The 72,089-nt window shown below is 40.3% G+C and overlaps 3 protein-coding genes, 3 long non-coding RNA genes and 2 pseudogenes across 40 annotated transcripts; 5 read left to right on the top strand and 3 right to left on the bottom strand.

Annotated features, from left to right (window-relative positions):
- Window positions 1–7,378: 7,378 nt before the first annotated feature.
- LOC112185461 lies at window positions 7,379–7,977 on the top strand. Its single transcript, XR_002930287.2, has 3 exons — window positions 7,379–7,493; window positions 7,657–7,765; window positions 7,914–7,977. It is a non-coding gene; the product is annotated as an uncharacterized LOC112185461 (long non-coding RNA).
- Window positions 7,978–13,021: 5,044 nt separating this feature from the next.
- LOC112184097 lies at window positions 13,022–15,188 on the top strand (annotated as a pseudogene).
- Window positions 15,189–20,820: 5,632 nt separating this feature from the next.
- On the bottom strand, window positions 20,821–24,373 carry LOC112190096. Of its 2 annotated transcripts, none has more exons than XR_002932239.2 (3): window positions 24,123–24,373; window positions 21,692–21,827; window positions 20,821–21,200 (listed from the first exon to the last, which is right to left on the bottom strand). It is a non-coding gene; the product is annotated as an uncharacterized LOC112190096 (long non-coding RNA). The 2 variants fall into 2 exon arrangements; XR_002932240.2 differs by having other exon boundaries at window positions 20,821–21,186.
- A 7,972-nt stretch (window positions 24,374–32,345) lies between these two features.
- On the top strand, window positions 32,346–34,732 carry LOC112186909 (G-type lectin S-receptor-like serine/threonine-protein kinase LECRK3). Its single transcript, XM_024325472.2, has one exon. It carries the CDS (start codon window positions 32,366–32,368, stop codon window positions 34,676–34,678), a length of 2,313 nt encoding a protein of 770 aa, XP_024181240.1. The 5' UTR covers window positions 32,346–32,365; the 3' UTR covers window positions 34,679–34,732.
- Window positions 34,733–48,841: 14,109 nt separating this feature from the next.
- LOC112186908 lies at window positions 48,842–51,400 on the bottom strand (annotated as a pseudogene).
- Window positions 51,401–51,897: 497 nt separating this feature from the next.
- On the top strand, window positions 51,898–55,226 carry LOC112186911 (phosphoenolpyruvate carboxylase 4). 2 transcript variants are annotated; one of them, XM_024325473.2, is made up of 3 exons: window positions 51,898–52,172; window positions 52,855–53,018; window positions 54,988–55,226. In XM_024325473.2, the coding sequence occupies exons 1-3, from the start codon at window positions 52,167–52,169 to the stop codon at window positions 55,136–55,138; spliced, it is 321 nt and encodes a 106-aa protein (XP_024181241.1). In that variant the 5' UTR covers window positions 51,898–52,166; the 3' UTR covers window positions 55,139–55,226. The 2 variants fall into 2 exon arrangements, 1 of the variants encoding a protein (XP_024181241.1); XR_005807367.1 differs by lacking the exon at window positions 54,988–55,226 and adding an exon at window positions 53,524–53,538 and having other exon boundaries at window positions 51,900–52,172.
- Window positions 55,227–58,308: 3,082 nt separating this feature from the next.
- Window positions 58,309–59,112, bottom strand: LOC112189724. The gene is made up of 2 exons (XR_002932057.2): window positions 58,555–59,112; window positions 58,309–58,464 (listed from the first exon to the last, which is right to left on the bottom strand). It is a non-coding gene; the product is annotated as an uncharacterized LOC112189724 (long non-coding RNA).
- A 4,470-nt stretch (window positions 59,113–63,582) lies between these two features.
- On the top strand, window positions 63,583–66,625 carry LOC112190170. Of its 33 annotated transcripts, none has more exons than XR_005806384.1 (7): window positions 63,583–63,730; window positions 64,155–64,239; window positions 64,696–64,789; window positions 64,869–64,961; window positions 65,362–65,419; window positions 66,242–66,283; window positions 66,418–66,625. XR_005806384.1 is itself a non-coding variant. In XM_024329590.2 (6 exons), exons 1-5 carry the CDS (start codon window positions 63,611–63,613, stop codon window positions 65,413–65,415), a joined length of 318 nt encoding a protein of 105 aa, XP_024185358.1. In that variant the 5' UTR covers window positions 63,583–63,610; the 3' UTR covers window positions 65,416–65,419; window positions 66,418–66,625. The 33 variants fall into 33 exon arrangements, 3 of the variants coding, with proteins under 3 accessions (XP_024185358.1, XP_024185360.1, XP_040370398.1); XR_002932270.2 differs by having other exon boundaries at window positions 65,121–65,419; XR_002932277.2 differs by having other exon boundaries at window positions 64,696–64,805; window positions 64,893–64,961.
- Window positions 66,626–72,089: the final 5,464 nt, after the last annotated feature.

Raw genomic sequence — 72,089 nt, 5'->3', positions numbered from 1 at the left:
GGACCCAAAATGAGCATTTTGGCTTGACAAGGCACGTCTTGGAGAAATTGAGCCAATGTCAGTGGCTCAAGCTATATATTGTCAACAAGTTCGAAATATATATATATATTTAGAGGCTAAATAAAGCCTACTATGGAAGCATGGAAGCATGAAAAGTCAACTTTAGCACATTTTCCTACTTCGGCTAGGAGAAACCGAGCTAAACAAGGAAGGAGGGGCGGCAGACTAACCAAACGAAATACAAATGAGTTAAAACTTTCTAGATTCCAGAATGCCCAAGGATCATTTCTTATGAAGAGTACCAGAGCTATTTTTGATTGAAAGGCCTTCAAACAATCAGTCCAATTTTCTGCAGAAGCAAAACTGGAAAACTGAATCTGTAAGAGCTCCAGCAGCATTTCAGGCCTAACCAGTATTCCAAAAGCTCTGAAATTTTACCAGGATGATCTACACTCATAGTGGAACATTTGTTATGAAGAAGTCACGGTCAAAATATAAATTCTTGATGGAGATATAATTAAAGGAATAAAGGAGCCGAAAGTGCTTCCTTATCTCCAAAATTCATCATCCCTTATCTCCAATTATGCTTCCTTATCTCCTTATATCCGAAATTCATCATTCCTTATCTCCAAAACTCATCATTCCTTATCTCTACTATCATTTGTTTAAGAATAAACACTTTGGCATGGTAGCCTATAAATAGAGGTTACAATGAAACACTTCAACACACAATTCACAACAACAATCTCTAAGATTATCCAAGCCTCTCTAGAGCAACCCTCTCCTTCTCTTATCGGTAGTCACACTCCAGTCCTAGTCTCCTCAAGAGCCGACTGTTAGTGCCACCAAACCTTCAAGCCAAGCTAAAGTCACGCTTTAGCAAGTTCTCCTCACTTCCTAGGAGCTCTCGCTCTGCTCGATCTACAACATTGAGTATCGATTGTGATTTTGAAGAAGCTCAACAAAAGTCCTCGCCACGAGGCACAAAGAATCCCACGACGAGGTTGGTGCACTCCTCGTCCACAATCACTTGAAAGAAGTCAGGTCAAGGGACACCCACGACGACCGCACCCGAACGGTGCTGGCACGCCCGCGCAAAAAAGAGACTGTTGACCAGCTCAAGGAAAACTGGAGCCAAACATTTTGGCACGCCCAATGGGACATACTGTGAGCTATAAATCACACCACTATTAAGAAGTTGAGGTTAGTAAGGGGTTGTGAATCATAACGGAATAGGTGAAGTCTCTTTTGTTAATATTGACCTAAACTCCTTATTGGTGCCTAATTCAGGTCCCTTAAGGTTAAGGGCGGTTTTTATTAACACTTGTTGAACTGTCTTCACACTTATGATCTTTCTCATCTTAGTAAGTATAGCCTATGTGAAATGGTGTCTAGAAAGGGGACAACGTTCATAACAGATTATTGAATCCATAAGTGCGTACAAATGGGCCTAAACAACTATGTGGGAGTAGTTCATGCCAAAATGGATTCTGCCTTTTTGTTCGCCCTCCCCCACCTGGCCATTTCAGTAAGGTTGCCCAAAGGATTTGAAAGAAAGTTTGTGTCTAGGTGACTATACTTGGGCCGCACGTCTAAACCTTGATTCACAGTGTCTTATTGAATTCAGCTACTTTCAATTCAGACTTCCAGAAGCCATTGGGAAGTCAAGCACAAACCCTTATCAAAAGGTTTACGTTAACTGCCCGAAACATAAGACGTCCAGTTACAGATCGCACTCGAGTGCAGACTGTCGTGGTCTTTCTGAAGAACAAGTAATCCAAAGATTTGCTCCCCACCCTCCATCAACAGAGATGTCAACTGAACGAGGAGGAAATCGGCATCCTACTACTGAAGGCGAGAAAGTTCCCGCCGCCCAGCTTAATTAGGCTGGCGATATGTCTAGCATCACCCAGGTAGCCGCGAGCGCAGTTACTAGTATTGACTTTGTGCCTATTCTCGTTCCAGAAAATGCAACCATGCATAGAAGAGCGGCTTAATATCCTTCAACAGAATTCTGCCGCATACCATGAGAAGATGGAAAAAGCCCTTGTGAAGGACCGTCGACGGCTTGATGAGTTCACGATCTCGGTCAAGAGGCTTAAGCTAGGGGCACAACAAACACAAGGGCAATTGGATGGCATGAACCAAAAAATGTAGAAGAACCATGAAGAGCTGTTGGTCGCAAGCAAACACATTGCTTCAGAAGTCGCTACGATTTGCAAAGAAGGATCCAACGTCCCAACCCAGGTGGCCATGCAGAAGGCTGACCTCAATCAGGCCAGAGAGGTTCTACATAAAACACTGGGAGATCCTAGCGCCATTCTGGGCTCTCTAGGTCAGTCCCCCATATCTGGTAAGTACATACCGCCAAATGCTCGAGAAAAAGCAAGCGGCGGCAGTACAGCCACATCCGCTACTGCCGCATCAGTCAGAGGTAAAGAGACTACTCTGGCAACGAGTGGGAAGAACAACGCTGCGTCATCTGTCACGCAAGGGACCAAGGCTTTGAAAATCAATGAAGAGGCCCTTTCATATCATAGCCTGTTTCCCCAATACGATAGCGACAGAGTTGAATACGTGCACCACGATCAACCTCCAGCAAGCCATTATGGTATCGACCAGGTTGAAAGTCCAGCAAAGGTCACCGCAGCCACAAAGGGTCAGCCAACAGTGGGTTTTACGTCACGGACGTCAACCCGAAACAAAATGACCCATGGAGGCTGCGTATCTTTGGTTAATCAGGCTTCACAGGCGCCACCGCTGATCTGGCCAGTTGATGATACAATGGTTCACCCACCTCCTCCTGATCCAAGAAATATAAGGAGAGAGGGGGTAGAAGCAATGATCAGGGCCGCAAACCAGAGGCCTAACCTGGAGGAGGCCTACCAGGTGCCCTTCCCACCGCATATTACACAGACACCTTATCCTAGGGGATATAAGAACATTACGTTCTCTAATTTCTCAGGAGTGGAAGTCGAAAATTTCGCTGCCCATTTGGTTAGGTTTCGAGTACAGTGTGGCCAGTACCAGAACGACGACAATCTGAAGTGTAACATCTTCGCTACTTCTTTATCGGGGTCTGCCTTCACCTGGTTCACTAAGCTGCAACTGGGATCAGTTGCGAGTTAGCCCGCGATGGAGAAGCTGTTCAAGGAAACCTTTGGGACTATAGAGCCGGAAGTAGATCTGGCTTCACTCACTCAGATGGCTCAGCAGCCAACTGAATCCGCTGTCATGTACCTTCAGCGCTTTCAGATCCAGAAAGGATAGTTCAATGTGATTCTGCCGGAGAAAGAACTGGTGAAGTTGGCAATCAAAGGCTTAGAGCCCCGCCAACGCAAAAAACAGCATGGAAGCATATTCAATTCGATGGGGGAACTGATCACAGAAGTAGCATGTTTCGAGCACTTGATCAGGGAGATGGATGCTATGAAAAACGCCTCGAAGGGGACATACATCCCAGGGAAACGTCGAACAGTGGCTGCTCTCAGCCATCAATCCAGTTCCTTTGATCCTTACTACAAGAGTGAGGAATCTAGTACAGCAGAGGCTGATGAGTCTGAAGAAGACGAGATAGCTGCCCTGGAACTCACCGGGAAAAAGGCTTCAACACTAAAGCAACTAAAGCTGTGCAAAGAGCCGGTGAAGCTTAAGTCAGTGGTTTTCACCAAACTAGAGTTTGCAAGTTATACTTACGACGCGAACAAAGCGCATGAAATCTTGGATGAAATGATCGCCGCGAAGATGGTGAAAACCGACTTCGGCCCATTCCCAAACCAGAGCAGCTATGGGGGAAGAAATACTGCAAACTCCATAATTTTGGAATCATAATACAGCCGATTGTGTTAAGCTGAAGGATCAGATCCAAATCTGGTTAAATAACGGTAGTTTGCAAGTAGAGGTGCCGACAACAGCAGCAGCGTTGGTAGACCTAGATCCCTTCCCAGATACCGGCATCAACATGGTGGACGTGGCATGGGGTGAAAGAGATCAGCAGAATCAAAGTCCAAACCACGCGGCTAAGGATTTGAAAAGGGTTGGAGACAAAGTCGTGAAGCGGGAATCCAAGACTCGTTTACCCATCGTCCTATGCTTGCGGTGCAAGGAAGAATGTGACACTCAAGCCCTGCATGAGGAAACATCCCAAACTGTCCGCTTTGGATCTCTTCCGCCAATACGGTTAGTATCATCCTTTAGAAATTTCCAACCATGCAGCCCAAGAGTACACAGTGGTTCAGAAACTCCTTCTCCAAAGGACTCAAACTTATTCAAAAGGTTGAAGACCGCGAGGGAAGAAGGCCAAGCAGATAAGAGGCAAGGGGTTTTAATCAGACCTTACATTCCGCCAGTGTCGACGTCCTCCATCAAAGAAGGGAGATGGTATACACAGAAGAAGGGCAAGGTGGTGGAGATGAGCTCTTCAAGGAAGAGAAAACTCCAACGGAGGTTCGGAGAAGCAAAGCGAACCTTGGAAGCACTAGATCAAGGACTGATCAAACCATCGCAATTATTGAAACCTCCATAAGAGTATCAGAGAAAATTGGAGGCACTGGCCTCCAAGAGATTTGTTTCCCCGCAAGTTCAGAAACAGTAGCCCAAAGTATCGCACAAAGAGCAAAAGCCACGTGCCCCCAAGAGAAACACTCAGGAGAAGTCCCTAGTTCCAGCGAGGCAAGAACCACCGCTAGCTCATAAAGTCAATGTTTGGCGGAGAGTATCTCGCGAAGGAAGAAATAGCGAGCCTTCCATCTTTGACAGGCTGGGGGGCAAAGATAATAAGTTCGCGATGCAGAAAGTTCAAAGCTTGGTGGTCGCTCTCCCAGAGGAAGTGCCAGCGGCGAAACAAATTTTAGAGTAACTGAACCAGGTTCCCATGGTACAGGAGCACGAACAAGCCAAGGCGGTGATCCCTGCAAAGGAATCATTGGTTGCTTTCATGGTTAAACGGTTCAACGCCGATATCTCAGCATATGAACCCAAGCTCAATCTTGATGATGACATGGACGAAACAGAAATGGTGGATACCTCTTGCAATATGGTTTATGTGCTCCCTGCTAATTATGCCTTTCCAGTCGCTACGCAGGAATGCGTAGAAGCTGACGTGATTGGAGAACAGCAGTTGCATATCACTTCAGCCGCAACAACGTTGGTGAAAGAAGCAGTGTTCCTTGAGACTGAAGATGCTAACAGCAAGGGTTTCTTCATGAGCTTCACAAGACCCACACCCGCCATGGTGCAACACATGCGACCTTTTGTATATCACAGCAGAAATTAATGGGACTAAGGTCAGCAAGATAATGGTTGATACCGGCGCGGCTGTGAATGTCATTACTACCAGAACCATGCATCTGCTAGGGATCAAGAAAGAGAAGATCCAATCCACGTCCCTTACGCTAAAGAACTTCGCGGGGACTATGACCAAAACATTAGGTTTGATTTTCCTACGAGTCAAGGTGGGTCCAGCAAAAGGGGTTTACGCTTTCTTTGTTACAGATTGCTATGCCGCATATAGCGCAATTCTGGGCTCCGACTGGATCCACAGGAGTTATTGTGTCCCATCCACCCTTCATCAGGAGCTGATCAAATGGGACAGAGTCGCGGACAAGGCGGAAATTGTTAAAGCAGACCCACAACCTTTTTCGGTGTCCGCCAGCTACGTGGACGCTAGGTATTACCTAGAACCAATCTCTCCTTTACAAGTTGTTGGTATTGATGATAAGGGCCGCCCCACAGGGGTGACGACCTCTGAATTGGCACAATGGGGGCTCGCGGTCGCAAAAAATGACCTCGAAAGGCCTGGATATGCGGTGCCATCTCCAAGTGTTAATTAATGGATCGCGAACTCATGGGGGAAGAGGTAGAGGCCTTCCACTACTAGACTTCTGTTCATTTACATCACGTCATTTAAATCAGTTGAGATTGCACGTGATGTAAAAAAATATTATAACATCGGTTTCTGAAAATCCGATTTCTATTTACATAATTAACATTGATTGTTACTGTTGACCGATGTCTATATTTTGATTCCAAAATATAGAAAAACGCGGAAAGACTAAGTTAAAAACTTTCCGGAACGCGGGAGCAAAATTTTCATTCCCCACACACTTTGTTATTTTTCCTACTTTTACCTTTGCTCACTTTCATCGTTCTCTCTCTCACTCTTGCCCGAAACCCTATCCCTCCCCTCCTTCCTCTCCATCCCTCTCTCCACGGCCACCATCGCCTTCCTCTCCGCTCACTCCCTCTACTATCTCTCTCTCTCATTAGCCTCCTCCACCACCTCGCCGGCGCTATCACCTGTACCCGCAAGCTCTCTCTCTCCCCTCCTTCCTCTCCATCCCTCTTTCCACGGCCAGCATCGCCTTCCTCTCTGCTCACTCCCGCTACTATCTCTCTCTCATAACCACCTCCACCACCTCGCCGTCGCTATCACCTGTACCCGTAAGCTCTCTCTCTAGCTCTCGTGCTCTCTAAGATCTCGGAAGATTTCAATCTGGCAACTCATCCTCTATAACAGGTTTTAATCTGAATTAATCGCGTTAATGGTGAGTCACTACAACTGAATTCTTTGTTTTCTGTTTGGGTCCTGAGAATTTTGGGGGTTTTCAATTTTGGGGTTTTCAATTTTAGGGTTTTAATTATAGATGGGTGGAGATTTGGGGATACCTGCGTTCCCTGAAGAAGACTGCATTCTTCAAGAGTGAGATTCGGAGGAGGTTGTTTGTGATAGCAGTACTGATCAATTGTGATTAGTCGTGTTGGTTATTTCATTCCTCTGCCTGGGTTTGATAGAAGGTTGCTACCTCAGGATCAGTTGGTGAGTAATTGATGCTCATAGTATAGTTAGACTTTGATTTTTGATATCTTATATTCATACATGTTTACTAGTTCTTATTGCTAAGTTATTCCTTCTGTCCCTTTCATAAGAGTGAGTTGGGTTTGATGTTAAGTCTGTTATAAGGTCATCCATGTTGTTTATTTGCAGATGAGCTCGGTGATTTTACAGCTGAGCTTAAAATGTCCTTGTTCCAGCTTGGAATCAGTCCTCAAATTATAGCATCGATTATAATCACTCCTCCTTCTCTCTCTCGTCTGTGCTTTTCTCTCTTATCTAATGAACTAGACAAATGTAATAGCTAAACAAGGTTGGTCTGGATGCAGATTTGAGATGTAAAGGAGGTTGATTTTCTTTAATTTTGCCCCAAATTGAGGGTTTTTGACTTGGGTGATTTGATTTTACAGGTTCTTTTGCGAAAGGCTAGGAACCAGTATACTTGGAAAGGGTTTGGGGCAATCCCTAATGCTTTACAGGAGCTAAAGGTATTTGATTTTTTACTGTTTATGAAGATTCAGATTTGATATGTTGATTTTTTGTTATACATTTTCTGGGAAATGTGGAACTGATTTTGGGTTTGGTGGTGTAATAGGAAGAAGGTCTGAGAGAGAACTTCAATACTTTCCACGGCAATTTCCAGGGCAATGATGATCCAAAAGTAAGTGGAAGGATTGTTCTTTTAATTGTGAAAATGTGAAGTAAGGTTTCTGGTTTGGTTTTGTTTTATTTTTTAATTGTGAAGTAAGGTTTTTGGTTTAGTTTTTGGTTTTGGTTCTGTGAAGTAAGGATTGTTCTTTTAATTGTTGTTTCTTGTTTTGCAGTGTTCGCAGGGTTCAGATGATGAGAAAGGTGATGAGAGTGGTCATGCAACCGGGAGTCAGAATGAGAACCCCAGTGTCAATCCCAAATCTTCAGGAAACTCGAAAAATGGTAATCTTTATTGTTAGTGCTTTGAATTTTGAGTCTGAAATGATCTGAGAAAACGGAATGTAAAAAGATGTTGATTTTGTTTGGTACCAGTATATGGTTCATTTGCTTGGTTTTTGAAACTCGTTGTTGTATTTGTGCCCCTGTGCAGCAAAGTTCTCTCGACATTTAATTATTCGCATTCAGAAGACTGCTTTTAAGGACAACTCACATGTATGTGCATTTGTCACCGAGGTATGTGTTGATGAAGATGACCAAAATTTTGTGCCACTTCTCTTCATTAATGGAAATTCAGTCTGTAATTTGTCATTATATTATGATCATTAATTCTCATTCTTTCCTTTTTTTTAATTTATATTTGCCAAGTAAAAATATAACAGAGATTATAAGCAAGAAGCAAATTCTACATTGCATATAGCCTCCTTTTCTAGTGATGAACAGATAGCTACTTCATTTACTACGGTTCTTTCATTTACTTTTCCCTATAGAAATACCAACTCTTGTCACTATATGATGACATATTATCAGATATGCTCACGGATATCAAGGGCAAAAGGGAGGGATGGAAGATTTGAGAATTTGTTTATTAGAAAAGATTCAAGCTCTGCATACTTTAGTCACCTATTTGTGGACACTACTGTGTATACCAGGAATCATTGTTTTCGTTTAGCTCTATCATCAAAGGCAGGGAAGAATTCAATGCTTCTACCTACTGGGCGCTTCAAAACTAAGGACATGATGGTATGCTACCCACCCTTCTAAATGGTATCTGACACCTGGCCTTTTCTTACCAATGTTTTGATATCTAGTGCTTCTTTAACTATGATATATCTTATGATCAAAGTTATGGTTTCCAACAGCAGCCTGAAGAGCAGATGTTCATGGCGTCTTTGATTTGCAATTTGGAAGTTGATTATGGGAAGCTTCTAGTCTGCAAATCTGATCTTGATTGATTAACATACTCTCCCCCATTGTCAGACCGTAGGACTCTAATGGTGCTATTGTATTGTGTTTGAACAAGAGTACGAAAAGTTAGAAAGGCTGGAAAGACTTCATCTTTGGTTCTAAGAAGAGCAACCCATGACAATCTCGTACAATCATCAATGAACAACACAAAATACCTCATACCGGATACAGTGGGTTCTCTAGAAGGTCCCCATACATCAGAATGAATTAACTCAAAAGGAATAACACTTTTATTGCAAAAACTAGGAGAATAAGTAGCAAGATGACTTTTGGCTAAAACACATGTTTCACAACGCAAAACAGACTCATTCACACCAATAAATAAAGTAGGCACGGAGTTTTTCATAAGACTAAAAGATGGATGCCCCAATCGGCGATGCCACAACCAAATCTCACTTAGCTTGTCAGAATTCGAAGTCAAAGCGGTGCGGGACTGTGCTCCTGGTTTCTCCCCAGCGTATGTCTGATCCAGATGGAACAATTTGGCCCTCAGATACCCCCGCCTAATTAGCTCCCTGGTGAGAAGATCCTGAAAAATCACATACATGGGATAAAAGGTTACGGAGCATTGAGATTCAGTATTCAATTGTGGGACGGATATCAAGTGATGAGATAAGTCTGGCACGTATAAAACGTTATGGAGTTGTAAGGTTGGGGTTATACGGATTGATCCCGTCCCTAACACAGGAAAAGCCTCACCATTGGCATTCATAACATAGGACACTAGTGGGGAAGACAATTCAGTAAAATAAGATTTATCATAAGTCATATGATCAGATGCACCATACCAGAATCAATAATCCAAGTATCAGAACCAACAAAGTTCGAAACCTTTAAAGCCATACCAATTTTACCACGACCAGCTATAGATGTTGAAGGAGTAGCCCCACCTGCTGTATGATGATCTTGCCCAGCCACTCCATAGAAATCTGGTTCTTGGACCAATTGAACAGCAGTTGCTTTCGCCTTAGGATGATAACCTTGTCTTTTAGGTTTAAGGTGCGGGTTCAATTTCCAACAAGTCGCTCGAACATGCCCAACATCATTGCAATAAGAACATTGCGGACGAGGGCGATTGGGAAAGCCTGGTAGAGGTCCTTGCTGATGAAGTGGGACTGATCTCTCCTATTGGAGAGAAGGTCCAGGTGATTTTGCTTGAATGGTGAGGCTAGATACTTCAACTTGTGCCTGTTTAAGACTTTCCTTTTGAGACTCGTCCTTACGAATGTATGTAAAAGCTGTGCTCAAGCTAGGAGGGTCTGACATTCTGAGCAATTCCCCTTGGCACTGTTATGTTTTGCATCAAGTCCTCTCAAAAATGCATGAACTCGTTCAAGCTCCTTCTCTTTCTGGTACCATGCAATATTTTCCTGATGCTTGATCTTGCAAGGACGCTTTTGATCAATTTCAGCCCATACATTCTTCAGCTTGGTAAAAAATATTGAGACTGGTTGCCCATTTTGTTGCATTCCCGCAGCTTTGCACATTAATTCATGAACCTGTATAAAGTCAGGCTCATTTGTATAGAGATCTCCCAAAGTCTTCTATATTGCCTCAGCAGTTTCACAATCCTCCACCATCTGTAGCACATCGTCGGTCATGACTCTGAATAGTATTGCCATTACAAACCCATCATCATCTTCCTACTTAGCATAGGCTTCCACAGCATCTTTATCAGGAGCCTTGATTGTTCCAGTCACATGTCCCATCTTGTGCATCCTGCGGAGATAAACAGACATAACTCTTTTCCATGTTTGGAAATTGGCACCATTGAGTTTGGTACCTCCGAAAGAACCACCTTCTGAGCTTTTGACAGAGACCTCAAATTTCGGGATCTCATTGATCTTAGAAACCTGACTTTGTCCATCATTACCCATCGGAAAAATGACACAACAGATCAATAATACACAGCGGAATCAAGAGGAATTTGGTTTAAAATCTGCTTTTGACAAAGACCTCAAATTTCGGGATCTCATTGATCTTAGAAACTTGACTTTCTCCATCATTACCCATCGGAAAAATGACACAATAGATCAATAATACACAGCGGAATCAAGAGGAATTTGGTTTAAAATCTGAACAATGTTTCGTGGAAATCAATCTTATTGATCTTGGGAAGCATATAGCACGTGATATGTGGTTGATGGCAGAATAAAATAATGAGACAGGTGGGTGTGGTAAAGGTTTAATAAAAACAAGGAAAAAGAAGTATGGGTACGATCCGGTGATATTGTATGGAGAGAGGATAAATAAGGAATAAAATAAGAGGTCTACTTGATTGTGGGTACAAGGAAAGTGATTGCAGAATGTGAATATGGGAATTGCGGCAGGCGTGCAAATAAAAAGGACAATTGCAGTAGGAGGTGTGCAAATTGGTATTGGGACTGCAGTAAAAAAAAAAAAAAATATATATATATATATATATATATATTTTGGTGTGATACCTTCAGATAAGTAGTACAAATGGAAGTGTAGACCAAGTCAACGAAATTTAGGGCCGGGCCGAGACTTCAAAATGCAAGCCCTTACCCGCCCTTAAGGCCCATTCCACAAGGGCCAAAAGGGCCGGGCCAGGCCAGCCTTTCCTAATAGGGTCGGGCCGGGCTTTTGTTTAATTCACATAAAACCAAATTTTGCTGAGTAAAAATTAAAAAAAAAATAAAACTTTTTAGTTGAGATTTCAGAACCTGAGTGGCTGAGTTGATTACAATTTACAATAATTACAAATCCCACATAAACTGACATTCTCACTGATCACTTTAAATTGAAATTGCACTGAGGCACTAAGCCACTGACTCACTGAGGCTACAAAAAATGGAGCTGTGTTTGATACAAAAACTGATGAACTGATCAAGTCTTCATCAATTCACAAAAAAGTTGTAATCTTTCCTTCATCTCTTACTAATATCAAGATTCATGACAACCAAACAAAGAACCTGCACAAAACCATATAAATAATTTAGCAACTGGACATATATTTCATTTCAGCAACAGAAGCATACAAATACAATTAGATATATATCTGACTTTAGTTCGGCAACATATATATATATATAGCTGCAACCCAACCGGACAGTTTGATAATTATTGGTCGATCAATTGCAGGCATGAAGGATATAAGAAATGAAATATATACCCAAAGTCATCAAATATTACAAATAAATCTGAAGGATCAGACCTTGTTATATATAAATATACAATTCAACATAGATACCAACTGGACACATCTATCTACACATTCAGTAATTCAACATAGACTGAAAATAAAGCACAAAAAACCAGAAAACCACAAACATCACTCAAAAACTCAAATTTTCAACCGTAACTATGTAAAAACAGCAGTACCAGACTACCAGTATTAGCATACCATGTATCGAAGAAGCGAATGTCGGTGAAGGGTTCAGACTGGTCAACTGGAGGCAGAGGCTAAGTTTTTGGCTGTGAGGCTAAGAGATCGCAACGATCTAGAAACGCCGTCGCCTGAGACGGTTAAGGAAGCAAGGATTCGAACCTACTGTCCAAGGATTAGAAAGAGCGGAGGCGGAGACGGCATAGATGCTGGAGGCGGCATAGACGCTGGAGGAGGCCGTTGACGCTGGAGGAGGCGGAGACGGCATCGACGCTGGAGATTAGAGAAGAAGAGAGCGGTTGTTAGGTCGTCCGAGCCGGATTGGAGGAGAATGGGGAAGTGAAGGCTGCAAGCGGCTTAGATTTGGAGGTGGGAGCTTAGGACGACTCGAACTATCAAAGAGATTGACAAAGTCTTCGAAGTCTGTTGAGTGATGCCCTAGAGGCCTAGACGACTAGACACTTAGACAAGGAGCCTTGGGCTTGGACTGAGGAGCAAAAATGGGCCATTGGGTTTATACCCATTTTCAGATTTTCTAATATAACTTATAACATATACAGATTATATATTTTTATTTCTATGTAGTAGAAAATAATAAGAATAATATATAAATTTTATGGTAGGGCCGGGCAGTAGGGTAGGGCCAGGCTTTATTTGCATGACCCTTACCCTACTCTATTTGAGAAAGGGTAGGGCCGGCCTGCCCTAATGCAAGGGTCGGGTAGGGCTTGGGCCCTAAGGGCAGGGCGGGTTTAGGGCCGAAGGGCTAAATGATGAGGCCTAGAGGAGTGTGGTCGACCGTGGTTTTGTTTCTGGGTCATCGACGTCCGGACACGCAAAAAACCTGCAGCAGTACTGGATTTGTCAAAAGCAAGACAAAACGTGAAGATGAGGACGGCCATCCTTGGACAAACGACAAAGTCAATTTGAATAAGGGAACAGAGATGGCTGTGAAGACAAAGTCCTTTTCGGATCTTTGCTTTGATACCAAGTCAAGTATGACAAGATTGGAAGACTTAATTGTCTGATATATTATACATCTTACAACAGAGGTTTATATAGAAGGTTACAGAAATATAATATGCTACCACTCACACATAATGCATGAGTATGTCTACCACTTAATGATCAGTGCTAACTACACTATATTATGTCTACCACTATAGTATGTCTATTACTCACGACAATAGTATGGCAAAGTTTTGACTCTCCAACTGATACTATTTTGCCAAAACAGCATTTGAAAGCAGGGGCATTGCTGTACTCTGCTAAATCCAAAACTAATAGCTCAACTGGCATTTTTCGTCTCAGTATGCAAACTGATGGAAACCTTGTTCAGTTCCCGGCATCTGCCCCGACATCTACTCCGTATGCTTACTATACATCTAATACACCAGGAAGTGGAAACAATGTGACACTAAACTTGGATGTTGATGGCCATCTCTACTTACTCAACAACACTGGTTTCACTATACATAATTTTACGAATGGAGCTATTGATGAAGGCAAATCTTATCTTGTGAGACTTGATGTAGATGGAATTCTTCGCTTGTATTCGTATAGTTTGAAGAACAATGGAAATTGGTCAGTTGAGTGGTCATCTTCAAGAAATAAGTGTGTCCCTTTTGGTCTATGCGGATTTAATAGTTACTGTGTCACAAAGGATTTGGAAGCAGAATGCAAATGCCTTCCAGGATTTGAGTTTATCACCCCGGGGGATCAGACTTCAGGCTGTGGGAGGAATATGGTTGCAAATTTTTGTAAGTCAGAGAATGAAAACTTCACATACATCATGGAAGAATTGCCCTACACAAGATGGGAAAATGTTGCATACATGACTTGGTCATCATCAGACAAAGAAGAATGCAACAAGGCCTGCTTGGAGGATTGCAACTGTGAAGCAGCAATTTTCACAGATGGAAGCTGCAGAAAGTAGAGGCTTCCTTTGCGTTATGGATCAAGAAGGTATGACATTTCAGACTCAACTCTCATCAAGGTTGGTATTTCTAAACCTCCAGCTATAGATAATATCCATCCAAAGGGAAACAAGAAAGAACGTCGAGTTGCAGTCCTTATTGTTGGAGTTTCATTTACTGCTTTTGGGTCCATTTTATTGTTGATCTCTATAATTGTGTTTTGGAAACATAATGTTTGGGCTTATAAAAGGATGAATAAGCTAAATGGTGATGTTGAATGGAATGAGGATGTGGCTCCGCGACCATATGCTTATGAACAGCTAGAGAAGATGACTGATAATTTCAAGGAGGAGGTTGGTAGAGGAGCTTCTGTAGCAATTTATAAAGGGGTGATGTTGAGTAGCCAAAAGCTAGTTGCTGTGAAGAAACTAGAGAAGGTTGCAACTGAAGAAGGAAAAGAATTCCAGACTGAGATGAAAGTTATTGGCAGAATCCATCACTGGAGTTTAGTACGTTTGCTTGGGTATTGCCTTGATGGACCAAAGAATCTTTTGGTGTATGAGTACATGAGCAATGGTTCACTTGCAGATATTCTCTTCATACTTGAGAGGAAACCTCATTGGGAAGAAAGAATGGGAATTGCTCGAAACATAGCATGAGGGTTTCTTTATCTGCATGAAGAGTGTGATACACAGATCATCCATTGTGACATAAAGCCTCAAAACGTACTGATGGATGAGTACATGTGCCCCAAAATCTCTGACTTTGGTTTGGCAAAGCTGCTTCAGCCAGAGCAGACCAGAACCTCTACCGGCATTGGAAGGACTAAAGGGTATGTTGCTCCTGAGTGGCATAGGAAAATGCCTATAACTGTTAAAGCAGATGTTTATAGCTTTGGTATTGTGCTGTTGGAATCGCGTGCTGTCGAAGGAATGTGGACTGGAGTGTTCCTGAGGAGGAAGCGATCTTGGATGAATTGGTCTACCATTACTTTGAGAATGGTGAGCTTAGTAAATTAATTGGGGATGAAGAGATACATAGAAGGCAACTTGAAAGGGTGATTAAAGTGGGACTTTGGTGCATCCAGGATGAGCCATCGCTTCGTCCTTCTATGAAGAAGGTTCTGCTTATGTTGGAAGGGACTGTAGACATCCTAATCCCTCCGAATCCAAGTTCTTTTCTCAATACCATCTAAATTGTGTTTGAGCCTCAAGTACTGATCTAATCAAGAAACCAATTGAGCCTCGCATGTTGCATAATGATTTTACTCATGCTTCACTGACAATATGTAACCATCTAGTATTCATGATGTTTTTGTTGTTCCATTTCCATTGTAACATAACTCTCATTTGCCAAATTTTAGGTTTATAAAAATGTGACTTCCTTTTCTTTCTTTCTTTGCTGCAATGGTCTACTTTTCTTTGTTCATTGTAAGACCTACTTTGGTGAATAATCCCAAAATATCTTGTATGCATTAAAATATCTTAAACCCATTCCATAGATATCTGCAGATCACCAATTTGCAGCTACATTTGGTTCAACATGCAACGCACACAAACTAGACTGTTTTGGTCTGAAAATGGTGATTCATCTGAGGCATTGCCAGATTGTTTCCATAGGAGAGATGAAAATTCATAGCGAGATGGAAAATGCCTGATGACTGATCAGTTTTTGATTTAGCAGACCGAAGTTCCTTCCTTGCTAGCACTGGCGGAGCCAATTAAGGCCGAGTGGGGGCAGCAGCCCCCTGTAAAATTATATATTTTGTTCATTGATCTTCTTTTTGCCCCCATCAAGTTCTGGTATTTTTATCGGATGTCCCAAAGGGACAAGCTCTGGTGTAAAGAAGTTATATTAATACTATATTAATAATTAATATGGGTACTTCTCCAAGTGGCAATATAAGTATTCTGTTATTCCTCTACGCACGATTCCTCTCCTTCTCTCTTTTTCTTTCTCTTCTTCAGTTCATCTTCTTCTTCCTCAGCCAGTCAATCCCAAATTTGCTCCTCCTCCAAGTGGCAATATAAATATTCCATTATTCCTCTACCTCAGCAGCACGATTCCTCTCCGTCTCTCTTCTTCTTCTCTCTTCTTCAGTTCTTCTTCTTCTTCCTTAGCCAGTCAATCCCACATTTGCTCCTCCTCCAAAAACTAGAGATCGACCTTCTCCCCGTCGTCATCTTTACTCTCTCTGTTTTTTTTTTAATCAATCATTCTCAACTCTCGGTTCGGCACTCCCTCAATTCCTCAGTGCACAGCGCCTTCTTCCCCTAATGCTTCTTGATCTCCTCCACATCAGCCATGCTTCTAATGGCGCTGACCAAGTGGAGAAAGTTGATTTGTTTCATTACTTGTTGCAGCTTGCAGATGTAGCCTTGTTGCTATTGCAGATTGCATAATGGTACTATTTGCAGCCTTGCTGCTAGGAACTGAAAGCCTGGAGAAATCGGACCGTATTGTCTCGGTTCGGGTTTAATCCTTGTAAACTGGATGTTCAACATCAATCCCAATGGATATGCAATAATCATCAAAAGTTTTTGATGTAAACTCCCCAACATTGTCAAGACGTATTGACTTAATAGGATGATCGGGTGGTGAGCCCTTAACTTAATAATTTGTCTTACGAGTTTAGCAAATACAACGGTCGTTGTGGACAATAGTATGACATGTGACCAGCGTGTCGATGCATTAACGAACACCATAAAGTATCTAAATGGTCTGCAAGGTGGTTGAATAAGTCCACAAATATTACTTTGGATTCTTTGCAAGAATGGAATATTTTCTTTAATATTCTTTGCATAGGATGGTCTCTATCCTAATTTTGCTAAAGAGCAGGCTTTGCAGAACGAATGATGGGCTTTAGAAGCAACCAATGAGGATTTTGGTTGAGCCATGAAGTCACAATTGACTTTAGAAGTAGAAAATGGAGTTAAGCAAGCACATGTGGCGTCAAGGCCACTTTTAGGCCGCAGGGGGAAGGCGGCGCCGACCTTAGATGGCTGGACTTTCTTAGAGATGATGTCGTGAGGCGCAGGTGCTCCATCTTGAACCAATTAAATTTTGATTTTTATTTCTTTGTGTTCTGAAAAATGGATATCCGTGTGAAGTCTTTAATAAACAGATCATCATATCACGACTTGGGTGTCCCAAACAGTCATGCCAAAGCCTATATGTATCGGAATCCCATAAGTCATCTCTCATGACATGGTTTGACTCAATGATTCGAATAATGGTTGTATACAACCCACTAAAACGACACATAAGTTCCTCTAAGACTCGTTTATGTCCATAGTCATTAGAGATGATGCAAAGGAACTCTTGTCCATTCTCACAATGTGTTTCCACATGAAAACCATTGGCTCTTATATCTTTGAAACTCAATAGGGTACTTCCAACCCTAAGAGCATATAAAGCTTCGGTGAATTTAATAGTTGTGTCATTGGGCAACATAAATTGGGCTGGTCCTCTACCATGAATCAATTTTGATGATCCAGCCATTATAGTCACGGAAGATCGAGTAGGCGACATTCAAAGGAATAGTTTCCTATTTCGAAGTATTGTGTGTGTTGTAACACTATCCACGAGGCATTCTAGCTCTCCGGAAAATATAGTGTAAAATAATAAAGTTTAAAGTTAAAAGATGTCCAAGACATTGGAAAAATAAATCGATACTTTATTAATGGTAATAGCAAATGATTACATCAAAGTTTCTTGACCAAAATCTAATCCAAAATAAAAATCAAACTTTGACAAATTGTAGTCACTCAATCCGTTCGGTAACTCCAATTTGGTTGTGACCAGGTAAGGTAAGTCGAGATTTTGGTGGAGCTATGCTCACTTGTAAAACCGTTCTCTCAGTTCAAACATTTCCTAGACATCACAATTAATTGGATGAGCCTAGTGAGAAAGAGTTAAAACAAAATGTAATTTATTGACTAAGGCATAATTGCCATTACATAATTCTTGGAAAAATAAAAGACGATACTAAATAAAATCCGGGCATTTTATCTTCATCACCAAATTTAAAAGTCTTCTTTAACTCAATGTCTTGATCACCATAAGGTGGCTATCTTCTTAGGTACATTGCAAACTCAGGTCCATTGATCAGACGTTCCATATCAGAAATAGACTGCATGAAGAGGATTCTCCCTTGATTAAGGCCATTGGCGCAATATGCATGATCCCTAGGACCAGTGGCGTTGGAAAATTATGACCATAGCCAATGTTGGTGCCATGGTTTCCAACCCTTCGTCCCTCAAAGTCGTGGCTCCTACAGTCGCGTGATTGTCGCCTTTGGCGATCACCTTCATGAGCATTTCGATGACATCAATGGCAACTTTCTCTAGCCATGGGACGATGCTCTTGGTGGCCATCTCAAAGTCTATCAATTTCTCTTCTCAAAAACGTGTTGCCATGCCTCTCAGCAGTGGCCATAGCTTCAATAAACTGTTGGAAACTTATGATCTGCCTTGCGTTTATATGAGTCTGGAAGAAATTGGAGGACCTCATAGCATAGGCAAGGAAGGTCTTGAGGGTTTTCTCAATCAATCGTTCTTCTGTGATCATCTTTCCATAGAGACGCATCATTGCTTAGTCCGAAGATCACGAACGCTCTTAGTTCGTATATAGCGTGAATCCCCACGATTCCGCTTTTTAAAGAATCGAACCCACGTTATAGAAAGGTGGGATGAAGAAGAAGTGAGGTTTCAAGTCCCGAGAAAAAGAAAGAAATTTAAAATACAGAAAGCAGGAACTTTAATGAAAATATTATTGATTCAGAGATTGAAATCTTGGGAAATTGGAAGCTTGAGTTTGGGCTCGATGAGGGGCCTTGGATGGCTCGGTGATACGCAGCAGCTTGCGTGTGGGTGTTGTCAGAAGGTAGGGGCCGAGGGCGGCTCTTGGGTGCGCAGGGAAGGGCTTAGTGAGGCTAGGAAGGTGCTACTAGGCGCGGGGCAGAATGCTAGCGAGACTAGCTGGTGTTGTTGAGCTGGGCAAGGCGTGGGGGCGCACTGGCAGAAGCTAGCGAGGCTAGCAGGGTTGCGGAGACACTGCAGGGGCAGCAAGGTGCACAGGCGTGCAGACGTGCAGGCGATAGCGAGGCTAGCGGGTAGAAGAGCAGGGGCACGCGAGCAGTGCTACAGGGGCAACGAGCCTAATCAAGGCGACGCTAGCGAGGCTGGTTCAGTGACTTCCGGCGACCTGTTTGGCGGTGTTCTGACCGGTTCTGGAGGTATTGCAACCAGTTCTGGGTTCTTGGGGATGAGGGCTTTAAGATGTATAGGCTAGGTATGTGGGATTTGAAAGCTACGGTATTAGGGTTTCAGGGTTAGGGCTTGTACTGATAACATGTTTAAAGATAAAGGATTCGAGAGAGATTGATGAAAGAATTGTGTGTTCTCTTATTGATACTAGGAGCCCTATATATAGGGATTACAAAGTACATTGTCTTGTGACACAAGGAAATATATTCCGAATAGAACTAGGAATCTAGAACCTTCTCTCCTATTACAATTATAGAACTAAACCTAGTTTGATAAGGCATACTAAAAGTCAATATTCTTCAACATTTTTCTATTTTTTGTTTTTTTTTTTGTCAGATTCTGCAGATATTTTTTTATTTTATGGGAAATATAACTCAAATATCTAATATATCACGGATATTTGATGATATCGGAGAAATTTCGCAGAAACGGTGGAAAATAAGATATTTTCCTCCTATGATATATCGGTCCCTCCAAAAAGGAAGATATCGGGAGATATATCGAAAATATCGCAGATATTTTAATCCTTGATCTCATAAAGTACTCACCACTCCAGCATACACTCATCCACCACTGGTAGCATGTACCTCGTCATCCTGCTAATGGCTTTAGGGATGGCAACAACCATTAGGGATGTCCTCATTTTATGAATTTGAGCTGGTCACCACACAAGCAAGCAACCTGCCTAGGAAATGTAAATTTGAGTTGGTGGACCAAGAAGCTCAATGAATCTACGGCAGATATTACGTTCAGCCTAGGAGTTGTGAGAGTTCCTCGCTCCAAAGTTCAGAATGTCTAAATAGAAGACGACTCCAATGGAACACATCTATCACTTCTAGCAAAGAGGCCTTGGCAGTTGATGGCAATGCAACAATGGTTCAAATCAAGTTGAATGGAAAAATTTGAATAATTTGACCATCATAGATTGTTGGTCTGGATCCGAGTTTTTCAGCTTAAAAATACTTTAGGCTGAAGATGAACAAATCTAAAAGGGGTGAACACGTTATGACAGATCCAATATGCATTAATGCACAACTCAGATGAAAGCTTTTAACATCGAACCAACCAGATTTGATTTCTCAGGTTCTAAAAACATCCGAAGTCAACAGCAACGATTTATAGAAAATGAATGTGTCAAGACCTAATTGCAACCAGAATTAGAATGTAAAATAAATAGACTAGACGAAGCAGATAGAGTTGGAGGATTAGAAAAACCTCCACCCAACTTCAAGGACATTCAAATTGGGGGCGAGGCTATTTGAACCTACAAATCAATTAGTTCACTAATTTCTGCACATTTTCATTCCAACCAAACTTGTAGGAGAAGAAAGAATAGAACTTTTTGTTTCTCACCCCTACCTCTAAACCATGAGGCCATGTTAGAGGCACCTATCTAATGTGCCCCATGAGTTCTGAAATCTGAACCACAACTGTGCATCTAATCAGTAGCCAAGGACATGGCCATATTTTTTTTTCTTTTAATTTGAAAGAAAATAAGAAACGGTATGTTCAAATGTGAAAAGATCAAAACTAATTTCATTACAAAAAAAAAAAAAAAGATTTTTTATTTATTTTAAAGGACTACCTGAATCTGCAAGGATTCAAATGGAATCACCTTTGAATTTGTACTGGCTATTTGAAATAGCCAACCCCATCTAGGATGAATGGCTGTTTGATTTTCGACAGCAGGCAAACATTAAAACTATATCAACTAAATGGTTTTTGGTGAAGTAAAATGGGGAAAATAGAAAACATTCAACATATGTTGATGTCCTGCTCCTAGCAAGGTTTGGAAAAGGGATTAATGTGTGGTAAATAACTAACCAAGATGCTTTCATCACAAATAGATTGATTTGAGCCTTGGAGAGTGCAAGAGCCACAAGGTTATCCAACTTTAACGATGATAACGCCTTGAAGTTCAGATTCCTTAAAAAGCAGGTCTACAAGAGGTCAATACAGAAGTTACACCCACCATTGAAAATTAAGGGGGAAAAAAAAGAACAAGGAAGACATTGCAGATAATGTGTACATACTTTTGTTCACCAAGAAAACGTGTAAAATACTTTTTCTTCAACTGACTAAGATGTAGTAAGGTATTATAAAAGATCTATCTAACACTGGTACACAAGATAAAGAAACAAAAATAGAATATCATGAAGAATGAATTATGAAGACAATAATATTTGAGACAGTTAAAATGTAATCATATTATTGACCGATTAAGTTTAGGCATAATTTTCTTTTATAAAGAAGTAACTATTTGTAGTAAACGGGGAACAGAATACAAATTTGTAAGCGTTTAAACCATAAGGAAGGAAACTTTTCTATAAATACGGATAGAACAGGACAAATCAAGTATGACTTGGTTAGGTGCTAATATCAAGCTTCACAAGCTCACACCCAATTCAAATATCATATTTACATCTCTCACCCTATGCGCTGCACTTTGAAGCTCTATCCAGAATGTCAAAAACACTTTGTAGAGTCATCTCCTCTACAATAACAACCTTGTCTCTTGATTTAGAGCCACATCCAATAGAAACCTGCCTTCCTGTTACACCTAAAACCTGTAATTTGAGAAGAATACATGAACTTTTCACATGTGACAGTGCGACTAGACCAAATACAGAACCAAACATTTTATAGAAAACTTACTAGAAAACTATATTATGAGACAATCATGATAATAAACATCAGACCCTTGAAATTTGAAATTTTAGGCCTCATTCTGTACCACCTATTACCGAAATTATTGATCTTCTATTGATAAGAAACATATATGAATGTCTCATCAAACTTTCTTCAATATCTGTTCTGTCTTGGGTTCTGTCTTTATGGGGGAAAATATTAAGTTATGCATGTATTTTTGTAAGTCTGTGTGTCGTGTGTGTGTGGCATCTAGTACATATTTTCAAGCAAAACCATACTTAAGTCACTTAAACTTACAAATGGTTTCTAAGCTAATTTTGGAGGAGTAGTACTCAATGACCTGGGAAGGGATTTCAACTTTATTCTTAGGAACAACGAGAAACCCATCTACATTGTTGCCATTCCTAGTCACACTTAACATGATCTTAAGGGGACTTGACTAAATCAACATTTTGCAACATAATGAAAGACAAGAGCTTCCATCCACCCATGTGCCTTTGCAAAATCGCATCCAAGGAGTTTGTTTCACCATTCAAAAGACCACTTAGCCCACTCACATCTATTGTTAGTTCAATATTATCCCCTTTGCATGCATCAAATCACTTTCCCAACAAAGCTTGCTTACAGGTACTAGAGCTTTCCGACTAAAAACCACTTTTCTTGAATAGGAGAACAAGTACCCTTCAAACTTGGGAAGTAATATTTCACTATTTCTTAACCAAGCCCCTGCGTATCTTTATCTATAAAACCTATCCTTAAACTAACCTCATGAGCATCCAATTGCACTGCATATATGTCAACAAGTACACAACCTCCCTATTAGTCATCATTATTCCTGTAAATATGTAATGATAATTTTGAATCCTCTGGATTGTGCTGAGATTTATAATTACAAGAAGTCAAAACAAACTCATACTTTCGCTTAAGCTTTCATCACAAAAGGACCAGCATTCTGGTAGTTCATTTCAATCCTACCACTCTCCCCGTCTCAGTTGCTAAATATCACTATAAAATACAAATGGCGCATACAACAGATATGTCTAGAGATCAAATTCAGGAGATCTGAAACTATCAGAAACTACCACAATTCCTAAAAACGAAACTCTTGACAAGATGCGCTTCAAATGACAAGCAATATATAAAAGTTGTCAACTAAGTTTCCACCTCTCTTAACCCTTGCCACTTGTTATAAACTAAAAAGATAAGACACAAGCCCGCCATGGTATGTTGACGTGCGTACAATGGAATAAAAGATCCCAGTAAAACCAATGATTAAAGGACACAGAATCCAGAGAAGATCATAACTTACAGCTACTTTCGTCCAAGAATATAACACATGAACTAACATTCCTTATTGCCTATGGACAGTCTTTCCAATTCATGGGTAATAAGATACATTCAACATGAAATTGATAGTTTACTACAGCTTTACCATTTTGAGCGGTGGGTGTCTAATACTAAGGCTACCAAACCAAGTTCAACAAGTGTAGAATATGAGATAATAGTCCAGGGGAAATGTGGACACCAGAACAACTTTAGGTATTCAACGACTCTTACAAGGCTAGCGCACGATGTCCAAAGTATCAACATGCCTGAAAAGAGGCCAGTAGTTGAAAGAAGCCAGGGCACCCATTTGATGACAATAAAACTAGTGCAGCTTTCAAAGGGTGAGCAACACATTATATGCACCAGGGCATTTGCAGATATCAACTTCAGCATAGATTTCATGTATGACCAGGGAAAATTTACTAAACCGCCAAGAAAAATTACTTGTTCAAATGCTCTAACTTATTTGGGGGCAGTGATGAATATGATGGTGTATCTACAATGATCCCACCGAGTTTTGACTGATTCAACTACCACAGAGCAACAATTCAGAGATTTTGCATTGCTGCATTTACACAATCCTCCTTGATTATTGATTCTACTTCGATTCCGAGTAACGGTGTCTGGCCATATACACTCATAGACATCAAAGCAGCAACAACAACACAGTGAGGAGTTGTAAACACCGACTATATATTCACATACACTTGAATTAGAAATTACCCTCATCCAAGTGTTCAATTAATTTCAAGTGCTCATTACACCCACATTGGAACAAAACCAATAAGTCAGTATTTTTAATGGAGGAACAAAACCAACATGAATCAAATTCGTTTGCAACAGATAGTTGAAGTTGAAAATTTGAATCAGAGGAAAGCAATACTGACCAGTTCACGCGCCGCCCAAGTGCGGTGGCCGATAAGCGCTGATGAGGAGTCGGAAAGTTGCCTGCACTTTTCCGGTGAAGATTGTCTGTCACTTCCTTTCTTTCCAGATTTTCCGGTCGGTCTCTGTTTTTGATCAACATTTTACAGTTTTACAGTTTTACTCTAACTAAGAAATGCGTTTTTATGGCCATGATTGATAACAAAAATAAATAACAACGGCTGGGATTCATGCCGACTGGGCCGAGAAGGCATGCTCCGAGCAGGGGTGGCTAAATAGTAAATACTGTAAATTGATCAGCTCGAAACGAACGTTCTTTATGTTTTAGGGAATCTGAAACTAAGAGAAATTCGCTGTGTATTCTCATTGATAATAGGGGCCTCTTTATATAGAGGATTACAATGCATAGAATCTCAATCATACCAAGAAAGTAATTCTACATTGATTAGGATTCTAGATCCTTCTAATTAAATCCTATTACCACTAGGTCAAGTAACCTAGAGTTTGGGCTAAACACAAATTAGGTTTTCCTTGAACACTCCCCCTTGTGTTGCCCAAACGCGGTGCTTCTCTCGTTGCCTCGTTAAAAACCTTGCCGAGTAACAAAAACCCAGTGGGACAAAAAAAACCTCGGTCGAAGGGGAAAAAGAGCACAACACACCCTTCACGTTTCGAGGTGAACATGTAGACATCTCCCCCTGATGTCTGCGCCTCCCCCTGATGACTACGATCATGGGAGTTCAGATAATTTCTGCAAGCCAATTCTTGCCACATGTTTCTCGAACGTGGATTTGGGCAATGACTTAGTAAACAAGTCTGCCTCACTGTCCTCAGATCGAACCTAATTCACTTTGATCTCGAGGAGAGTCTGTTGTTGCTGATTATGCTTGGTGTTATCGCTTTTGATGTAGCCTTGCCTCATTTGTTCAAAACAAGCAGCATTATCCTAAATGCTGGTAGGCTCATCTGTGGTAGACTTCAAACCACAATTGCTTCGAACATGCGTAATTATGGATCCAATCCACATACATTCACTAACCACTTCGTGAAGAGCAATGATCTCTGCATTGTTCGAAGATATAGCGACGGTCTATTCTGTAGACCTCCAAGATGTCACGGTCTTTTCCCATGGTGAACACTTAACCGGATTGGGAATGACCTTTGTGTGGGTCAGAGAGATACCCAACATCAGCAAAACCATCCAAAACACTTATATTGTTTTGGGATGGGGATAGAGAACGCAGGCCAGCGTTGGCGGCGTTTCTGGTGTGTGATGGGTCCGAATCCATCATCTCTTTGTAGGGATAGAACAAGCCCATATCAATCATCCATCTCAAATGTCGAAAGATATCTTTTACACCAATCCAATGGCGTCGCGTTGGCGCAGAGCTATATCTAGCTAACAAGTTCACAACATATGAGATGTCCGATCTTGTGCATTGGGATAAGTACAATAATGTGCCTATTGTACTAAGTAAGGCACTTATGCCTCTAGCACATCTTCGTCATCATCCTTCGAACGAAGAGGATCCTTTTCAGGATCAAGACTACGGACGATCATGGGGGTGCTTGAAGGCTTGACCTTGTCAAAATGCCTAAGCATCTATCGACACGATGCTCAAGTTCCAAACCGAGACATAATCCTGTTCTCCCAAAATCCTTCATCTCAAACTCGGATTTCAAGTGTTCAGTGGTTTCCCTTAACTCTTTAAGGGCTTCTAATGAAGATCATGTCCAACATGAACCGCGATGGAATCCGAAACTTGTTATAGAAACGCGTGGGCATATCCCTTCCCAATCAAGTAGTCACTTTAGTGAGCGTTTCAACCTCTTTGTAAACGCGCTCCATGGTCTAGAGCCACTTGACTTGGGTAAATGAAGTTCACCATGAACCTTCATGTATATTCCGTATCTAGATCCCTATAGAGATACGTAGTGACCACATTTGTAAGCTGCATGTTCAGTTATTCGGAAACTACCAAACTGACAGGGTAGTGGAGTGCAATGACATCCATTACGAGAGAATATGTCTCATCGTAGTCAATTCCAGGGCGTTTAGTGAGAAGCCTTGCACCATAAGGCGAGATTACCATCTCTTTTTCTCACTACGCTTTCTAATGAAGACCCCATTAGTCAACAGGTTTTATGTTAGGAGGTGTTGGCATCTCTAGCTCGAAAACCTTCCTCTTCGTTAGAGAATCCATCTTAACCTGGATCGCATCTTTCCATTTAGGCCAAAACTCTCTACGTTGGCATTCATTCATCAACGGAGCGTGGTTCGATATCATTGGACTCAACAAACTCATGCGTAACGAAATACGCAACTACATCATCAATTATGATGGAGTTTCTATCCCACGTCTCATGTACACTAGTGTAAGTTTCATAAAGCTCTATATTCTCAGGAATAGGTTTTGACGTTGAGGCGTCCCCCAACGATAACCATAACCCGGAAGATACTCATGAGACGGATTTTGAGTGTCGATGATTCAAGGATTGGAGTGTGCCAAAGTATCCTTCGAACCCACGGGCCTCTCCACGCATTCTAGCTGGGGCCATGGCCTGTAACGCCAGAGTGCCACTCTCTTTGGCGTTGGCGCCATGCCTACCTCCGTGTAGGGTGGCGCTATGTCCTCTGGTAGGGACGTCCTTCCTTGCAGGCATGTTTGCAGCATATTTGTGTGAACTCGTCACTATAATAGGGATCGAGATGAGACATAGTGGGGACAGACCACGACAATTCATGTCGTTCCTGTTGAACATCTGTGTTCTTATCTCCCCCGAACGACGGGAAGACTGTCTCATCAAAGTGACAACCCTCAAATCTAGCGATAAAGAGATTGCCTTGCAGGGGCATTAAGTGGCGGACGATTGTTGGAGTTTCAAATCCAACGTAGTTTCCTATTCGTCTGTAAGGGCCCATCATAGGGCGCTGTGGCGGCGCGATTGGCACATAAATGGCTCACTCAGATGTGCGTAAGTACAAAATACGTGTACCCAGTCACTAGCTGTAACGCAGAGGTACATTGAGTGGCGGTAGGTCGTAGACGAATTAGCATAGCTGCATGCGATATTGCATCACCCCAAGCGGATGTAAGAAGATTGGTGCGCATTACCAATGTTCGGACGACCATCGTAGTCGTTTCCGCGAGACCAATTGGGTGTGTACATGGGAATGTGATGTCCAACATCAAACCCATTGCAATAGCCATCGAAAGTCGTTCGATGTAAACTCTCTAGCATAGTCAAATCCAATTGACTGAATAGGATGATTTAGGGAGTGGGCCCGTTGTCATATGATATGTGCTAGGAGTGTAGCGGAAGCAGCATTTATAGGTGGACAATGGCACAACACGTGACCAGCGTGTTTGCGTGTCAACCAATATCATGAAATATATAAGCGTCCGCAAGTTGGTTGAATCAATCCACAAAATCCCTACGGATTCTTTGTAAGAACAAAATGAATAATGTCATATCCTTTGCATAGGACGGTCTCAGTCCTAGTTTCCCTAAGGAACGGGCTTTGTAAAATGAGTGAGAGGCCTTAGAAGCAACCATTGAGTATTTTGGTTAGGCCTGGGCGTCTAAAACGCTATTTGAAGCAAGTTGGTGATTGCAGCATCACCTGGGGCGCCATCACCATGATGGACGCCATCCATGGTATCATGGATAGGGACTGTTCCAGCCCTAGGCTGGTGGTGGACGGAGGCAGTGCCCTAGGCAACAGCGTCGGTCACACGTAGTCTAGGAATCAACTTTTGATTCATGCTTCATTTCGCTCGAGAGAAAGGATGTCCATGTGAATTCTTTGTAGACGGATCATCATATCATGACTAGGATGATCTATCCTGTCATGACAAAGTCAATATGTGTCTAAATCCAAGAGATCTTCTCTCATAACTTTATTGGATTAATAGCTCGAATAGTGACATAGAGTCCACTAGAGAGACAGATAAACTTCTCTAAGATGCGTCTTTGTTCGCAATCATTAAAGGTAATGCAAAGGAACTCATTTCCGTTCTCTACATGCATTTTCGCATGGAATTCGTTGGCTATTCATAGTATACGATTTGCCTAAGAGCGTAGAGAGTTTCTGTGACAACTGTAACCAAGGTGCCATTGGCAAGTGGAACTTGGGCTATTCCATGTCCTTGAATTAATATTGATGGCCCAGCCATCGTAGTCACAAAGTAATATGCTCAGAATCAAAATTGAGTCATAATGAAAAGAACTCGAAATTTTATTCATAAGCCAACGGAGTACATCATTGTCTCTTAACCATTAGGAGAATCTAACCCAAATGCTAGCTAATGCAAAACAATGGTAGTCGTCTAACTTCTTTCAGTAATTCCAAAATAAATGTGACCAGGTGAGTAGAGAGATGTCGGTGGAGCAAGGCTCGCTTAAGTACCACTAATCTCATAACCTTTCTAGACATCACACTTACTTTGGGTGAGCCTACTTTGAAGAAAGACTAAACCATTGGCATTTACTACAAAGTATATGGCAATTGCCTATTACATCTCTTGGAAAAATAAAGACATAAACAGAATTGGCGATCTATTGATCCCAGCCAGATTTGTAGTCTTCAACCCTTCACTCTAGATCATCTTCTTGATCTTCTTGTTCCACATAGTGAGCTTCTCTTGCTTCACAATATGCTTTGTAGGCGGTGACAAGTTCTTCACGAGCTCTACAAATGTGTGCCCAATGCTCAGACACACCACATCGAGAACATACATCTCTTTGCTCGAACTCCTTTGATTAAGGCGCTTTGAAAGCGTCATTTAGATGGCTCTTAGTGTTGGTGGCGCCACCAACATGGCCAGAGGCGTTGCCTCCCTCTCTTTCCACGTTTACCTCTTCGGTTCCGTGTTCGCCTATTTTGGCTGTTACCTTCCCAAGTAGAGTGATTATATGGATCAGAATGTCCAGAAGTATACCTAAGATTAGGGTTTCGCTCTTGGCGCCCTCTCTTAGAGGTGCGACTATAATTGGATTCTGGAATATGTTCTGTTTCCACGGATCTCGAATTATAGTTCTTCACAAGGATATTGTCATGCTTTTCAGCGACATTCATAGCTCCAATGAGCTCATGAAACCTTGTGATCCGTCTTGCATTTACATCGATTCGATAGTTCTTAGCAACCATCAATGCAGAGACGGGGAAGGTAGAGAGAGTCTTCTCAATCAACATCGCATCTGTGATCTCTTTACCACAGAATTCCATTAAGGATTTAATGCGAAGTGCTTCCGAGTTACAGTCAAGAACTAACTTGAAATCACAGAAGCGGAGGCTATGCCATCTCACTTCTAGGTCAGGAAGCAAGGAGTCACGGACGTTACCAAATCTTTCTTCGAGTGAGACCCACAGCCTTCTGGGGTCTTCTTCATTCATGTACTCGTACTGGAGCGAATCATCCATATGACGAGTCATTAGGATGATGGCTTTCTCCTTATTTGCCTATAAGGCTGCTCTATTTGCTTCCAAAGCTTGTGCTTGCTCAACAGTTATCACGTCCTGTCTAGGATCGAGAATCATATCCAAGATTCCTACAGCCTTGAGATGCTGGCGGATATCACGAACCCACCTGTGATATTCAGAGCCAGTTGTTCCCAATGGAGCAAAGTCCAATGTGTTCAGGCTACTCATCCTGAAAGAGAACAAGAAATTAGGGTTAGTTTCGGAGCGAAATAGGCTACCACGAAAACATATGAAATTTCTGAGCGTAATCGCTTCCAAGAAATTAGGAATTTCCGAGCGTAGTTGCTTCCAAGAAATTCGATTCCAAGAGATATTGGATTAGATCGAAACAATGATGTAAGTGGTCGATCATTTTCTTCTCAACAAACTCTAACTTTGGAGGACTCTACAAGCTCCAAGCTTGGAGTGAGTATGAACCCCCACAGTTCGGCTATTGGTCTCCCCTATGAAGAAGAAAGGGGGGTAGAAGAAGGGATGTTGGAAGTCCCCGAGAAAAAGAAAAGAAATTGAAATTACGGAAGCAAAAGGAATTGAATAAAAGAAAATACCTTGAATGTGGGCTTCCTTATTTTTTCTTTCCCCTTTTTTTTTTCTTCTTCTCCAGCTGGGCTACAGGCCCTCTTCTTTTTTTTTCTTTCTTTCTTTCTCCTCCGGGCCCGCCTCCTTCTTCTTTCTCCTTCTGCCGCATGGGCTTGGCTCCCTTCTATATTTTTTTTCTTTCTTTTCTTCTCCAAGCAGCGTCGTATCTGGCGTTGGGCTCGTCTGGACTGAAGCTGCGCTGGAACAAAGGACGGTGGCGGTTCAAGGAGGTCCGGCACTTCTGCAGGCCGCTCCGACTACTTTCCGGCCGGTTCTGGAAGTTGCGTTTCTGGTGGAGGATTCTGGAATCAGGGAGCCGGCTCTGACCAAATATAAGGTTGGAAGGTGGTCTGGAAGAATGCGAACCGGGCAGAGGTTGTTTTTATCTTCTGGAGGCCGGTTCGGCACTGTTACGGCCGGTTCCGGTGATGTCGGCGGCGGTTCTAGGATCCTGGGATTGAGTACTTCAAGGTGTTGTATTCGGATTCAAGGTTTGGCTATTTGTTTCAGGGTTAGGGCTTCGTGCTAATAACGTGTTTTAGGGAATCTGAAACTAAGAGAAATTCGCTGTGTATTCTCATTGATAATAGGGGCCTCTTTATATAGAGGATTATAATGCATAGAATCTCAATCATACAAGGAAATTAGTAATTCTACATTGATTAGGATTCTAGATCCTTCTAATTAAATCCTATTACCACTAGGTCAAGTAACCTAGAGTTTGGGCTAAACACAAATTAGGTTTTCCTTGAACACTTTATTTATTTTTTTATATTTTTTTTTGGGTTTCTTGATGGAAAAACCACAAAAGTAATATGATGTCGCACTCTTTTTAGGGCAAGACAATAAGAGACATTTTTCAAGTAACTTTGATTGCTCTGTGCCTCTGCAACACGAATCAGTATATAAAAGACTAATCTTGAAATTAACAACTTACTAAACTTAAGCCTCGGAGTTTTTTAGTCATTTGAAACTTTACCAAACGTGCCATAATAGATAAATCCAAACTGAACCAACAAAAAGAAGAAAAATGTAATTGGGTAGAAATTGTGGCTCATATATGATGACCATTTTAGTTCCTATTATTGCTTACCATGGCTTCAAGAAGTTGTGCATAGAATGGTTATAAACTTATAATTTAGACTTGCCCTATGCTCAAGGTTGAAGCGAAACTCCTACTAGAACTAAAGAATGTTTGAATTATGTTTCTAGATAGGAAGAGAAAATTGCTTCGTTGGTGATGGCGTGATGCATGTAAGTACTGGAAATGAAGAGATGTTTCGGAAGTGAAACAGAGAGTAGAGAGAGTACGTAGAGATTAAAATGTGAGTTTGTGCATGTGGTTCAAAGTTTTAGATAGATGTCAGAACATACAATCCAGAGTCTTCAAGACCATTGTTGCACATTGGTGCAATGGGATGCACATGGGGATTAGTTTAAGGCAAGGTTTGATGAATAAAGATAAACCCGCCGGACACGGCAGTTAAGTGAATTAACAAATCATCAATTCATTTGTTCCTATATAATTGTATTCTCACAGCTAGTATTAACAAATCATCAATACAATATTATCTTTCATACCAAATTTAATAGTGTAGACCTTGGAAGATTGTTGACTTGGCCAACCATTAGGGCACCTGTGTGCTTATTAGGGCAAAATGGAGGATATAGTTGATAGTCAATGTACAATTATTTCTTGCGAATACAAAGTCATTGATGACAGGTCCACTCGGTTTGATGCATCCTTTGAATGTAAACTGTATGCAAATGATGTGAAATTCCGGGTATGTTATCATTAATTTGTTTCTCAATACCATCTAATGCAGTCCTGTCGATTCAAGGAATGAACATAGAATTGGAAAATTTAACAGAGGAAGAAAAGTCTAGAGTACAATCTTCGTCAAGGCAAGACAACGTGGTTTGAATTCACTTTCAACTGCATGCACTGGAAGTTTCATTCTCTGCGTAATGTAGACGTCTGTTTATGTTTTAAGAAATAATGGAATGTTGACTTGTCTAATACAACTTGCAATTTGGGAGGACCTTGGAAGCTAGACTATTAAAAATTTGGAAGACTTTGACTTGGTTTACTTCCAATCAATCTTATATCTTATATAAAAGCAAAAGAAAGGAGAAAAAATCAAAAAACATAGACAAGTTACACTACTGAGATATTCTTGCATGGCTTTTCTTGTAGGCTGTCTTCTTGCCTTTGCAGTTATCCTGAATGCTGAAGCAAAAGCGGTGCCATCTAATATAAGCACTGACTCTTCTTTAACACCCACTTCCAACTCCTCGTGGTTGTCAAGCTCCGGTCTGTATGCCTTCGGCTTTTATAAGCAAGGCAATGGCTATGCTGTGGGGATAGTGCTTGCTGGAGTTCCTGAAAAGACTGTAGTCTGGACTGCAAACCGCAATGACCCCTTGGTCTCCAATAATGCCACCTTGCTCTTTACATCTAACGGGATTTCTTTGCAATCTACTCAAGGGGAAACACCAGTGGCGACCACTACTCAGTCTGCTTTCTCTGCTTCAATGCTTGACTCTGGTAACTTTGTACTATACAACTCCGATCAGGAAATAGTATGGCAAAGTTTTGACTATCCAACTGATACCATTTTGCCAAAACAGCGTTTGAAAGCAGGGGCAGAGCTGTACTCTGCTAAATCCAAAACTAATAGATCAAAAGGCATTTTCTGTCTCAGTATGCAGACTGATGGAAACCTTGTTCAGTACCCGGTAGCTACTCTAGATGCTTACTATGCATCTAACACACCAGGAAGTGGAGACAATGTGACACTAAACTTGGATGCTGATGGCCGTCTCTACTTACTCAACAACACTGGTTTCACTATACACAATATTACGAATGGATCTACTGATGAAGGCAAATCTTATCTTGTGAGACTTGATGTAGATGGAATTCTTCGCTTGTATTCATATAGTTTGAAGCAGAATGGCAACTGGTCAGTTGAGTGGTTATCTACAAGAGATAAGTGTGACCCTTTAGGTCTATGCGGATTTAATAGTTATTGTGTTTTAATGGATATGGAAGCTGAATGCAAATGCCTTCCAGGATTTGAGTTTATCACCTCGGGGGATCAGACTTCAGGCTGTGGGAGGAATATGATTGCAGATGTTTGTAAGTCAGAGAATGAAAACTTCACATACATCATGGAAGAACTGCCCGACACAAGATGGAATAATGTTGCATACATGACTTGGTCATCATCAGACAAAGAAGAATGCAACAAGGCCTGCTTGGAGGATTGCAACTGTGAAGCCGCACTTTTTGCAGATGGAAGCTGCAGAAAGCAGAGGCTTCCTTTGAGTCATGGAAGAAGAAGGTATGACACTTCAAACTCAGTTTTCATTAAGGTTGGTAAATCTAAACCTCCAGCTACAGATAATATCCATTCAAAGGGAAACAAGAAAGAAGGTGGAGTTGCAGTCCTTATTGTTGGGGTTTCATTTACTACTTTTGGGTCCATTTTGTTGGTGATCTCTGTAATTGTGTTTTGGAAACATAATGTTTGGGCTTATAAAAGGATGAATAAACTCAATGGTGATGTTGAATGGAATGAGGATGTGGCTCCGCGACCATATGCTTATGAACAACTAGAGAAGATGACTGATAATTTCAAGGAGGAGGTCGGTAGAGGAGCTTCTGCAACAGTTTATAAAGGGGTGATGTTGAGTAGTCAAAAGCTAGTTGCTGTGAAGAAACTAGAGAAAGTTGCAGCTGAAGGAGCAAAAGAATTCCAGACTGAGATGAAAGTTATTGGCAGAACCCATCACCGGAGTTTAGTACGTTTGCTTGGGTATTGCCTTAATGGACCAAAGAAGCTTTTGGTGTATGAGTACATGAGCAATGGTTCACTTGCAGATATTCTCTTCACACCTGAGAGGAAACCTCATTGGGAAGAAAGAATGGGAATTGCTCAAAACATAGCACGAGGGTTTCTTTATCTGCATGAAGAGTGTGATACACAGATCATCCACTGTGACATAAAGCCTCAAAACATACTGATGGATGAGTACATGTGCCCCAAAATCTCCGATTTTGGTTTGGCAAAGCTTCTTCAGCAAGACCAGACTAGAACCACTACCGGCATTAGAGGGACTAAAGGGTATGTTGCGCCTGAATGGCATAGGAAAATGCCTATAACAGTTAAAGCAGATGTTTATAGCTTTGGAATTGTGCTGTTGGAGATTGTGTGCTGTCGAAGGAATGTGGACTGGAGTGTTCCTGAGGAGGAAGCTATCTTGGATGAATTGGTCTACCATTACTTTGAGAGTGGTGAGCTTGGTAAATTGCTTGGGGATGAACAGATAAACAGAAGGCAATTTGAAAGGGTGATTAAAGTGGGACTTTGGTGCATCCAGGATGAGCCATCGCTTCGTCCTTCTATGAAGAAGGTTCTGCTTATGTTGGAAGGGACTGTAGACATCCCAATCCCTCCGAATCCAAGTTCTTTTCTCAATACCATCTAAATTGTGTTTGAACCTCAAGTACTAATCTAATCAAGAAACCAATTGAGCCTCGCATGTTGCATAATGATTTCACTCATGCTTCACTGACAGTATGTAATCATCTTGTATTCATGATGTTTTTGTTGTTCCATTTCCATTGTCACACAACTCTCATTTGCGAAATTGTAAGTTTATAAAAATGTGACTTCCTTTTCTTTCTTTATATGCTGCAATGGTCTACTTTTCTTTGTGTTGAAGGAAATCAGCTATTAGTGTGCCTAATCAAACTAGGAGTAGTAATAGGAGAGAAGATTCTAGAATTCCTAATCCTACGCGGATTAGTATTTCTTGTAACATTAGAATATGTACTTTGTAATCCCTATATATAGGGCTCCTATTCTCAATAATGTGTTGGACAATTCTCTCTACATTCTCTCTCGAATCTATTTTACTTAAACACGTTATCAGCACGAGCTTTAACCAAAAACCAAAAACCCAAAAATCTTCTTCATCACCACAGCTCCTAGCCCACGCTAGCCTTACCTGCGCGCCTGCCCCTACAGCACCTACACGCCCCAATGCACGTATCCCTGCTGCCCCTGCAGCACCAACGCACACCAACTGCATCCTTCTCCTTTCCTGTGCACGTCTGTCTGCTTTCCAGCCCCGAAACGTCTAGTTCGGAACCTCAGATCAAAATCCTTTCTTCATCAAAGTTGTTCGTCTCTGTCTCTTCCATCTGACTTCTTAATTTCAGCCTTATCGGAGTTGTTTTGAGACCAGTACACCAATCGAAGTGCAAACTGTTCAGAAGAGAATTTGTTCCGAATTTCAACAAGTAAGTTTTTAAATTAAATTTCCTGCTTTCTGAATTTTAATTTCTCCTTCTTTTTCTTCGGGGACTTGCAATCTCCCTTCTTCTACATCCCACCTTTCTTATAACGTGGGTTCGACTATTGAAAAGCGGAATCGTGGGGATTCACGCTATTAAACGAACTAAGAGCGTTTGTAAGACTTCGGACTAAGAGCGTCCGTAAGCATCGATTTAACGAACTAAGAGCGTTTGTAAGCTACGGACTAAGAGCGTTCGTGAGCATCAATTTTGACCATTCAAACATCATTGTTTCGGTCTAATCCAAATATTCTTGGAAATCGATTTCTTGGTATCATTAAGGCTCAGAAATCTTATATTAGTTTTCGTGGAAGCATTGACTCCGAAACTAATACGTTCTTGCTTTCCTTTTCAGGATGTCAGACTTGAACAAGCTCGATTTTACTCCATTAGATTCTACGGGCACGGATACTTTCCTGTGGGCTCATGTTATTGAGCTCCACCTAATTGCCCTTGATTTATTGCCTACAATCCAGGAGTCTTGTTCTAAAAGAACCACTGAAGGCCCTCGAACTGAGATAGATAATTCCAGGGCATTTACCCTGATGAAGCGTCACATGAAGATGGCCCTCCAGTTTGAGTACATGAATGAGGATAACACTAACAACCATTGGGTTGCGCCTCGTGAACGTTTTAGTAACATTCACAATTTTCCGAACTTAGAAGCATAATGGAATGATATCCGCTTCTCTAAACTTTGAAAGAGTTATGAAATATTGTTCAGAGGCTCTCTACATCATATTATTGATGCATGATTGTGAAAAACACAAAAGAACAAATTGATTGAGAAAACCCTAACATGACCATAGGGGTCATGACGTTGAGGGTATAAGGATTGGAATCCATGGCGCCACTTTTGGCCATGGTAACACTATTCCAATGCCATTGGTCCTAGGGACCATATGTATTGTGTCAATAGATCTCAATCAAGAGAGCATCCTCTTCATGGTATTTTATGGAGTACCTGATCAATGGTGATCAAGATATTGAGCTATAGAAGACTTTAAATCTGGCGATGTAGACAAAATGCCGCAGATTTTTATCTAGAATAGTCTTTTATTTTCCAAGAATTATGTAATGGCAATATGCATTAGTCAATTAATGACATTTTTGTTTTAGGGAATCAGAAATTGAGAGATAATCGCTGTGTATTCTCATTGATAATAGGGGCCACTTTATATAGAGGATTACAATACATAGAGTTAGAATCATACAAGGAAAGAGAATCTCTAGATTCTTCTAATTGAACCCTATTACCACTAGGTCAAGTAACCTAGAGTTTGGATTAAACACAAATAGAGATATCCTTAAACACTCCCCCTTGTGTTGTCCAAACGCGGTGCTTCTCTCGTTGCCTCGTTAAAAACCTTGCCGAGAAACAAAAACCCAGTGGGACAAAAATAACCTCAGTCGAAGGGGAAAAAGAGCACAACACACCCTTCACAATTCGAGGTGAACATGTAGACATCTCCCCCTGATGTCTGTGCCTCCCCCTGATGACTACGACCATGGGAGTTCAGATAATTTCCTCAAGTCAATTCTTGCCACATGTTTCTCGAACGTGGATTTGGGCAATGACTTAGTAAACAAGTCTGCCTCACTGTCCTCAGATCGAACCTAGTTCACTTTGATCTCGAGGAAAGTCTGTTGTTGCTGATTATCCTTGGTGTTATCGCTTTTGATGTAACCTTGCCTCATTTGTTCAAAACAAGCAGCATTATCCTAAATGCTCGTAGGCTCATTTGTGGTAGACTTCAAACCACAATTGTTCGAACATGCGGAATTATGAATCCAATCCATATTCATTCACGAACCACTTCATGAAGAGCAATGATCTCTGTATTGTTCGAAGATATAGCAATTAGAGTCTATTCTGTAGACCTCCAAGACGTCACGGTCTTTTCCCATGGTGAACACTTGACCTGATTGGGAATGACCATTGTGTGGGTCAGAGAGATACCCAACATCAGCAAAACCTTCCAAAACACATGTCGTTTTGGGATGGGGATAGTGGACGCAGGCCAGTGTTGGCAGCGTACCTGGTGTGTGATGGGTCCGAATCCATCATCTCTTTGTAGGGATAAAACATGCCTTTATCAATCATACATCTCAAATATCGAAAGATATCTTTTACACCAATCCAATGGCGTCGCGTTGGCGCAGAGCTATATCTAGCTAACAAGTTCACAACATATGAGATGTACGGTCTTGTGCATTGGGATAAGTACAATAATGTGCCTATTGTACTAAGTAAGGCACTTCTACCTCTAGCACATCTTCGTCATCATCCTTTCGACGAAGAGGATCCTTTTCAGGATCAAGACTATGGACGATCATGGGGGTGCTTGAAGGCTTGACCTTGTCAAAATGCCTAAGCATCTATCGACACGATGCTCAAGTTCTAAACCGAGACATAATCGTGTTCTCCCAAAATCCTTCATCTCAAACTACGGATTTCAAGTGTTCAGCAGTTTCCCTTAACTCTTTAAGGGCTTCTAATGAAGATCATGTCCAACATGAACCGCGATAGAATCTGAAACTTGTCATAGAAACGCGTGGGCATATCCCTTCCCAATTAAGTAGTCACTTTAGTGAGCGTTTCAACCTTATTGTAAACGCGCTCCGTGGTCTAGAACCTCTTGACTTGGGTAAATGAAGTTCGCCATGAACCTTCATGTATATTCCGTATCTAGATCCCTATAAAGATACGTAGTGACCACATTTGTAAGCTGCATGTTCAGTTATTCGGAAACTACCAAACTGATAGGGTAGTGGAGTACAATGACATCCAATATGAGAGAATCTGTCTCATCGTAGTTGATTTCAGGGCGTTTTATGAGAAGCCTTGCACCATAAGGCGAGATTACCATCTCTTTTTCTCACTACGCTTTCTAACGAAGACCCATTATTCAATAGGTTTTATGTTAGGAGGTGTTGACATCACTAGCTCGAAAACCTTCCTCTTCGTTAGAGAATCCATCTTAACCGGGATCGCATCTTTCCATTTAGACCAAAAACTCTCTACATTGGCATTCATTCATCAACGGAGCGTGGTTCGATATCATTGAACTCAACAAACTCATGCGCAATGAAATACGCAGCTACATCATCAATTATGATGGAGTTTCTATCCCACGTCTCATGTACACTAGTGTAAGTTTCATAGAGCTCTGTATTCTGAGGAATAGGTTCTGACGTTGAGGCGTCCCCCAACGATAACCATAACCCGGAAGATACTCATGAGACGGATTTTGAGTCTTGATGATTAAAGGATTGGAATGTGCCAAAGTATCCTTCGAACCCACGGGCCTCCCACTCATCCTAGCTGGGGCCATGGCCTGTAACGCCAGAGTGCCACTTTCTTTGGCATTGGCGCCATGCCTACCTCCATGTAGGGTAGTGCTACGTCCTCTCGTAGGGACGTCCTTCCTTGCAGGCATGTTTGCAGCATATTTGTGTGATCTCGTCACTTTAATAGGGATCAAGATGAGACATAGTGGGGACAGACGACGACAATTCCTGTCGTTCCTGTTGAACATCTGTGTTCTTATCTCCCCTGAACGACGGGAAGACTGTCTCATCAAAGTGACAACCCGCAAATCTAGCGGTAATGAGATCGTCTTGCAAGGGCATTAAGTGGCGGACGATTGTTGGAGTCTCAAATCCAACGTAGTTGCCCATTCGTCTGTAAGGACCCATCATAGAGCGCTGTGGTGGCGCAATTGGCACATAAATGGCTCACTCAAATATGCGTAAGTGCGATACTTGTACCCAGTCACTAGCTGTAACGTAGAGGTACATTGAGTGGCGGTGGGTCGTAGACGAATTAGCATAGCTGCATGCGATATTGCATCACCCCAAGCGGATATAAGGAGATTGGTGCGCATTACCAATGTCCGAACTATCATCGTATTCGTTTCCACAAGACCATTTGGGTGTGTAAATGGGAATGTGATGTCCAACATCAAGCCCATTGCAATATCCATCGAAAGTCTTTCGATGTAAACTCTCTAGCATAGTCAAATCCAATTGACTGAATAGGATGATCTGGGGAGTGAGCCCGTTGTCATAAGATATGTGCTAGGAGTGTAGCGTAAGCAGCATTTATAGGTGGATAATGGCACAACACGTGACCAGCGTATTTGCGTGTCAACCAATATCATGAAATATTTAAACGTCCGCAAGTTGGTTGAATCAATCCACAAAATCCCTACGGATTCTTTGTAAGAACAGAATGAGTATTGTCATATCCTTTGCATAGGACGGTCTCATTCCTAGTTTCCCTAAGGAACGGGCTTTGTAAAACGAGCGAGAGGCCTTAGAAGCAACCATTGAGTATTTTGGTTAGGCCTGAGCGTCTAAAATGCTATTTGAAGCAACTTGGTGATTGCAGCATCACCTGGGGCCCCATCACAATGATGGACGCCATCCATGGCATCATGGATAGGGACTGCGCCAGCCCTAGGCTGGTGGTGGACGGAGGCAGTGCCCTAGGCAGCTGCGTCGGTCACACTTAGTCCGGAAATCAACTTTTGATTCATGCTTCGTTTCTCTCTAGAGAAAGGATGTCCATGTGAAGTCTTTGTAGACGGATCATCATATCATGACAGGATGATCTATCTATCGTGACAAAGCCAATATGTGTCTAAATCCAAGAGATCTTCTCTCATAACTTTATTGGATTAATAGCTCGAATAGTGACATAGAATCCACTAGAGAGACACATAAACTTCTCTAAGATGCGTCTTTGTTCGCAATCATTAGAGGTAATGCAAAGGAACTCATTTCCGTTCTCTACATGCATTTCCGCATGGAATTCTTTGGCTATTCATAGGGTACGATTTGCCCTAAGAGCGTAGAGAGTTTCTGTGATAGCTGTAATCAAGGTGCCATTTGGCAAGTGGAACTTGGGCTATTCCATGTCCTTGAATTAATATTGATGGCCCAGCCATCGTAGTCACAAAGTAATATGCTCAGAATCAAAATTGAGTCATAATGAAAAGAACTCGAAATTTTATTCATAAGCCAACGGAGTACATCATTGTTTCTTTGATCAAAGAAAATCTAATCCAATAAAAAGTAATATGGCAATCGCCTACATCTCTTGGAAAATAAAAAGACTTAATCAAAATCGCCAGTTTCTGGGTCTTGATCCTTGTAGTCTTCCACCCTTAGATCTAGATCGCCATCTTGATCTTCTTGTTCCATGTAATTTGCTTCCCTTGCTTCACGATACGTCTTGTATGCGTTTGCAACATTCTGGGGTGCGGTACATGCTTTGGTCCAATATTCAGTTGATCCACATCGAAAACAAATATCATTATGGTCAGGCTCCCTTGATCGAGGCGCCATTGGGGCGCGATTTGGACGACCTATGCTTTTGGTGGCGTTACCACCATGGTCGGAGGCTCCGCCTCTTTCTCCCTTCACACGTTAACCTCCACGGTTCCGTGCACGCCTCTCTCGACGATTTCCTTCCTCTTTAGGGCGAACATATGGACCAGAATGTCCAGAATTGTCCCTACCCTTAGGGTTTCGCTCCTTGCGTCCTCCATTGGGGGCGCGACTATGGTTAGACTCCGGAATAGGCTTAGTCCCCACGGGTCTAGCATTATAGTTCTTCACAAGAATATTGTCGTGCTTTTCAGCTACGTTCATGGCGCCAATGAGCTCATGAAACCTTATGATACGTCCTGCATTTACATCAATCCCATAATTCTTTGAAATCATCAGTGCAGAGACGGGGAAGGTAGAGAGAGTCTTCTCGATCAACATCGTATCAGTTATGGCTTGGCCACAAAACTCCATCAGAGACTTGATACGAAGAGCTTCCGAGTTATAATCAAGTACAGACTTGAAATCACAAAAGCGGAGGCTATGCCATCGCACTTCTAAATCAAGAAGCAGGGAGTCACGAACGTTGCCAAATCGCTTCTCAAGTTCTACCCATAGCTTTCTTGGGTCTTCCTCATTGAGGTATTCATTTTGGAGCGCGTCATTCATGTGCCTTGTCATGAGAATTATGGCTTTAGCTTGTTTTGCTTCAAAAACAGTAGCTTGCTCAATAGAGAGCACGTTCTGACTAGGCTCTTGGATGGCTTCCAGAAGTCCATCAGCCTTAAGATGTTGGCGCACATCTCGAACCCACCTATGGTATCCTGCGCCAGTTGTCTCTAGTGGAACAAAGTTCAACTTGCTCAGGTAACTCATCTTGAAAAACAACACAAGATTAGGGTTAGTTTCGGAGCGAAAAAGGCTACCACGAAAAACTATTAAATTTCTGAGCGTAGTCGCTTCCAAGAAATTATGAATTTTCTGAGCGTAGCCGCTTCCAAGAAAATCCGATTCCAAGAGGGGTTTTGGATTAGATCGAAACAACGATGTATGTGGTCGATCGTTTTCTTCTCAACAAACTCTAAGTTTGGAGGACTCTACAAGTTCCAAGCTTGGAGTGAGCACGAACCCCCACAGTTCGGCTTTTGGTCTCCCCTATGTAGAGAAAGGGGGGTAGAAGAAGGGATGTTGGAAGTCCCCGAAAAAGAAGAGAAATTCAATTTAAAAACTCTAAAAAAAACAGGAACGTTTAATAAAAAATACCTCAAAATAGGTCGCCGGAAAATTTGAATGGAAAAATTTGTTGGAAAGCCGGAAAAATCCCCGGAAAGTGGCCGGAAAAGTCGCCAGAAAATGTTGACCGACGTTGACTGACCGTTGACCGAGTTCCTGATGTGGCAGTGCGGCGCTGACGTGGCAGGGCTAACTGGATGCTGACGTGTGCTTGCGTGGACGCTGACGTGGCAGCTAACGTCAGTGGGCCGCGTTGCTAGGCTTCTTCTGCTTCTGGGCTGTGGCTTGGGCTCGGCTTGGGCTGCCTCTTCCCCCCCCCCCCCTTTTTTTTTTTTTTCTTCTTCTGCCGGTTTTTCTACCGGACCTTTAGTCGGCCGGTTCAGCAAGTTTTAGGTCGGTTTTCAGGGAATTTCTTCCCGTTCCAGTAATCTGGGATCAGGTTGCAGCTTCTGGGGGAGTATGGCTGCAGGAGGCTGGGAGGAAAGCTTTGAACCGGGCAGAGGGACTTTCGCTACTTCCAGTGGCCGGTTCGGTGGTTTTCCTGCCGGTTCTGGGGGTGGCGCCGCCGTTTCTGGACTCCTGGAGTTGAGATCTTCAAGGTGGGCGGCGGTGGTTTCTGGGATTTGAAGGCTACAAATTTAGGATTTTAGGGTTAGGGCTTCGTGCTGATAACGTGTTTTAGGAAATCAGAAATTGAGAGATAATCGCTGTGTATTCTCATTGATAATAAGGGCCTCTTTATATAGAGGATTACAATACATAGAGTTAGAATCATACAAGGAAAGAGAATCTCTAGATTCTTTTAATTGAACCCTATTACCACTAGGTCAAGTAACCTAGAGTTTGGATTAAACACAAATAGAGATATCCTTAAACAATATTGTATTAATTCTATCTTATGTGGCGCATCGAATTAAGTATGATGTCTAGGAAAGTAATTGAGATTAATGGTACTTAAGAGAGCCTTGCTCCACCAACATCTCTCTCTACTTCCCTGGTCATATTTGATTAGAGTTACCAAACGGATAGAGTGACTACGATTTGTCTACGATTTGATTTTTATATTGGATTATATTTTGGTCACGAAAATTTGATATAATCATTGGCTATTATTAATAAAGTATCGATTTATTTTATCTCATGTCGTAGACATATTTTTCGAACTTTATTACTTCAAATATATAAGAGCCAATGGTTTTTGTGTGGAAACACATTGTGAGAATAGACAAGAGTTTCTTTGCATCACTTCTCATGACTACGGATATAAAAGAGTCTTAGAGAAACTTATGTGTCGATCTAGTGGGTTGTACGCAACCACTATTCGAGTAATTGAATCAAATCATGTTATGAGAGATGATTTATGGGATTCGGACACATATAGGCTTTGGCACGACCGTTTGGGACATCCAAGTCGTGATATGATGATCCGTATATTAAAGACTTCGCACGGACATCCATTTTTCAGAACGAAAAGAAGTAAAAATCGGTTTTTGGACACTGAAGGAGCCCATGCGCCTCATGGCGCCGTTCACCCCCATATCCAGCCATCCTTGGCCAGCGCCGCCATCCCCCTGCGGCCTCAGGGTGGCATTGACGCCACCAAGGCTCCTTTGTCTCCAAATTTTACTTCTAAAGTCCATTCTGACTTCGTGGCTCAACCAAAATCCTCATTGGTTGTTTCTAAAGCCCATCATTCGTTCTGCAAAGCCTGCTCTTTAGCAAAATTAGGATTGAGACCATCCTATGCAAAGGACACTAAAGAAAATATACCATTCTTGCAAAGAATCCAAGGTGATATTTGTGAACCTATTCAACCACCATGCGGACCATTTAAATATTTTATGGTGTTGGTTGATGCATCGACACGCTGGTCACATGTCATGCTATTGTCCACTAGGAACGCTGCATTTGCTAAACTCCTAGCGCAGATTATTAAGTTAAGGGCTCACCACCCTGATCATCCTATTAAGTCTATAAGATTAGACAATGATGGGGAGTTTACATCAAAAACTTTTGATGATTATTACATGTCTATTGGGATTGAAGTTGAACATCCAGTTCCTCATGTTCACACCCAAAATGGTCTCACAGAAGCCGCCATTAAACGACTACAAATGGTCGCTAGGGCATTGGTAATGCGCACCAATCTCCCTATTTCTGTTTGGGGCTATGCAATATTGCATGCAGCTGTACTTATCGTCTGAGGCCCACTGCCACTCAACCCTTCTCTGCATCCCAGATGGTGACTGGGTATGAGCCTAATATCTCACACTTACGCATATTTGGGTGTGCAGTTTATGTGCCTATTGCGCCGCCACAGCGCACCAAAATGGGTCCTCAATGACGATTAGGCATTTACGTTGGATATGATTCTCCAACGATTGTCCGCTATTTAGAACCCTTGATAGGCGATCTCTTTACCGCTAGATTTGCGGATTGTCACTTCGATGAGACGGTCTTCCCGTCGTTAGGAGGAGATAAGAACATCAATGTTCAACAGGAACAATAGGAATTGTCGTGGTCTGTCCCCACTCTATCTCATCTTGATCCCCGAACCGCACAGTCCGAAATTGAAGTGCGGAGAATTCTCGATCTTCAGAACGTATCAGAATCGATGCATGATGCGTTTTCTGATATCGCTAAAGTGACGAGATCACACATACCTGCTGCAAACGTGCCTGCAAGGATTGATGTCCCTAAAATTAGAGGACATGACGCCACCTCAAGAGTACATGAGTATGGCGCCAACGTCCCCACCCTTGGTGACGTTGTGGCTAGGCCCACGGCTCCTGCCATAAAGCGCGGGAGGCCTATAGGTTCGATGGATTCTCGCCCAAAAAAGAAAGTGAGTTTGGTACAAAATAATCCATTAATCATCGATGTAAATAATCCATCTCATGAGAACATTCCGGATTATGGTTATGTCCAAGAGGCATCATTGGGGGACGCTCCAATGTCAAAACCAATTCCAGAGAATAGAGAGATCTCCATGAATTACACTAGTGTACATGAGATGATGGATAGAAATTCTATGACAATTGATGATGCATTTGCATATCATGTTGCAAAAGGAATCATAGAATATGATGATATCGAACCTTGCTCTGTCGAAGAATGTCAACGAAGAGCGGATTGGCCTAAATGGAAAGATGCGATCCAGGCTGAATTGGATTCACTAGCAAAGAGACAGGTATTTGGGCCCATAACGAATACACCCCCAGATGTAAAACATGTTGGCCATAAATGGGTCTTTGTTAGAAAGCGTAATGAGAAAATTGAGGTGGTTAGATATAAAGTCCGCCTCGTGGCGTAAGGTTTCTCAAAACGCCCTGGAATCTACTACGAGGAGACATACTCTCCCGTAATAGACGTTATAACGTTCCGCTACCTTGCCAGTTTGGTAGTTTCCGAAAAACTAGACATGCAGCTTATGGATGTGGTTACAGCATATCTCTATGGGGATCTAGATTCAGAGATATATATAAAGGTTCCAGATGGACTTCAATTACCCAAATCAAGTGGCTCTAAACCATGGAGCGCGTTTTCAATAAGATTAAAACGCTCACTATATGGATTAAAACAATGCGGACGGATGTGGTATAACTGTCTAAGTGACTACTTGATTGGGAAGGGATATATTAATAATGAAATATGCCCATGCGTGTTCATTAAAAGAACAAGTTCCGGATTTGCAATCGTAGCAGTTTATGTCGATGACATGAACCTAATTGGAACTCTAGATGAGTTAAAGGAAACTGCTAAATATTGGAAATCCGAATTTGAGATGCTTTATCTTGGGAAGACTCGGTTTAGAACTCGAGCACCGTAGTGATGGAATTTTGATCCATCAGTCTGCATACACTCAGAAAATCCTAAGACGCTTTAATGAAGATAAAGCAAAGCCTGTGAGTACTCCCATGATTGGTCCTAGTCTTGAGCTCAAAAAAGATCCGTTTTGTCCAAAGGATGAGGACGAAGAACCATTAGAGGCCGAAGTGCCCTATTTAAGTGCAATAGGCGCATTATTGTACTTAGCTCAATGCACAAGACCGGATATCTCATTCGCAGTGAACTTGTTAGCTAGACATAGCTCTGCGCCAACACGCCGCCATTGGATTGGTGTAAAGACAATCTTTTGCTATCTAAGAGGTACGATTGATATGGGCCTATTTTATCCCTACAGAGAGAAGAGGAATGATGTAAGAATGGGATCGGACCCCATTAGGCATGGAGCCGCCGTCCACCATAACATAGTGGCCGGCCATGTTGCCGCCAATGCCGCCACCACCACCAAGGGTGGCCGGCCTCACCCTATCCCCCTCCATCAAAACAACAATGATGTTTTGATGGGTTTTGCTGATGCAGGGTACCTCTCTGACCCTCACAAAGGTCGCTCCCAAACAGGTTATGTATTTACCATGGGAAGCACTGCGATATCTTGGAGGTCTACAAAACAGACCCTTGTTGCTACTTCCTCAAATCATGCAGAGATTGTTGCTCTACATGAAGCTGTGCGTGAATGCATATGGCTAAGGTCTATAATTAGACATATTCAAGGAAGTTGTGGTTTAAAGTCTTCCACGGATGAACCTACATGCATTTATGAGGATAATGCAGCTTGTATTGAACAAATGAAGTTAGGTTTCATCAAAGGCGACAACACCAAGCATATATCGCCTAAGTTCTTCTATAATTAGCAACAACAATCACTTCTAAAGATTGAAGTGAATCAAATCCGATTAAAGGATAATGTAGCAGACTTATTCACTAAGTCGTTACCTCAATCCATCTTCGAGAAACATGTGAAGAGCATCGGATTGAGAAAGTTATCCGAACTCCCATGATTGTAGCAATCAGGGGGAGATATCAACATCATGGATAGTTATGATGTCTACATGTTTGATCTTGAACAATAGAGGACGTGTTGTACTCTTTTTCTCCTCCTCGAGCGTGTTTTTGTCCCACAGGGATTTTCACTCGAGCAAGGTTTTTAATGAGGCAACGGATGAAGTGTCACCACCAAGTTTGAGCGGCACAAGGGAGAGTGTTGAAGGAAATCAGCTATTAGTGTGCCTAATCAAACTAGGAGTAGTAATAGGAGATAAGATTCTAGAATTCCTAATCCTACGCGGATTAGTATTCCTTGTAACATTAGAATATGTACTTTGTAATCCCTATATATAGGGCTCCTATTCTCAATAATGTGTTGGACAATTCTCTCTACATTCTCTCTCGAATCTATTTTACTTAAACACTTTGATCATTGTAAGACCTGCTTTTGTGTATAATCCCAAAGTGTCTGCAATTATTTCCATACCAATCTTGTATGCATCAAAATATCTTAAACCCATTCCATAGATATCTACAGATCACAAATTTGCAGCTGCATTTGGTTCAACATGCAACGCACACAAACTAGAATGTTTTGGTCTGAAAATGGAGATTCAACTGAGGCATTGCTAGATTGTTTCCATAGGAGAGATGAAGTTAGCTAAGCCATGCCAATTCAACATTCCAATATGGAACCTATACACAAGTCAAGACTCCGTAGAAGTTGAAAATGCTGCACTTGAAAGTGATGGAAGTGAAAATCACTTTGTCTTGCCTTGACAGAGATGGTCCAGACTTTTGTTCCTTTGTTAAAGTTTAGAATACAATTTTGGATTCAAAGGACAGACCAGACCGAGTGGACTTGTCATCATAGACTTTGCATTCAAGTAATAATGTGTCAAGTCTTTTGCCCCAAGCATACGGTGCGCATCCTAATCTTGTGCAGAACAGTAAGCATATAGTGTTCCAAGTACAGATCTGGAAAAGGCGGTACTCTCTCTCTCTCTCTCTGCTAATTATGGTTGATTTGGATCAACTCTCTCCCCCATCCTCTTGTTTCCTTTTCTGTACATAGTTATATGCTACCATCACCTTCTCTATAGGAAAGATCCAAAACCCAATTTTCTTTTTGCTGCAATTGATCCAAAACCCAATTCAATTCAAAGTGTAAGTCTAGATATTCAATAGCCTAAACCAACCCAACTTGATTGATGCTTCAATACATTTGTGTAAATACACAGCAGACCAATGAAAATGAAGAATCTGGAAAAAAAAAAAAAAAAAAAAAAAGGGAGAAGGAAGAACGAGAGAGAGGAATTTCTTTGGGTTTGGATTGCAACCACAAACCAAGAACAATTGGGTGAGCAATGAAAGACTTGCAAACTCTCGCTCGACATCGCAGATTTTAGAGTAATTTTCTTCTATATATTTCTCAATTGATGCTGTTCTTCCTTCCTCGATCACTTTCTCAGTGTAGGTAATGACGGAGGCCTCCTGAGCAAGGCCGTCGGGTCCGATCTATGGCAGCAAAGACTGATCGTATTCGAAGCCATTTCCGAATTTGCCCCAATTATGGGTTTCATTCTTTCGGCAATAGTCTGGAGAAGATGATGGGAGAGTTGGGAGGAAGAAGACAAGGAAGAGAGCTTGAGGAAGAAGAAGAAGAAGAAGAAATTGAGTGAAGGGACGAGAATACCCCTCAAAGTTTGTCACCTAGCAAACGCGGTAACAGCAAACAGTATTTTAGGGTTAATGTTGAGTCGAGGTCCGAACTTCAAAGTGATATGTTTTTTTATCAGGCACTAAAGTTATTAATAGGCCAAATGTTAGGTAGTGTTTGCATTTTCTTTCCCTATACTAATTACATATTATATTTACTAGATTGCTTAATTATATGAATGCTAGAGTTACAAAGTAGCTCATAGTTTAAAAGCTTTTCTATGAAGAAGTTTACAGGGTAGCAATATACAAATCATGATGACACAAGGACATACAGAGAACAAAGTACGCAAAGAATTATCAAGGCAAAGCTAAGACAACTTGAGAATCTAGATGGTACTGAGAAATGAATTTAGATTAGGAGGAACTGGGATTTCTACAGTCCCTTCCAACATAAGCAGAACCTTCTTCATAGAAGGACGGAGCGACGGCTCATCCTGGATGCACCAAAGTCCCACTTTAACCGCCCTTTCCAATTGCTTTCTGTCTATGTTTTCATCCCCGACCAATTTTCTGAGCTCACCACTCTCAAAATTATGATAGACCAATTCATCCAAGATAGCTTCATCATGAGGAAGACTCTAGTCCACATTCCTTCGACAGCATAAAATCTCCAACAACACAATTCCAAAGCTGTAAACATCTGCTTTAACTGTTACAGGCATTTTCCTATGCCACTCAGGCGCAACATATCCTTTAGTCCCTCTAATGCCGGTAGTGGTTCTAGTCTGCTCTGGCTGAAGCAGCTTGGCCAATCTGAAGTCAGAGATTTTTGGGCACATGTACTCATCCATCAGTATGTTTTGAGGTTTTATGTCACAGTGAATGATCTGTGTATCACACTCCTCATGGAGATAAAGAAACCCTCGTGCTATGTTGCATGCAATTCCCATTCTTTCTTCCCAGTAAGGTTTCCTCTCAGGTGTGAAGAGTATATCTACAAGTGAACCATTGCTCATGTACTCATACACCAAAAGCTTCTTTGGTCCATCAAGACAGTACCCAAGTAAACGGACTAAATTCCGATAATGGGTTCTGCCAATAATTCTCATTTCAGTATGAAATTCTTTGTCACCTTCAGCTGCAAATTTCTCAAGTCTCTTGACAGCAACTAGCTTTTGGCTATTTCCAATCACCCCTTTGTAAACAGTTCCTGAGGCTCCTGTACCAACCTCTTCATTGAAATTATTAGTCATCTTTTCTAGCTCTTCATAAGCATATGGTCTCGGAGCTACATCCTCATTCCACTCAGCATCACCATTGAACTCATTCATTCTTTTATATGCCCAGACATTGTGTTTCCATAATACAATGACATAAATCACCAACAAAATGGACCCCAAAGCAGTAAATGACACGCCAATAATCAAGAATACAATTCTACCATTTTTCCTGCTTCCTTTTGGAACAACTGCGTCTAGAGCTGGAGCTGCAGGAGACATGACAACCTCCTTGGGGAAAACTACGTTCGAAGTACCCTCATCTCTTCTTCCATATCTCAAAGGAAGCCTCTGTTTTTTACAGCTTGCACCTTGAAGAACGGCAGCCTGACAGTTCAAATCCTCCAAACAGGCCTGTTTGCAATCTTCTGTACCTAAAGATGACAGAACCATATATGGCGCATCCTCCCATGCTGTGCCGCCCAGTTCTTGCATGGTGTAGTTGCAATTCCAATTCTTCGATCTGCAAGCATCTCCAATGGAAGAATTTCTCTCACAACCTGAAGTCTGATTTCTCGGGTTGACAGATTCGAATCCAGGAAGACATCTACAGCCCATTGTTACACAGTAACTATTAAATCCGCAAATACCTTTAGGGACACATCTATCCGTTGAAGATGACCATTCAGGGGACCAATTTCCTTTCTGTTCAAGATCATGCGAATACAGACGAAAAATCCCATCCGCATCAATTCTCATAAGATAAGAATTTCCTCTAGTGGGAAGACCTCCATCGGTGAGATACATTAAATTTCCACCAGTATCATTGAGCAAGTAGAGACGGCCATCAACACCTAAATTTAGTGACACATTTGACCCTTCTCCATATGTGCCAGATGCATAGTACGCATATTGAACACCACCATCTGGTCCAGTCCAGTGTCAACAGGGTACTGGACAAGGTTTCCATCACGTTGCATAACGAGACGGAAAATACCTGATGAGTGATCAGTTTCTGATTTAGCAGACACAAGTTTCTTCCCTGCTAGCAGTGGTTGAGTGGGCAACAAGGTATCAGTTGGGTACAAGAAGCTTTGCCATACTATTGCCCGACTCGCATTGTACAGCACAAAATTAGCCGAATCAAGCATCGAAGCAGAAGAAATAGGCATTGGAGACTCAACCACCAAACTTCGGCCTTGTGTCAACTGCAAGGCAATCCCATCACTTGTGAAGAACAAGGTGGCATTGTTTGAGACTAGTCCACCATCTCTATCTGCAGTCCACACCACAGTCTTTTCGGGGACTCCAGCAACAACTATCCCCATAGCAAAGCCATTGCCTTGCTTGTAAAAGCCAAAGGCATACATACCGGAACTGGACAACCATGAGGAGTTGGTGGTGGGTGTTAAAGCAGAGCCCCTGCTTATATTAGACTGCAGTTGTTGTGCTTCAGCATAATTGAAGAACGCAAAGGCAAGAAGATAACAAACTATAAAAGCCATATCCTCAATATATGAGACTTCTCTACCTTTTGTTCCTCTTCTTTTTTCTTAAAACAGTCTACAAAATTGGTTGTACTATGAAATTCTTATTCTAAAATTGCTTTAATATAAGCTCGATCTAGTGGTAGTAATGAACCTGTGGGAACTCGTTCTCTCTGTAGGAATGACTTGCTTTAGCCAAGTCAAACCGCCCTTAAAAAATGTCAAAGGTTCCAAGGTCCCCATAAATGAGCGTCGACTTTTGCAAGTTGTGTCAATATAGTCTGCAACTTCTCAAAGACTTGGAACCTAAAGACAAGGAAAAGACTGAAGGAAACTTCCAATGAACTTGAAAGTGATGGGGCAGTAGTTTCTCATGCCTTGACTGGGATAACATTGACTCTTCTTGCTCTGCTAGTCACTAAATTATGGTTCTGGTCCGCAATTCTGACAGGACTAACGTTATCTAAAAATAACGGAAGAGTCTGGAATGAACCAAAACATTTGTAGACCAACAGATACCGTCTGCTTTTCCGTTACACCGACCGAGTCAACTCGCATAGGACAAGATAGATCAAACTGTAAAGTATGAAGTTACACAGGGGGCTTTTAGGGGAGAAGGAGACCCTTCTCCGTTGTCCTTCATTTCTACAAAACATAAAAATCCCCTTTGAAGAAAACACAAATTTGCAAACAATAGGTCATTTTGAGCAGGGCGGTTCAAACGAAATTGCGACCTGGAAAGGAAGCGACAGTCCGAGTTTCAGATGTTGCGAAATATATAGGACAAAATAAGGCAAAACTTTTGGTGAGGGTGGAATCAGGAATCAAATCATCTTCCTCACACCGCCAAATGGATGCAGGTTTCTTTTCTCAACTTTACCCTATTGTTTTTCGTTTTACGTATTACAATGATTTACGTTCATCTCTATATTTCGCTTTTCGAATTCAATTCTGCAGAAAAGGGCATAGCTTGTGGGTGATTGATTATATTTGGTTTTTCTGGTTTCCCCCCTATTGAATTCCATTCCGGGGATTTATTCTAGTTGCATAGATTAGTTAACCTTTATTCAGATGCATAGAGCAAGGCTTAATATTATTATTCATCCCCCATTTATGCTACATGGTTTGCCTTTCAACACAATTTCAGCTATTGTTTGCACCATACAACTACATTGCCCTTGGATGCTATAATCTAGCAATAACAAAGAGGCTTTTCAGGCAATCCAACACACCTACAAATCAATTGAACTCAGATTTTTTGGAAGCATAAGCCAATTAGACTACAATGAGAAACCAAATGTAACACTGTACTAGGTAGCCTGCATTTCAGTAGAGTTCCCTGTCGGTGAAATTCTGACCATATTTTACCAATGAAGACATTGTGTTGGTTCAGATGGTGTTCGTCTTGTCATCTTACCTTTACAGTAATGAGTCTTCTGCATAAGAGAATATGCTCCCTCTTATTCTTCTTCTTTCACGCTTTTGCACCTTCTTGTTTGGTTGCCGATGAGGAAAATTGAAACAGGGCGTTTTTGTGCTTAGAGTGCTTGTAGTATGAGGCTGGCGGGGATGGAGGACACGGCGGAGCTGCTGGAGAAGAAGCAAGCGTCGGAAATTTCGAAGATGAGCTTAGAGGAGGCACCCACTCTCACTCGTGCTTTCAGCCATTACCTCAATTTGATGGGCATTGCTGAAGTTCATCACAGGTCACTGAACGACTTAGGAAAAAAAAAAAAAATAGGGTTAAATTTCATATATCTCTTAGTGACATATTTTACAACCAATCGACTCTTGCTTGCTTCATCATCAGTAGTAGCAACTCTTAATCCCCAATCTATGAATTAACTCCTGCTTTCTTCATCATCTGTCAATTTGTTAGTCTATGGTTGGTGAATGAATTTTGGCAGGCAATGTTGTTTTTGATTTAGAGTTTCTGTCTGAATTGTGGTAGTTTCGTTTGATTTGGAATGTAACTGGAATATTTTCAGCATTGTATTTCATTTTTGATTATCATGAATCTTTGCCTTTTGGTTTTTTATGATGTATTAGCTGATATACTTGATATGCTAAAACAAATTTTGAGGGGATCATGGATCATTTTGTGTTGCAGCTCTTCATGCTTTGTCAAACTTTCATTGTTTTTTTATTTATGTGAGTATAGTCAATCTTATTGACTAATTGGAGATCCTGGATTATGTGTGGTTGCTACAGATAAGAGAGTTGGCTCTTTAATAGATGCATGTGCAATTATTACTTGATCCTCAGAACGCATAGAAGGTTCAAGTATTTCTTTCGGTCAGCATATTATTGGTGTTCCCATTTCTCTTGAATATATATATATATATATATATATATATATATATATATATATATATAGGTCAATATTCGTTATGGGTTTTACTTCTGTTTGTTATACCGAAGAGGTTGTGATAAACTTCTATGTTTTATTTTCCATGGTTCTGTTTGTTCTGTTGATTTTATATAGTGTTAGAAGGCATGTTTGGAAACACATTACAGTGGTTTAATACAAGTGTTAATGATATTTTGTTATGGTTTCTGCAATAGCTACTGAAATTGTTTCAGTTCATATTAGTTAGTACTTAGTAGTGAGCCACTCATATACTTTTTTCAATAAATCATTTTCTTGAGATTCATTTTGTCACTTCATGTGTCCAACAATCCAGATAAACTCTGCTTTCAGTGCTTTGTATTGACAACTCAGAGGAATTTAGATAGTGTTTTAAAATGTTTTAGACTGTATAGAGAAGCAGCACTGTAGAGTAATCAATGACTATGCAAAGCTGTTTGAGTTTTTATTTCTTATTTGTGTACTTTTGTTGTTCTTGGAATTCAAACAGAGCATGTGAGTTGTGAATTGTCTTTTCTAATTTAGTATTTCATATTTCGCATTGCTTAGGGTTTAGAATAGGAATTGCTTTACTACATATTTAGCTTTACCAATGTGTACTGGTTTTGTCATGCTGCTGTAGAATATGTACTCCAAAGTGGATCTGATTCTGTTGGTCATGAACAAACTGAAATGTCTTGGGACTGCTATTAGTTTCTTCAAAATATTTTTTAAGTTTGAATTTCTGTACATATATAATTAAACATGCTTTCAATTACTGTCTTCATATGCAAGTTCAATGTTTTACATTATGAGAAGGAGATTTTTTTGGTTTAAAGTATGAGAATGTAAGTACAACGTATTTGGTAATGTATGTTTGAATGTATGGCAATACATTCTAAGATTTCCAAACTGTGTCCTTACTATTGAATTAGTGCTTTCCCTGTGGTAAGATAAAGATCTTCATGCTGATGCAACTTTATTTCGCATCTTTTACATTGACTCATTTGCTCTTTTTTCATATTTCTTTTGTTTTTTGTTTTTGATAATCTCTTCTTATCGTGTGTTTCCTCCTGTTTTACAATGAAGGAATTCGATCTACATACTTTTGCTTGGTCGTTCTTAAAAACTTATTGATTCTTATGTATTCCTAAGGAACTTGATTGATGATCATTAATGTTAATCTTTCCTAGAACTTACCGACTTCTTTTTCTTTTTCTCCAATTATATATCCCCTCTTGGCTTCTTTGATCAAACCCTCAGTTTACCCTTCTACCTTCCTATTGTGCATTGAAAAAAAACAGTAACTGTGTTTTATGTTTTCACAGTGATAGGGAAGCTAACATTGAACCAGCAATGTCATCACATACGGTGCACAACCCAACAAGCAGAAAACTGACTGAAGCAGCATGTCATTGCAACTCTTGCTCCACTTTTTGTTTAGATATTACTGGAGCAAGCAATTTTTTGATAGGCTAACACGTTTTGTTTATATACACCTGGAGCAACTATAACTACTTTTTGGAAAATATTTCAGCAACAACTGTAAATAAGTAAACCTTGGATAGCCTTTTTTTTTAACACTCCACTATGATAAGATCATCCTTTGTTTTAGATGATCTGCAGTAATGAAAACAGTTCTATCATTTATACTCACCTTTTAAGTTTAAGAAGTAGGAAAAGACATTATGGTTATGATTCACATCCCACAGCAAGGCGTGGGCACCACTGCTAGTAATTTCTATTAACAACTCAGATCAAAAGGTGCAGAGTAGACGGTCCAGGCCACATTTTTTGAAAAAAAAAAACCTAATAAATTATTTATATATTTTTGAGAATATTATACATAAATAACTTTTAAAATTCTGAAATTTCTAAAAATCATAATAAATAGCTCGGATGTCGGCAAAATCCTCATATGCATAGTGATGTGGTATAACTTATATATATTAGGTATATTACAAAATTATACCTTCCATGAGCAACATGGGAGGAAATATAATTTGTCAAAATCGATCTTTGCATGATAAGAAGATATGGTCATGGTCAAAATTTCAGTTATTTTCATGGTCGTTTGAGTCTTGATCTATTGGGTCAACTCTGAACCCTAAATACCACATAAAACTAATATGCTTATAGTCGGTCCTTCGCAATTTATTTTTTCGATCTGTCAGCTCTCACACTGTCGTGGGTATGAGATATATAAACTAATGTAAAAATTTCTAGAAGCTTATCTCGTCCTGGTATAGCTCCTCTTAGGGAAGTATAAGTGTATAAAGAGTTTACCGCTTTGTTTGATGTCGAATTGATGGCGGATCTGGTTAAGTTTTTTACACAATACTTATTGATACGCTATAAATATATGGGTAATCACAAATTTACCGATTTCCAGTTACGAATTTTTAGACCGCACAAAATTCTTATATGCCTAGTAATGTGGTCTAACTTGTGTTATTAGGTGTATTACAAAATTATATCTTCCAAGAACAACATGGTGAAGAAAATATAATTTATCAAATTAGCCGTTGGATATTATCATGATAAGAATATATGGTTATGGTCAAAATTTCAGCTATTTTAGTCACCCTTTAGGTCTCGATCTACTGGGTCAACTATAAACCCTAAATATCACATAAAACTAATATGCTCATAACCGGTCCTTCGCAATTTATTTTTTCAATCTGTCAGCTCTCACACTGTTGTAGGTATGGGATATATAAACTAATGTAAAAATTTCTAGAAGTTTATCTCGTCCTGGTATAGCTTTCCTTAGGGAAGTATAAGTGCATAAAGAGTTGACCTCTTTGTTTGATGTCGAATTGATGGCGGATCAGGTTAATTTTTTTACACAATACCTATTAATACACTATAAATAGAAGGGCAATCTCAAATTTACCAATTTCCAGTTACAAATTTTTAGATTGCAAAACATCCTTATATGCCTAGTAATGTGGTCTAACTTGTTTCTTAGGCGTATTACAAAATTATACATTCCAAGAGCAACATGGTGGAGGAAATATAATTTATCAAAATTGGTCGTTGGATATTATCATGATAAGAAAATATGGATATGGCGAAAATTTCAGTTATTTTCATTGTCGTTTGGGTCTCGATCTGTTGGGTCAACTCTAAACCTTAAATACCACATAAAAACTAATATGCTCATAACCGGTCCTTTGCAATTTATTTTTTCGATATGTCAGCTCTCACACTCTCGTGGGTATAAGCTATATAAACTAATGCAAACACTTCTGAAAGTTTATCTCCTTATGGTATAGCTGTCCTTAGGGAAGTATAAGTGTATAAAAAGTTGACCGCTTTGTTTGATATCGAAATGACGGCGGATCAGGTTAATTTTTGTACACAATACTTATTAATACGCTGTAAATAGATGGGTAAGCTTAAATTGACCGATTTTTAGTTATGAATTTTTAGATCGCACAAAATCCTTATATGCTTAGTAATGTGATCTAACTTGTTTATTAGGTGTATTACAAAATTATACCTTCCAAGAGCAACATGGTGGAGGAAGTATAATTTATCAAAATTGACCTTTGGATGTTATCATGATAAGAAGATATAGTTATGGTCAAAATTTCAGCTATTTTCGTCGTCATTTGGGTCTCAATCTACTGGGTCAACTCTGAATCCTAAATACCACATAAAACTAATATGCTTATAGCCGGTCCTTCGCAATTTATTTTTTCGATCTGTCAGCTCTCACACTCTCGTGGATACAAGCTCTATAAACTAATGTAAACACTTTTGAAAGTTTATCTCCTCCTGGTATAGCTCCCCTTAGGGAAATATAAGTATATAAAGAGTTGATCGCTTTGTTTGATGTCGAAATGACTGTGGATCCTGTTAATTTTTGTACAAAGTACCTATTAATACGCTGTAAATAGATGAGTAATCTCAAATTTATCGATTTTCAGTTACAGATTTTTAGATCTCCCAAAATCCTCATATGCCTAGTAATGGGGTCTACCTTGTTTATTAGGTTTATCACAAAATTATACCTTCTAAGAGCAACATGGTGGAGGAAATATAATTTATCAAAATTGGCCGTTCGATGCTATCATGATAAGAAGATACGGTTATGGTCAAAATTTCAGCTATTTTCGTCGTCATTTGGGTCTCGATCTACTGGGTCAACTTTGAATCCTAAATACCACATAAAACTAATATGCTCATAACTGGTCATTTGCAATTTATTTTTTTTATCTGTCAGCTCTCACATTCTCGTGAGAATGGACTATATAAACTAATGTAAAACTTTCTAGAAGTTTAACTTCTCTTGGTATAGCTCCCCTTAGGGAAGTATAAGTGTATAAAGAGTTGACCATTTTGTCTGACGTTTTTTTGAATTGCGCAAGTTTTATTTATGAATAAACAAAATTTGGTATGCAAATTCAAAAATCTACCACCCTATAATAGCTTCCACCACTTCTCTTCATTATCCTGTCCACTTCACATGTCACTGTAGCAGTGGAAGCATATGCCATACGCCGTTGTGGCCCAATTATTTCAATGACAATGACGATTCGGGAAAAAAAAAATGCATGCCAATGTTTTTTGGATAAAAGCTATACAAAAAGGGAATAGAGCTTGTACGAAAGGGAATGATACATTTTAATTTTTCCCATAAATGTTATAAAAGGAATGAAGCTTCTACGAAAGTTTACAAGATAATTGAGTTTTACAAGGTAGTTATCTTTCTCTACTACATAGGGTTCAAACTTTTACAAGGATCTTCCTCGTTCTACTTCACGTACCAATTACTTTAGTGTATTTGCTTGTGCCTCCTGCAAGAGCAACGGGTTTCGTATGAAAAATATGCATTTTCTCATATAACAAACAATCTAAATTTCAATCAGATTAGATCGAAAGTCTACCAAAGTCTTTTACCATCTTCAGCCTGGAAGTTTATCCAGCTTTTTGTATATGTCCTTTCAGTTTAATCAACTGTTTTTGAAAGCAGACAACATAATCAATTGGTATTCAATTCAACAAATAGTAATTGAAGTCTCATTTTCTTCTTCAGCTTCCTTTATTTATGAAATACATAAATTTCACAGAATTAAACAGTTGGTGATGAGCATAACCATTGTTCATGCAATTTTTCCTGTAGATTTTTATCACAATCTCATCCTAGGAGCCAAGACATCCTAGAATAAAAAATTGACCTAGAGAGGGAAATAAAAGAAAACATACACTAGACACAATTATCCTTCAAGCCACAATTACCAGGAAAAGATCATGGTTAAATCAGATTCATGATGCAGGGGCAATTACCATAAGAATGAGACCGTAAACTATAGTCCAACATCAATAGAAACACAAACATTACTATGCAACGAGTGAAACTAAGCATATCAATAGCATTATTTTCATATTAGATTGCTTGATCATTGATGAATCATGATCAAAAAAATTTGACACAAACAATCAAGAGCTGTATAAAAGTCAACCAGTAAGCAGGATAAAGAAACAGAAATGATAATTACCTCTGCTGCCACTTTCCTTCACTCTACCAGATCTGCTTTATTCCCAGCTAGAGGCATGACCATACTTCAATTGCCTTGTCATAAGAAAATGATCCGATTAGATAGAATTAGCCATATTGAAAACACAAATTAGCATAAAGAAGTTAGTAAACAGAGTGCACCACCTAAACAAAACTAAAATTAAAGTTGTAGCCTAAGATTAAACAGCCAAAGACTGAGTGATGTTTAGATAACAAGAAAGTGTGAGCAATATTTTCTTGTCTTTACAATTGAAAAAAGAGTATCTTGTAAAAGAGTCCATCCCTGAAAGAAAGAAAAAAAAGTTCAGGCTACTTCATTCAATATAGAGGAGAAAAGAACAGAGTGATGAGGACATATCAGTTTATAGCTCTTTCCATCAGAAACTAGCAAGTTGATAATACTAACATGATGGTATTCTAGGTACTTACAGGGGCAGCAATAGCTTGTTATACTGAAACTCAAAGTATAATCAAAGTATTATCAACAAGAACATAATAACAAGTACACCACTTCAGAGAAAAGATAGAAACCACTTGCAGTCCTAAGTAAAAACAGGAAAGCTCAAGTTGCCAAGACTTTGACAGACATCCTCTTCACCTAATCTTAATCCCACGGCACAACCCATCACCAAGATTAAATTCTCACTTGTTCAATTGCAGTATTCCAAGATCAACTTCTTCCAATGGAGAAGTTCACCCAAAACGTGCAGGCCCTCAAATACCAAACTTTGTCCCTCCCTCCCTCCTTCTCCTCTCTCTGTTTCTTCTCAACAACTCTCTATTACTTCCCTCTCTTCTTCGTTCTCCCCCTCTTTCCTCTTTTATTTTTCTTCCTTTCCTCTAACCCCCCGTCAACAACAAAACCAAATCGCTTGTTATCTCTTAACATAAAAACAATAAAAGCACAAATAAACATCATCCAATTAACCATAATCCAACCATCTAAACTACATAAACTGGAAGTAATAACTATGAGTATCTCCACTTTTTGTTGGGAAGTTAGAGCCCACAAGTGATAAGTGTAGTGTTAACGTTTGGATCCGTTGGGGATCTCTAGTTAGCATAAAGAATGAGAGAGAGAAAGAGAGAGAGATTGACACAAGATGTATAGTGGTTCGCTTCCCGCCTTAGCGGGAAACTACGTCCACTTGAATGTTTAACTAGTGTGTCGAGCCTTGCGGCCTAACAAGATTACAATTACAAGAGATGTAATCGGATCGTGTTTAAGTGGGAGGAGGCATTCCTTTTATAGGTGAAGGAAGCCATCTCCTTTACATGGTTTTCGATGTGGGACAAGCAACCACCATTTCTAGTCTAGAAAGCCTATTTGTGAGGGCATGTTGGCAAGGCCGGAAAGGTGGCTTCCCGGCGACGGATTTGCGACTTCCGGATACCGTAGCGTAGCTTGAACATAAGGCTACAAGATGCAAGTAGCGGTTGGATCCCATGAGGGTGTTGTTTATGCTTGGTGAGGTAGCAAACTAGCCTTGCTAGTAGAAGTATCTACATGTAGTAAATATGCACCTTTTACCCAGAACCTTGTTTCTCTTTATAGACTTATGACTGCAAACAGTAATAGGATGATGATGCAAAATATCACAGCAAGAAAAACCCTTACACACGAACACAGAATTTTATAGAGGTTCGACAAAAACTTTGCCTACGTCCTCTGTATGATCTCTCTTGAGAATCACTACCACTATGGAGAATAACAACTTGATTACAAGTACTTATTGAAATCCCTATGCTAATCCCCAACCCCTTTTCTAGATCTCTCTATCACCCTTGGCTCTCCCTGCCCCTGTGTTTATATGTAGCTGAGAACTCTCTGAGATCTCTTCTCTGATCTGAGGACACCTTATGTGACCTCCCTGCAGTCCTATTTATAGATTATAGGTGCTGGTTACAAACATATCACATTAGGATTCCTAAAACTATTAGAACAAGGAAAGAGAGCTAGCTTTCCTATTCCTAACTAGAATAGAAATTACTTTCCAGGTCTAAATCTATAGGAATAACTCTTCCTATTCCAAAACCCATTAGGATACTAGAAGAATTCCTGTGCGCACTAATCTTCATTTACCCATTTGGTTTTGTCTTGAATCTTAATCAACTTAGACATATCAACGAGCCAAATTCACAAGAATAAGAACCAAGAAGCTTCAATTTGCACAGAATCAAGAAGCTCATAAGTTAAAGCTAAACTTTATTCCCACTATCTCCAAAATGGATCAAAGGAAAATATATGTGAATCCAATTGGGAAAAGATATCATTTTTAATTCAGTTCAAACCATCAAATATTCAAATAAAGAGGTGAATACAAACCAAACCGAAAAGATTAACGCTCCTCCCGGAAACTAATTAAGATAAATTTGAAACTGCTTCAACTAGAATCACAAATGTACACAACGAGTAACGGCAAAGTGAAGGAAACGAAAGACCAGAAGAAGCAGAAAGAAATTACAGCAGGGCCGTAATGGGCTGGTTGATGTGGCGGAGCTCCGGGATCATCTAAGTCCTCGCTTCTCCGTGGCTTTGATGAATACGCTGCCAAACCAGATAAATGTCGAGCCAAGGCTGTAACCCTCACATCCCAGATGCCAATATACCAGAAACCCCTTGTCCTTTTACCATGACACCACGGAATTTACAGTTAACAGAAGGTTAACAGTCAACAAAATTTCGCCAGTTTCTATGGAGGAGAAGAGGCCATGTCAGTGGGGCCCCTTTGGTCTACAAATGTGTTGGTTCATTGCAGCCTACTCCATAACATTTATTAACAGACTAATCATGTGAACTTTGGCTGCTACTTTACTCACCCCACTGGAAGTTTCATGCAAAAACCTCAGCTCAGCCATAAAAAAAAAAATTGAAGAACAAAGATGCAACCAACAATTAATGAAACCATATACTAGATCAAGAATTCAAGACGAAAAATCCAAGTCACCACCACTGCTACCCCAATTACCTTCCACCTAGGATGGGGGTTTGGGATTGGGAAGAGGAGACCATTACCCACGAGCAGGGCCGTCCCGTGACAAAGTGAGGCCTAAAGCGCAAGTTAGAGAGGCTTTTCTAAAGTCTAAATTAAAAAAAAAAAAAAACAAAAAAACAAAAAAACAAAAGAACAAGAATTTCAGATTCCAACCAAAAACAAAGAAAACAATAATCTTTCCAAAAAGATAAAGAACAATAGAATTAGCAGGGTGATGAATAAAGGGTAGACTTTTGGGTGTTTATTGTTTTACCAGTACAAAATAAGAGAGGGAAATTTTGAGGCCTCAATCCCTCATGGAGCATCTTCAGTCCCACAATCCAGAAGAATGCAGTGCAGTTGTAAGACGCAGGTTTTGGATTTTTCTTTTTAATATATATATATATATATATATATATATATATATATATATATAGATCTTATCCAGAGCGAGGCATCGCTTTGAAATTTCAGAACGAGGTTAGGGTTTAGGGTCACTTTTCGGTCGCATATCCACATCTCAACCGTTCAGTTTTTAGGTACTAATGTATAGATCATCTCTGCAAAATTTCAACGAAATTGATGGTCTTTAAGGTATCTAACTCGCTTAAACCAATGGACGAACTGAATCTGTCCAACCTGAATCGTACTAGCTTTAAGGTAGTTATCAATGCCTTAACGACCATCAATTTGGCTGAAATTTTGCATAGATGATCTATACATTAGCACCTAAAAACTGAACGGTTGAGATGTGGATATGCGACAGAAAAGTGACCCTAAACCCTAACCTCGCTCTGAAATTTCAAAGCGATGCCTCGCTCTGGATAGGATCTGTATATATATCAAATCGTGTTACAAGACCATAGGGGAAATAATCAGTGGTAAAAACCAAACCTTCGACAGAAAGATGGGGACCGGAGGTGGCCGGAATCGACAAAAGTATCAAACTGCAGCCGGAGGAGGAGGTTGGCACCGGCACGTGAAACCCACGCACCGCCACTGTAAGTGGCGCGTGAGTTGGCGTTTTGGCCGGAAATTTCGACTTGTTGTTACTGTAATTAATCCTTTTTACGTCTAGTTTATTAATCGAAGCTTGGAAATGGATTTGGAGGTGAATTGGATATGAATATTGGTGTTTATTCAAAGGTTGGACAATTTGTTAAATCGAATTATGAGGAATCCATTCATCGGATTTCCTCGGTTTGGCCTTTGGGCCATACATTTAAGGAGATAATATTATTGACACTACAAGAAAACTGGTTATTGATAGCACTTCATAATAGCGTTTTTTCACTGAATGCTATAATAGGCCATTTTAGTGCGAGAAAAAAAAAAAAAACAAACAAAGCGCTATCTATTCAAGCTGAAACGTGGACGCCCATTGAAAATGAGGGCGCCTGTTGAAAACAAGGGCGCGAGGTTTAATTTTCATTTCGCGGCTCCACAAGAATGACTTTTCTTGTGCTCACCGAAATAAAAAGTGAAAACGCTCTCTCTGCGTCGCACAATAAAAAGATAAAGAACGCCACAACACCGCTCCTTCTCCAGTTCCCTTGTATGCTCTTGCAGGTAAGCTCAACTTCTATTACCTCTCTCAATATCTTGCTGGTCTTTCTTTGCCGCTATGCTTTTATGTGGATGGGTAATCAGATTTGGTTGAGTAAAGATCATTATGAGTTGTATAGCTGTTAAAATATTGAGGCTTTAGAGACGATTGGGGATTTTTTTGTTTGGTTGTCCACTTTTCAATTGTTGCCCCCTGGAATCAGTTTATGTAAAATTTCGATTCTTGTTTTTGTTCGATTTGAGTTGTTTCCCAATTAAAACAACAAACCCTTAAAACTGCTAAATAATTTGTTGTTTTCTGTACTCTTTTCAAATTTCAGAAAACCCTGGCTTGATTTTAGATTCTATCATATTATTTGGTAAATGGCCAAATGGAAAATCCTTATGAGTTTGTTTGTTTGTTTTTTTCCCCCATTCTTTGTTACAGGGTAGCAGTGCATGCGCGTCCATGCGGTCTGGGGTTGAACCCATTCATACCTACGAATTTCTCTGGAGCTTCCAGTCTTCTAAAGGTACTAAGGTTATGCAGGAGGTCCTAGTTTCGGGCTGGGTCTGCCAAGCGGGTTTGGGGCATTTATGGTATCATGATAAGGGAAAACACTTTTAACATAATCTCTCTCTACTCCACAAAGAAAAACAATCTCTCACTCTCCCCACCCCCCTCTGTTGGTTGCTCTTATCGTTTGTCTTCATTGTTATGCTTGTCCCTGAATTCATATTTTTAAATCTTCATTATCATATGCATGGAAGATATGCCAAAAAGAAAAGATATGTCGCATGTGAAATAAGGAGGCCCTTAATTGTCTGCATATTGATTCTTTCCTGGTTGTGTTTAACTTGCTATGCATGGATCATATGCATCTAGATGGATTATGTACTAAAGAACTATGCATATTAATATAGGCTTCATGTTCATGTACATGGTTTACATTTATGTTTGTGCGTAACTTTTGGGCTCTCGGTGTCAGGTTTGGGACAAATACAACTAAAGATGGGAGATCTTAAAAGTTCATTTTCAAAAAGGTCTTAACGATTTACCCTGATAATTGGGAGACACTGAAAGTGAGCTGGAGTCAAAGTATGCGGGTCTCAGTGATCTTTTTTTCTTCTCATTTCACAGCTAATAGATTCTTTTCTATAGGCTTTTGGTCACATATATGTTCAGGTTGGGCAGAAAGGGAAGGCATTGGGATTTATGAGGAAGGCTACAAAAATTGACCCAAATGGTGCCCAGGTAATCAACCCATTTATAACAGGAGATGTCCAGTATGGTGCTCCACAACCCATTTATTGTTTTGTAGTTCAAACAACTTGGACTGGTTATTGTTTTGTATCTTATTAGATCTCTTGTTTGTTTTTCTTTACTATTGAATTTCATAGTTATTGATTGTAGGAATAGGGTGGAGATGTTATACAGAGAAGTCTGGCATTAGTATCATCCCTGAAACCATCGATAACTGGACTTTGCCTTATTATTTTTATTTACATAAGAAGACCAAGATCTTCAAAAAAGAAGAAGAAGAAGAAGAAGAAGACCAAGATTCACATTAGTGCCTTGTTATCACTGAACGTTGTATACAAATCTTAGTGAGTTTAATTGTTCTGTTTCTTTCTGTTTATTTGGTCAATTGCAGATTAAGGGTGGAAGTTGGTTTGTTCTGTTTGGTTCAACTCCGAAAAGAAAATAATCAGGTATACATTCTCTCTTTTTGTTGTTGTTGTTCTTTCTTTATTTTTCTTTACCTATTTTCATTTCTTCTTAGGTTCTGTTAAATCTCATTGTGCACATTTTGCATAACTTTTGGGTATAGTTAATTTGTGGGTTGCTCGGTATTAGAGTTTTAATATCAACATTTGGTTCATGCTCTTTAGTTTGAAGAATATATCCATATGGTTCGATATCTTAAATGGTCACAATAGGTCAAATACATCTTAGTATTATAATTTGCATTCTTAAATTGAAATTGATGGCCGGTATGCTAACACAACTAGTGAATGATAAAATTCTAGCTTTGATACACTCTTGATGACTGACATAAGCTTTATCATTATTGATTGTTATGTTGTACATTATTGCAAGATGGAATGAATAAATACTTCAAAAAGCTCTAAATTTGTGTACTCTTTCTCTTCGCTCAAAGAATTCTGTTTAGTAATATAATAAATTTGGTTGTTTTTTTCTTTTGCCTCACAATCTGTTAAGGAAATGTTTGTTTGTTTTTCCTTCTTATCATGATCTTGAGTTTGGTTTTAATTTGTTTTTCCTGGTTTTTTTTTTTTTTGGCGTTTCCAGTTTATGTTTGGTTTTGTTCTTGAGTTCTTGTTATAATGCATTTAGTGCTCTCACTCTTTTTTATATGTGGATTGTTTAATGTGTTGCAATTGGGGCTTTGGTTTGCTTTGTTGCTATAGAATTCTAATATGGCAGAGGAATATATATTTAGTAATTTGTCTTGTTGAGAAATGATTAATGTAGTAACATTACATGCTGATAGAGGTTGTTTTTCTAATCAGCTAATAGGCCAAGACTTCTTCATATTTAACCATCACTCATAGGTAAGAGTATCGCACATTTAAGTTTGATCAAGCATATAATAAGTCTAAAGTTTCATGTATCTACTTGGTATGTTTTAGTTTATTATATATGTTTGTATGAACTTTCAGATTAACTTTATGTTTTGGCAGTTCAGTTCAATTATGGGATACACTGCGAGTTTTGGAAGCTGCTTTCGACGAATAGATTAGTTTTGTTATTAAGACTTTTCGATTTGTATCATCAGTGTACAAGGGCAAAAGAACTTGATGGCTGAGACAATGTAGTACTTGTCTAATTTTACGAATGTTAATTACATTGTATTTTGAGATTATTTAATGAAAGTCCATATACTTTTGATGTCTTATTATGAAAGTGTTGTGGCAATGGATAGTAGCAATTTTCAGTTGCTACTACATATAGGACATAGCACCATTGAAATGCTATAAAATAAATGTAGTGGATTTTTTTTTAAAAGATGCAGTATGTGTATTAAGAGCATTTAATAAACGCTATATATTGTTCAATAATAGCGTTTCTGAATCGCTATTGAATCGTATACAATAGCATTTACACAAACGCTATGGATGCTAGACTTTTTATAGCGTTTGAAGAAACGCTATGAAAGATCCCGGGTCTATTATAGCTGGGGCAGACATAGCGTTTACTAAAACGCTATGGTATCCTACTATAGCGTTTTTCAAATGCTATCAATAGAAGTTTATGGTGTAGTGTGAAGAAGATTGGGAGAATTTGGGCAATTAAAGTTGATATTAGGGTTGATTTTAATTAATCCAATTTAGTTTTCCATCCCGAAATTAAAGTTACGAACGTTATATTGTACAGGACGTGAGGAGGATTTCCTCGAGGAGGGTTTGGATCGACGGCAGGCTTAGCCGTACTTTGTGAGTGGACTTTTGTTTTCAAATAAGTGATGCATGCATTTATTTATTAAAGCTTGTCCTATTTTATTAACGTATTTTCCGAGCATATAAAGATAATTGTGAATTATCTTATGGAATTACTTTTAAATATTGTTTCTCATGAAGTATTTATGATTTATAACGGTTGTGAGTTTTGGATATAAAGTTATTATGCTCGGATTCGAATTTATATTTGAGACTTTATTTTTTAAATGGAGTTTGGTTGGAATAAATCTCCATGTTTATTTATTGATTACGATTTTGGCATTAGGAATGCCTCATTGATGATTTATTTATTTCTTTAGCGTGTGGGACACGCTGTTAATTTATACGGCTTTTTACGAAAATCATAGTACGGTTGGGAATCGTACCCGTATTTTCTTTATATGTGGGACATGGGGAAGCTTTAAGGATTTATCGGTTTTTAAACCGCCATACCCAGGGTCGTTATATATATATTTTATTACTGGCTAGCCTATTAGTACTCCTCCCTACTTACTATGTGTTCGTAGGCGAGTAGAGGAGAGCATGGGATGCTCTAGAGTGTGGGACACTCCGACCCGAGCCAATAAGGCTCCCTTCTTTCGTATGGTGAAGGTCCTTCCCCATCTTTTATTATGATTTGACTAGCGGGGCTAGTCCGGTTTATTTTATCCAGCGGGGCTGGAATGTTTTGCACGAGTTGTGAACTTAAAGAAATACGTTTTATAAACGTTGCATGCATCGAGACTTTATATTGTAAACTTGTGGGAAAGTATAAATTTATCTTTATTGATACTTATTTATTTTGTCCACTCACTCTAACGTTTTTATGTACTTTCCCCCTGGGCCCTTTGGTTTAAATTGCCCAGATCACAGTGCTGTGGACCGGCATAGGAGCGGAGGCTAGTACCACCTTTGTCATCCATTCTCAGTAGGTTATTGATTAACCTACTTATTGTATTATATTCCGAGTCTGTTCCTTAGATTGCTCTGAATACTTGTTGAGAGTGGATTTATACAGTTGTATAATTATGTGTGTAAGAGAGTGGTTTAATTTGGGAGGATGTTGAACGATTTGAGTTGTTGGGTTGTAATTTGTTTAAGATGTTTTGGTTGTGGAGTTTGATGTTTATACTTGGAAAATTATGGAATGTTGCTAGGAAGCAGGGTGGCTTCAAGCATAGCATTTAGAGTATTGAGAAGTGTTTCAGCAGGTTTAGGGTTGCCCATTTTTAGGGGAGGTTCTGTCGAATTTTCTCGAAAAGTGGGCCCCGCAGGTCCACCTAGGAGTTAGGAGGGTAATTCCGGGGTGGGTCCTGACAGTTGGTATCAGATCCTATCCAGAGCGAGGCATCGCTTTGAAATTTCAGAGCGAGGTTAGGGTTTAGGGTCACTTTTCTGTCGCATATCCACATCTCAACCGTTCAGTTTTTAGGTGCTAATGTATAGATCATCTCTGCAAAATTTCAACGAAATTGATGGTCTTTAAGGTATCTAACTCGCTTAAACCAATAGACGAACTGAATCTGTCCAACCTGAACCGTACTAGCTTTAAGGGAGTTATCAATGCCTTAACGACCATCAATTTGGCTGAAATTTTGCAGAGATGATCTATACATTAGTACCTAGAAACTGAACGGTTGAGATGTGGATATGCGACCGAAAAGTGACACTAAACCCTAACCTCGCTCTGAAATTTCAAAGCGATGCCTCGCTCTGGATAGGATCTGTATATATATATATATATATATATATATATATATATATATATATATATATCGGAACATTCTCACAATCTCACCCTTGATTAGTGAGCACCACATGCCGGCATGGATATCAAGACGACAAGACCATCGCATGCCTGCAGGAGTGCAGGGACTTCATGCTTGGCCGACCCTCCAAAAAAAAAAAAATTATATATATATATATATATATATATATATGTGATGAGCATTTTGATTCAAGGCCTTCCCCAAACTGAGGCCCAAGGCCACCGCCTTGTCTGCTTGGTCACGGGCCGGCCCTGCCTACGAGGGAGGGAAAATGAGGGCGTCTTGATCTAGTATATGCCAGTATACACTCATCCACCACTTGTAGCATGCACGTCATCATCCTACTAATGGCTTTAGGGATGGCAAAAACCATTAGGATGTCCTCATTTTATGAATTTGAGTTGGTGACTACACAAGCAAGCAACTTGCCTAGGAAATGTAAATTTGAGTTGGTGGATCCAAGGGTTAAAATATATGTATCTACATATGTATCTGTTTTAGGAAAAATGATAACAGAAGAGAGAATTGAGAGAATGAGTTGTGCTTTTATTGATAATAGTGATCTCTTTATGTAGAGGATTACAAGCAAAAAATATCAGTTTTACAAGGAAATTGAATCGCTCAATGATTAGGATATCTCCATAGATATAGTTAAGGCTAACCCTATTACAACTCAGACAAGTAATCATAGTTTGTGCCCGACACACAAACTAGGTGTCCTTAAACACTCCCCCTTGTGTCGCCCAAACGTGGTGCTACTCTCGTTGCCTTGTCAAAAACCTTGTTGAGTAACAAAAACCAGTGGGACCAAAATAACCTTGGTCGAAGGAGAAAAATAGTACAACACACCCTTCACATTTTGAGACCAAACATGTAGACATCTCCCCCTAATGTCTGCATCTCCCCCTGATGACTACAACATGGGAGCTCGGATAACTTATGCAAAAAATCCTACCAACATGTTTCTTGAAAGTGGAACTTAGGCAATGACTTAGTGAACAATTTTGTCATACTATTCTCATATCAAACCTAGTTCAGTTTGATCTTGAGGAGAGTTTGTTGTTGCTTATTATACTTGGTGTTGTCGCCTTTGATGTAGCCTTGCTTCATTTATTCAATGCAAATGGCATTATCCTCATAAATGCTCGTAGGCTCATCTGTGGTAGACTTCAAACCATAATTGCTTCGAACATGCGTAATTATGGATCCAATCCATATACATTCACGAATTACTTCTTGAAGAGCAATAATCTCTACATGGTTCGAAGATATATCGACTAGGGTCTGTTCTGTAGACCTCCAAGATATCATGGTCTTACCCATATTGAACACTTAACCAGTTTAGGAATGACCTTTGTGTGGGTCAGAGAGGTACCCAGAATAAGCAAAACCTTCCAAATCACCAATATCGTTTTGGGATGGGGATATAGGACGCAGGCCAGTGTTGGCGACATTCCTGGTGTGTGATGGGTCTGAACCCATCATCTCTCTGTAGGGATAGAACAAGCCCATATCAATCATACATCTTAAGTATCGAGAGATATATTTTACATCAATTCAATGGCGTCGCGTTGGCCCAGAGCTACGTCTAGCTAACAAGTTCACAGCAAATGAGATGTCCGGTCTTGTGCAATAATGTGCCTATTGTACTAATTATGTAGGGCACTTTTGCCTCTAGCACATCTTCGTCATCATCCTTCAAACAAAGAGGATCCTTTTTAGGATCAAGACTACGGACGATCATGGGTGTCCTTGAAGGCTTGACCTTGTCAAAACGCCTAAGTATCCATCAACCCGATGATCAAGTTTCAAACTGAGACAAAATCATGTTCTCCTAAGATCCTTCATCTCAAACTCGGATTTCAAATGTTCACCATTTTCCCTTAACTCCTTAAGGGCTTCCAATGAAGATCATGTCACCAACATGAACCGCGATAGAATCCAGAACTTGTCATACAAACATGCGGGCATTTACATATCCATTTCCAATGAAGTAGTCACTTAGTGAGCGTTTTAACCTCATTGCAAACGTGCTCTGTGGTATAGAGCCACTTGACTTGAGTAAATGAAGTTCACCAGGAACCTTTATATATATTCCATATTTAGATCCCCATAAAGATACGTAGTGACCACATTCATAGGCCGCATGTTTAGTTATTCGAAAACTAGCAAACTGACAAGGTAGTAAAGTGCAATAACATCCATTACAGGAGAATATGTCTCCTCATAATCGATTCCAGGGCATTTTATGAGAATCCTTGATCCATAAGGCGAGATTACCATCTCTTTTTCTCATCACGTTTTCTAACGAAGACTCATTAGTTAATAGGTTTTATGTTAGGAAGTGTCAGCATCATTGGCTTGAAAAACCTTCTTCTTCGTTAGAGAATCCAACTTAACCTGGATCGTATCTTTCCATTTAGGCCAATTTTTTCTACGTTGACATTCATTCATCAACTGAGCGTGGTTCGATATCATCAGACTCAACGAACTCATGCGCAATGAAATGCATGAATACATCATCAATCATGATGGAGTTTTTATCCCACGTCTCATGTACACTAGTGTAATTTTTAGAGAGCTCTATATTCTCAGGAATAGGTTCTGGCGTTGAGACATCCCCAAATGATAATCCGGAACATTCTCATGAGATTAATTTTGAGTGTCGATGATCAAAAGATTGAATTGTACCAAAGTATCTTTCGAACCCACGGGCCTCCTAAGCATCCTAGCTGGGGCCATGGCCTATAACGCCAGAGTGCCACTCTCTATGGCGTTGGTGTCATGCCTACCTCCATGTAGGGCGGCATTTCGTTCTCTTGTAGGGACGTCCATCCTTGCAGGCATATTTGTAGAAAATATGTGTGATCTCGTCACTTTAGAGGGGATCAAGATGAGACATAATGGGGACAGACCACGACCATTTCTGTTGTTCCTGTTGAACATCCATGTTCTTATCTCCCCTAACGACAGGAAGACTGTCTCATCAAAGTGACAATCCACAAATCTAGCTGCAAAGAGATTGCCTAGTAAGGGTATTTAATAGCGGACGATTGTTGGAGTCTCAACTCCAACGTATTTGCTCATTCGTCTTGGAAGACCCATCATGGTGTGCTATGATGACACAATTGGCACATAAATGTCGCACTCAA

Source organism: Rosa chinensis, chromosome 2, assembly GCF_002994745.2.
Source record: "Rosa chinensis cultivar Old Blush chromosome 2, RchiOBHm-V2, whole genome shotgun sequence".
Lineage (NCBI taxonomy): Eukaryota > Viridiplantae > Streptophyta > Magnoliopsida > Rosales > Rosaceae > Rosa > Rosa chinensis.
Note: the sequence above shows the minus strand (reverse complement) of the source record. Positions and strands in the feature narration are given on the sequence as shown.

Coding starts and splice junctions, on each gene's coding strand:
- LOC112190170 (XM_024329590.2), top strand. CDS start 63,611: ATGACTTTTCTTGTGCTCACCGAAATAAAAAGTGAAAACGCTCTCTCT. Junction 63,731..64,154: donor TCCCTTGTATGCTCTTGCAG/GTAAGCTCAACT, acceptor TCTTTGTTACAG/GGTAGCAGTGCATGCGCGTC. Junction 64,898..64,931: donor CACATATATGTTCAGGTTGG/GCAGAAAGGGAA, acceptor TTTATGAGGAAG/GCTACAAAAATTGACCCAAA.
- LOC112186911 (XM_024325473.2), top strand. Junction 53,019..54,987: donor ATTGCTGAAGTTCATCACAG/GTCACTGAACGA, acceptor ATGTTTTCACAG/TGATAGGGAAGCTAACATTG.
- LOC112186909 (XM_024325472.2), top strand. CDS start 32,366: ATGGCTTTTCTTGTAGGCTGTCTTCTTGCCTTTGCAGTTATCCTGAAT.